Below are 60,948 nucleotides of genomic sequence, written 5' to 3' on the forward strand. Positions count from 1 at the left end.
CATATTATACAGCATAGAACATTGACCCATAAATTTATCAAAACGTGCATGGATCAAACACAGAGGAAAAAAAAAAAAAAAAAAAGGACCAAAATGTTTCCAGCATCCCAGAAGTGCAGAGAGCAATCAAATAATCAGACCACCCTATCCAATGTACTCAAATACACAAATTGCAAGCCGTCAATTCATGTACAACAGACGGGGAATGGTCCCAACAATGAACTATACTTAATCTGGGGCCCAAAAATAGGCAAGCTGAAAATATAACGGCGAGAAGCAAACAAAAAAAAAAAAAATATGTTTCCCTTTTCCTTTTCTTTTCTTTCCTTTCCCTTTACAATTCAAAAAGTCCTTGAAGCAGGAATGCGGCATCGTAAGTGTATTCTCTTGCCCTCGTGCTTCTGGTCACCTGGACCTGTCTTTCGGGGTCCACACCCTGATGTTTTGGATATTTCCCCTTCTTCATTACTTGTGTAGTTGGGGTTGGTTGTTGTAAAGCAGGTGGATTAAGGGGGTCTAGAGGTAACCTAAATTCCCTATACCAATCTGGTAAGTCCACCGGTGGTAGATGAAGAGCTTCACAGAATTGCGATAATTCATCCGGGGTCTTAAGGGTGTGGGAAACTCCCTCCACATTGACCGAGAGAGCAAAAGGAAACTTCCATCTATAGGTGAGCTTATGCTCTCTAAGTATATCAAGTAAAGGGCGCAAGGCTCTTCGATTGCCCAAAGTAATGGGTGAAAGATCCTGAAATAAGGAAATCTTCTGCTCATTAAAGAAAATCAACTCATTTTGACGCGCATGTGCCATAATGTCCTCCTTAAGCTTGAAATTCTGAATACAGCAGATAATGTCCCTAGGAGGCGCTAATTCACTTGGACGCACACGAAGTGCCCGATGGGCTCTATCAAAGTCAATTATGTTATCTGACGATTTCGCCAAATAATTTGTTAAAAATGGAGGACAGGGTGGGGACAATTTGCTCAGGTATGACTGATTCGGGTACCCCCCTAACCCTAATGTTATGCCTCCTCCCCCTATTTTCCAAATCTTCCAGGTGTCGGTTTACAGCAATTAATTGTGCGGTGTGTGCATTTGAAACCGACTCCAATCGGGAAATTGCAGTGTCTCTTTTTAGACCCAGGCATTCGGCCGAACGAGCCATCTCGTTTAACACTAACATATCGGTTTTGAGTTCAGTAATAGCAGACGCAAAAGTACGCTTAATATCATCCACAAACATAGTCATATCAGCATAAGTCAACAAATGATCAGAGGGGGGACAATGTCTCACCGTTTCCTCCAGCGTAGCTTGCGGATCCTCGCAGTCCTCGTGGTCATTGTCACCTGGCACCATCTTAGAGATATCTTGGCTGCCCGGAATGCTTAAAATTCCTGGGATATCTGTAAAGATATCTGTGGTATCTGAATTACCTGATGCACCTGCGGTGCCTGTGACGTCTGTGTTGCGGACAACTGAGCGGGACCTGAACAGGTCCGGGATGCTTTGTGATCGTGGTACTGAGGAGGAGCGAGTGGCAGGTAAACGGGGAGGTGGCGGGTTAATTTTGACCATATTCAAGATATTCTGGAGGTATTCTGGAAGTAAACACTATAGGTGAAAGTAGGTCTGGTATCCAAACGATAATCTGCACAGAAACTAAGCAAAGTCAGTATATGGCTATATCGCTATACAGCAGTGCTGGACTATATGGCTGTGACTGTGCTATATGGCTGTGCAGGCAGCATATAGTAGCATGTAGCTACGTCCCAATCCCAGCAGGGGTCAGCAGATGTCAGCAAAATGTCCCAATGAATATAGGATAGCTTACACTAGCATGTAGCTACGTCCTAATACCAGCAGGGGTCAGCAGGTGTCCCAGCGAATGCCTGAACGGAGCCAGAGCATGAATCTGTGCCGAGTCTATGTAGGGTAAAGACAGTACCAGATCGATATCAGAGCGGTTACTGCACGGAGGTCTGACAGGGGTGAGTGTATGGCTACACAGACAGCGAGCGAGTATGTCTTCTGCAGAGATCCCAGCGGGTGTCAGCGGATGTTATAGCCACTGTATGTGTGCAGACAGCGTGCAGACAGCGTGCAGTCAGTGTAAACCTACTGAAAACTTCAGAGGGCGTGGCTTGACGCTCAGCGGGAATGGCCGCATAGAGAGTGAGCTCTACCCTCCCCGCAGCATGTACGCTATACACTGACCTCCGCTGAAATCCTCGTTTTGACGCCGCTCTGATTCAGCTTGGTCCCTGCTTAGATATCGGCTTCGTATTCGCCAGGACCCCCCGCGCACTGACTGCACTGACTGCACGCTGTCTGCACACCTCAGCTTGGTCTCTGCTTAGATATCTGCCTCGGATTCACCAGGGTCTACGGGATCCTTGCCTGGCTTAAGTAGCAGGACTATGTTAGCCTTAGTCATAGACGGGGGTAAATTCCCCCTCTCCCTGGCATTGTTAAAGACCTTCAGTAGTTGGGGGAGTAGTACCTCAGAGTACTGTTTGTACACCTCCATGGGCAGACCGTCCTCCCCCGGGGCCTTGCAGTTAGGGAAAGCGCCCACTGCCCCCACCACTGCCTCCATCGTAATTGGCTTATCCAGTAAAGTACGCTGGTCAGCAGACAGCTTTGGGAAGACTAGTTGGGCTAGGTATAGCTCCAGATCTCCCTGAGTATATGCCGTGCCTGAACTGTACAGGGTCTCATAGAAACCCGCCAGTTCCTGCATAATTTGTTCTGGTTGTGAAACTAATCCTCCGGACCTGATTCGTATGGCCCCTATAGCGGGCGATCGTTGATGGGAGTTCGCAATCCGCGCCAATATACGGCCGGTTTTCTCACCCTCCTCACCCTCCAGCGTTCTGCCATACTTGCCAACTGTCCCGTTTTTAACGGGACAGTCCCGTTAAATAGGACCTAGTCCCGGCTAATTTAGCCTGCCGGGACTTGTCCCGGCTAGTGGGGAAGGCAGGTGCCCGCCGCCATCAGCGTTACACTGTCACATATAGCCTGTGCGAGCCGAGCAGCGGGCGCCCTGTGATTAGCTGAATGGGTTACGTGCAGGCAGTGCAGTGGACATATGGCTCCGTGATTGGCCCGGTTGAGCAGGTGACTGGTCACATGTGGACGTGGGGCGGGACAGGACTGTGGGAGTCCCGCCTCCAATACCTTGGCGCGCGTTGTGTGTCTTCTCCTCCTGAGGTCTCCGTGTCATCTGCCCTTCCACCAGCCTGCCGCTCTCTGTCAGCCCACCCCTCGCTGTAAGCCACCCCCTCTGTCAGCCCATCCCCCTCTCTTTGAGCCCCTTATTGCGCTGCGGTGTAGAGGAGGTGAAGGCTGAGCTGCCGGCCCGGCCGCTGCTGAACCAGCCAGGAGGTGGGGGGCGGGGCGGACTGAGCGGGGGGGGGGAGGCTAAAAATGCTACTTGTCAAGTTGCTCCGCACCGCTGAAGACAGCCGTGACACCCGCCGGCCGCGGGTACACTACAGCAGAGCGGTGCGAGTGTGCTGTGACTGAACGGACCGATGCCTTCACTTCCCTGTCAGGCAGATTAATCTCCGCCCGACAGGAGCTTCCTAGTCCCGCCCGGCGTGATGTCATTCACAGACCGGGAGGCGGGAAGAAAGAGCTGAGGAGAGTGCAGCTGTGAAGACCTGCGAGGAGCCAGTGAAGCCCTGTGCCAAAGTGCAAGTAAGTTTGAGAAGCTAAAAACTTAACCTAAGTCACTATCACAGTGGCTTAAAGGGGAGTTTCACCCTATAAAAAATTTCTAACACTGCATCCAGCCCAGTTGTGCATATAAAATTACACCGACCTTTTTTTTCCCGTCGATAGCGTTTAGCCGTTGAATTCACCGCAGCTTCCGGGTAGGGAATCCCGCGGGAGTGGGCGTTCCTATTGACATGCTAAACGACGGCGCACACAGCGCGTCACGACTTCCCGAAAGAAGCTCGGGTCGGCTCGGCTCTATTCGGCGCCTGTGCACAGGCGTCGAATAGAGCCGAGCCGACCCGAGCTTCCTTCAGGAAGTCGTGACGCGCTGTGTGCGCCGTCGTTTAGCATGTCAGTCAATTGGCATGTCAATAGGAACGCCCACTCCCGCGGGATTCCCTACCCGGAAGCTGCGGTGAATTCCACGGCTAAATGCTATCTACGGGAAAAAAAAGGTCAGTGTAATTTTATATGCACAACTGGGCTGGATGCAGTGTTAGAAATTTTTTATAGGGTGAAACTCCCCTTTAACTGTGTCAACATGCCTAAAGTGTTTAACTGTTTGGGGGGGGGGGGGGTTACATTGGTATTTGTAATATGCAGCATGGAGGGGGTTATTGCATTACTATACATTAGTGACCACTGGCAGATAATTAACCCCTTTGTGCTGCATTTGTGGTACCGGTATCAGAGTTAATTAGCCCCTATGTGGTGCAGCATCAAAGGGTTCATAAACTCTGATACCGGTACCACTAATGCAGCACAAAGGGGCTAATTACCAATACATGCCATCCAGCATATGCCACCTACTGACAGGTCAGGTCAGTGTATGCAATCAGGTCAGTGTATGCAATCAGGTCAGTGTATGCAGGCCAGGTCATTGTATTCAGGTGAGGTCAGTGTAGTCAGGTCAGTGTAGTCAGGTCAGTGTAGTCAGGTCAGTGTATGTAGGTAGGTCAGTGTATGTAGGTATGCTTTTAACTGTTTCTGCTGCAAGTGTTCAATTGTTTGTCTTTTTTTCTCTGACACTTTTTAAACAGCTTTTTTTTCCCCTTTCTGCTAATTAAGGGGAGTGTTTAATTGTTAACAGGTGAGTATATAAGTGTCTGTAAAAACTCCATAAGAGCTGGCTCATTGCTGATATCTGGTGTGGAATTTCTGATCAGAAGTGGAATTTTTGATTACAAGTGGAGAGTTAAAAACCAGGAGTTTAAAACAAGAGTTAAGACAGGAGTCTTCTAAAACTGTAAGTATTATCTTAATCTTCATACAAGTAATTATATTGTAACTGGGAAATGAGTGCTAGCAGGGTTGAAGGTTTTGCTCAGTGCACAGTGTGTCACATGTATGCAAAATTGGTGCAACAGCTCCAAGATGGATACCGCTGTGACAGATGTGAGCAGGTTGCCCTTCTGGAAGCTCGTATTAGAGATCTGGAGGAGCAAGTTGCAACACTGGGTAGAAATGACAACCTTGAAAGGGGTCCTCTGCTCGCTGAGCAAGTGGTCAGTAAGGTTGATGTGGAGGGTGGAGGGGAAAGTCAGGATTATCAGATAGGGAGATGGGTTAATGCAGTTAGAGGGAGTGGAAGGGGCGTGAAGAAAGGGAAGGCCAGTCCTGTATTTGTGCATCAAAACAAATTTGCCAAGTTGGGTGATGATGTGGAGGTGGCAAACACAGAGGTGGCAGCCCTAGATGTTACTGCTACCCCTAACAGCCGGGAGAGCAACCCATCTATTAGAGGTGGGGAGGGGAGTGCAGGTAGGCCTAGACAGTTGGTGGTAATAGGGGATTCTATAATCAGAAGGACTGATAGAATAATTTGTCGCCAGGATCGCTTCAACCGAATGGTTTGCTGTCTCCCTGGTGCCAGGGTTCGGCATGTGGTGGACCGGGTGGATAAATTACTGGGAGGGGCTGGGCATGACCCAGCTGTCTTGGTCCACGTTGGAACCAATGACAGTATACATGGAAGGTGGAGGCTCCTTAAGAATCAATTTAAAGAACTAGGCTGCAAGATGAAGGGAAGGACCTCCAAGGTGATATTCTCTGAAATATTGCCTGTGCCATGCGCAACACAGGAAAGGCAGGGGGAGATTAGAGAGCTGAATGCATGGCTAAAGACCTGGTGTAGGAAGGAGGGATTTGGGTTTCTAGAGCACTGGGCTGACTTTTCATTGGGGTGCAGCCTATATGCTAAAGACGGTTTGCACTTGAATGGAAGGGGGTCTGCTGTGCTGGGGGAGAGGTTTATGGGAATGCTGGAGGAGTATTTAAACTAGGATTGAGGGGGGAGGGTGAATTAGAATTACATCGAGCAGACAGGTCAGTTAGTGGTCAGACATTAATGGAGAGTGGAATGGGGATAGATGGGGGAAGGGTTATGGCAGGTGACAAGAAAGTTCCCATGTTGCAAACAGCCATTGGAAATAATAGTGCCATTTGTACTACTATAAATTATATGAAAAACACCAGAGAAAAATGTAACAATACATTTAAGTGTTTGTTCACCAATGCCAGAAGTCTGCCAAGCAAAACAGGTGAGCTGGAAGCTCTGATGCATGAGGAGAGCTATGATGTAATCGGTATTGCTGAAACTTGGCTTCAATCCTCACATGACTGGGCTATTAATATTCCTGGCTATGCTCTCTTTCGGAAAGACAGGGTAAAAAGGAAAGGTGGAGGGGTCTGTCTCTATGTGAGAAGTGACCTCAAAGCAAGCATGAAAGAGAACCTGGTTGATGGAGAGTGTGATGAGGCTGAAGCATTATGGGTGGAACTGCATACAGATGTGCGTAGTTCAAAATTAATCATTGGAGTTTGTTATAAACCACCCAATGTTAATGAGGAGGTGGAGACTCAGCTCCTTGCACAGATGGAAAGGGCTGCAAGGTCTGGGACGGTGATAATAATGGGGGATTTTAACTACCCAGAAATTGACTGGATTAATGGCACTTCTGGGACAGTTAAAGGACAACAATTTAAAAACCTATTGCAGGACAATTTTATGGTGCAGTTTATTGAGGCCCCAACTAGGAATGATGCCCTGTTGGACCTGATAATTTCAAACCATGCAGAGCTTATTACTAATGTTCAGATAAAGGAACACCTGGGTAGCAGTGATCATAACATGATTTCATTTAATGTTCACTATAAGCAAGAAATACATACAGGAAATATTAAAACACTAAATTTTAAGAGAGCAAATTTTCCAAGGATGAGGGCTGCTCTCCAGGACTTGGACTGGGAGGGACTATTGGCACAGATGAACACAGAACAGAAATGGGAATTCTTCAAAAAGACTGTGTGGAACCTCACTGCAAAGTATGTTCCCATGGGCAATAAGTTTAAAAGGCTAAAAATAAAACCTATGTGGCTCACGGTCAAAGTTAAAAAAGCTATAAACAATAAGAAAGTAGCTTTTAAAAAATATAAAAATGAAGGAACACTAGTGTTGTTTAAATGTTACAAAGAATATAACAGGATATGTAAAAAGGAAATCAAGGATGCAAAAATTCAAAATGAACGACAGATTGCAAAAGATAGTAGGACAAACCCCAAACAATTCTTTAAATATATTAATAGTAAAAAGGTGAAGTCTGAGCATGTAGGCCCCTTACAAAATAATCTAGAGTGGGTGACTGGGGACAAAGAGAAGGCAAATTTATTAAATGTTTTCTTCAGCTCTGTGTATACAATGGAGCATGGGGGAGCTCATGTCCAAAATGGGGGTGGGAGTGACACAGCCCCAAATCCACAATGGCTCAAAAGTGATATGGTCCAGAAATATTTAGACAGAATAAAGGTGGATAAAGCACCTGGACCTGATGGCATCCACCCACGGATCCTAGGTGAGTTGAGCTCTGTCATTTCAAAGCCACTGTATCTAATATTTAGGGTCTCATTAAAGACAGGAATAGTACCACTGGATTGGCGCAGGGCCAATGTGGTGCCTATATTTAAAAAGGGAACAAAGTCTTTACCAAGTAACTATAGACCTGTTAGTTTAACTTCTATAGTTGGGAAGATACTGGAACGTTTAATAAAAGACCACATGGATGAGTTCTTGCTCGAAAAAAACTATTTAAGCAGCAGACAACATGGATTCATGAAAGACAGAAGTTGTCAGACAAACCTGATTTCCTTTTATGAAGAGGTAAGTAAAACCCTGGACAGAGGCGTGGCTGTGGACGTGATATATTTGGATTTTGCAAAAGCGTTGGATACAGTTCCGCACACACGGCTCATGTGTAAGGTAAGGTCTACAGGATTGGATATATCAGTTTGTAAATGGATAGAAAACTGTCTGAAAGACAGAATTCAGAGAGTCGTGGTTAATGATTCTTACTCTGAATGGTCCAATGTTATCAGTGGTGTACCCCAAGGTTCAGTGCTGGGACCCTTACTTTTCAATATATTTATAAATGATATTGGGTCTGAGATCAAAAGTAACATTTCTGTCTTTGCAGATGACACCAAGCTATGCAGTGGAATAACGTCCTTACAGGATGTCTCCAATTTACAAGCCGACCTCAATGCTCTGTCTAATTGGGCGACTAAGTGGCAGATGAGGTTTAATGTAGATAAATGTAAAGTTATGCACTTGGGGGCTAAGAATATGCATGCATCATACATACTAGGGGGAGTACAACTGGGGGGATCTGTAGTGGAGAAGGATCTGGGGGTTTTGGTTGATCATAAGCTCAATAATAACATGCAATGCCAAGCTGCGGTTTCCAAAGCGAGCAAAGTCCTTTCTTGTATAAGAGAGGTATGGACTCCAGAGAGATAGATATCATTTTGCCCCTGTACAAATCATTAGTAAGACCTCATCTGGAATATGCAGTTCAGTTTTGGGCACCAGTTCTCAAAAAGGATATAGGAGAACTGGAGAAAGTGCAGAGAAGAGCAACCAAACTGATAAGAGGCATGGAGGAGCTCAGCTATGAGGAAAGATTAGAGGAACTGAATCTATTCACTCTTGAGAAGAGGAGAATTAGGGGGGATATGATCAACATGTACAAATATATAAGGGGTCCATACAGTGAACTTGGTGTTGAGTTATTCACTTTACGGTCATCACTGAGGACAAGGGGGCACTCTTTACGTCTAGAGGAAAAGAGATTTCACCTCCAAATACGGAAAGGTTTTTTCACAGTAAGAGCTGTGAAAATGTGGAACAGACTCCCTCCAGAGGTGGTTCTGGCCAGCTCAGTAGATTGCTTTAAGAAAGGTCTGGATTCTTTCCTAAATGTACAGAATATAACTGAGTACTAAGATTTGTAGGTATAGTTGATCCAGGGTAAATCCGATTGCCTCTCGGGGGATCAGGAAGGAATTTTTTCCCCTGCTGTAGCAAATTGGATCATGCTCCGCTGGGGGTTTTTGCCTTCCTCTGGATCAACTGTGGGTATGAAGTTGGGTGTATAGGATTTTACTGTGTTTTTTTATTTTGTTTTTTGTGGTTGAACTGGATGGACTTGTGTCTTTTTTCAACCTGACTAACTATGTAACTATGTAACTATGTAAGGTCAGTGTGGTCAGGTCAGTGTGGTCAGGTCAGTGTGGTCAGGTCAGTGTAGTCAGGTCAGTGTATGCAAGTCAGGTCAAGTCAGATCAGTGTATGCAGGTCAGGTCAGTGTATGCAGGTCAGCTCAGGTCAGTGTGGTCAGGTCAGGTCAGTGTGGTCAGGTCAGGTCAGTGTAGTCAGGTCAGGTCAGTGTATGCAGGACAGGTCATGTCAGTGTAGTCAGGTCAGGTCAGTGTAGTCAGGTCAGGTCAGTGTAGTCAGGTCAGGTCAGTGTAGTCAGGTCAGGTCAGTGTATGCAGGTCAGGTCAGTGTAGTCAGGTCAGTGTAGTCAGGTCAGGTCAGATCAGTGTAATCAGGTCAGGTCAGTGTGGTCAGGTCAGCGTAGTCAGGTCAGCTCAGTCTAGTCAGGTCAGTGTATGCAGGACAGCTCAGGTCAGTGTAGTCAAGTCAGTGTATGCAGGGCAGGTCATGTTAGTGTATGCAGGTGTACTAACACACACACTCACGTAGGTCACCCTGCGCCACTCCATCGACCGTCCCCGCAAGTTTAGTTTACAAAATGCATGCAATGACAGTTGATAAGGATTAACCGTTTCCAACCGCCGCACGACGATGTACGGCGACAGAATGGCACGGCTGCGCACATGGGTGTCCAGGTATGTCCCCATTAAGATGCAGAGCCATTGGTCGCGAGCGCGGCGGCATGTTCATAGCTGTGCTGCAAAGTGTCCCTGGAATTTTTTTTCAAATGTTGGCAACTATGGTTCTGCCTGCTTTGCAAAAAAACGTTTCTTCTCAGCCGACGAGGTGAGCAACTGCTGATAGGCCAAATGAGCGGCCTGCCAGGTCTCCCTGGTCAAATCAGAAGGATGCGCTATGTAAGCCCGTTCCATGTCCTGAACCCTGCTCTCCACATCCATCAGTAAAGCTGTAGAGGCCTTTTTGACCCCATTCGCATGCTAATAGTCTGCTGGCCTATCTAACTGCTGCTTTGCATTGCAAGCTATTACTGAGTCTGTCATCTACTAGGACCACTCAGATCCTTTTCCATCCTCGATTCCTCCCAGGGGTTCGCCCTCTAGAGCTGGGGTGTCAAATCAATTTCATTGCGAGTCACATCAGTATTATGGCTGTTGGGCCGGTTGTATCTAACCTAATCTGTAAGATTATATAAAGTTATCCAAAGATATTTTTTCTTAAAGAAAACCATGCCTCCCCCCCTGCTATGTACATCATGCAGAGTTCAGGAGTGCGCTACGTACCGAGTACAGCTTCAGGTGTGCCCTATATGCATTGCACAGAGTTCAAGGGTTCCCAATGCGCAGTTTACAGAGTTTAGGGGTGCCCTACATCAGTATTATGGCTGCCCTAAAAGGGACGGTTGTATCTAGACTAATCTGTAAGATTATATACATTTATCCAAAGCTTTTCTTCTGACAGAAACCCATGCCCCCTACTCCTGCTATGTACACCATGCAAAGTTCAGGAGTGCGATACGTGCCAAGCGCAGTTTCAGGGGTGCCCTATTCACAGTTTGCAGTGTTCAGGGGGTGCCCTACATACATTGCGGAGAGTTCAGGGGGTGCCCTATGCACAGTTTGCAGGGTTCAGGGGGTGCCCTATGCACAGCTTGCAGAGTTCAGGGGGTGCCCTATGCACAGTTTACAGAGTTCAGGGGGTGCCCTATGCACAGTTTGCAGAGTTCAGGGGGTGCCCAACATACAGTACATTGTGCAGAGTTCAGGGGTGCCCTATGCACAGAGTGCATAATTCAGTGGTGCCCTACATATATTGTGCAGAGTTAAGGGCCCAGATTGTCAAAGGAGGTACAACGGCGTATCTCTGAGTCTGGCCGGTCGTATCTATGCGCCTGATTCTTAGAATCAGTTACGCATAGATTTCTATTAGATCCGACCGGCGTAAGTCTCTTACGCCGTCGAAACTCTTAACTGCATATTTACGCTGGCCGCTAGGGGCGTGTACGCTGATTTACGCCTAGAAATATGTAAATCAGCTATATACGCAAATTCACGAACCTACGCCCGGCCGACGCAGTACAGCTACGCCGTTTACGTTAGGCTTTTCCCGGCGTAAAGTTACCCCTGCTATATGAGGCGTACATGCGGCGTAACAATGTTAAGTATGGACGTCGTTCCCGCGTCGAATTTTGGAAATTTGACGTCGTTTGCGTAAGTCGTTTGCGAATGGGGCTGGACGTCATTTACGTTCACGTCGAAACCAATACGTCCTTGCGGCGTACTTTGGAGCAATGCACACTGGGATATGTCCACGGATGGCGCATGCGCCGTTCGTAAATAGCGTCATTTACGTGGGGGTCACATAACATTTACATAACACACTCCCACATCTTCCACATTCGAATTCGGCGTGCTTACGCCGGCCTATTTACACTACGCCACCGCAACTTACGGAGCAAGTGCTTTGAGAATACTGCACTTGCCCGTCTAAGTTGCGGAGGCGTAACGTAAATAGGATACGTTACGCCCGCACAAAGATACGCCGATCTACGAGAATCTGGGCCAAGGAGTGTACTACATACAGAGTGCAGGGTTTAGAAGTGTGCTATACACACGGCCAGATTCTCATACATTAACGTTGCTCTTGGGCAGCGTAATGTATGTGCTGTACGCTACACCGCCGCAGGTTTACATCCTGATTCTCAGAACACTTACCTGTAAACTTGCGGCGGTGTATCGTTAATTCGCTCGGCGCAAGCCCGCCCAATTCAAATGGGGCGGGCACCATTTAAATTAGGCGCGCTCCCGCGCCGAGCGTACTGCGCATGCTCCTTCGGGTTAAATTACCCGACGTGCATTGCGCTAAATGACGTTGCCCCGACGTCATTTGCTTAGACGTTTACGTAAATGTCGTCCAGCGGCATTCACGGACGTCTTACGCAAATGACGTATTTTTTTTAAACTTCGACGCGGGAACGACGGCCATAGTTAACATTGGTTGCCCCTGCTAATAGCAGGGGCAACCTTACGCGTCGCGTACGCTACGGAAACGACGTAAATTCTCAGCGTCGGACGCGCGTAGGTTCGGGAATCTCGCGTACTTACCTCATTTGCATAGACGACAGGGAAAACGACGATGCGACACCTAGCGGCGGGAAAATAAATTACTTTTAACCTCTTCCATACAGGGCAGTTATACACACTTCCATACCAGGCCTATTCTGGCACTTCTCTCCTACATGTACAAATCATAATTTTTTTGCTAGAAAATTACACAGAACCCCCAAACATTATATATTTTTTTTTAGCAGACACCCTAGGGAATAAAACGACGGTCATTGAAACCTTTTATCTTGCACGGTATTTGCGCAATAATTTTTCAAACGCCTTTTTTTTGGAAAAAAATTGTTTCATGAATTAAAAAAATAAAAAACAGTAAAGTTAGCCCAATTTTTTTGTATAATATGAAAGATGATGTTACACCGAGTAAATAGATACCTAACATGTCACGCTTTAAAATTGCGCACACTCATGGAATGGCGCCAAACTTCGGTACTTAAAAATCTCCATAGGCAACGATTTGAAATTTTTTACAGGTTACCAGTTTAGATTTACAGAGGAGATCTAGTGCTAGAATTGTTGCTGGCACTCTAACGCACGCGGCGATACCTCACATATGTGGTTTAAACAGCGTTTACATATGTCGGCGGGACTTGCGTGTGCGTTCGCTTCTGCGCGCAAGCTACCGGGGACAGGGGCGTTAAAAAAATAAATTTTATTTCTTTTTTTATTTTTATATATTTATTTCTTTTTTTACACTTTTTTTTTTTTTTTTTTTTTTTTTTTGATCACTTTTATTCCTATTACAAGGAATGTAAACATCCCTTGTAATAGGAATGTGTGTGACAGGTACTCTTTATGGAGAGATGCGGGGTCAATAAGACCCCACATCTCTCCTCCAGGCTGGAAAGCATGAAATCGGTGAAAAAAAATTCACCGATCTCATGCTTGCTGTTGCTTAGCAGCCGCAATCGCGGCTTTGTTTACTTACGGGACCCGGGCGTGACGTCATCACATCGCGCCCGGGTCCTCCGACGGTCATAGAGATGACTGGTGACCATCTGGTCACCAGTCATCTCTATGCTTCCTGCGAGCGCCGGACGATTCGTTCTCCGGGCCCCCGATGGCACGGGAGAGCCCGGAGAAGCACCGGATGGCGGCGGGAGGGGGGGGATGTCCCCTCCCGCCGCCTGTAAGAACGATCTAGCGGCGGAACCGCCGCTATGATCGTTCTTACGTTGTGCAGAATCGCCGGCAGTTTAGAAGGATATCTGAATGATGCCTCTAGCTGCAGGCATCATTCAGATATCCCCCCCACAAAGCCTAGGACGTCATATGACGTCCACTCTGAACGGCAGAGGTTCTTTGTGGACGTTATTTCACTATGGGCCGGTAAGGAAGTGGTTAAGATCTGACAGCGTAAGAGCCTTTACGCATGTCAGATCTAATGGTTATCTATGCGCAACTGATTCTAAGAATCAGTCGCATAGATACCCGGGGCCAGATGAGGAGTTACGACGGCGCTAATGGTGTTGTGCCGTCGTAACGCCTTTGAGAATCTGGCCCACAGTGTGCAGGGTTAAGCTCTCGTTCACAGGATGCCCACATCTCACTTCCACCCCTCTTAGCTCTGACTTCTGCACCACTGCCCCCCATCCCCCACCTCTGTACACATCTCCCTCCACAGCCTTCATCTCTCCAACCCCCTCCCAAAAAGGCTTCCTTGCATCTCACCTACGCAGCCTGGCTCTATTAACTCCCTGCAGTGTAGGGGGCTTCACCTTTCTCTCTCACCTGCAGGGAGATCATTGGTTGGCATATATGCACCTGAGCACAGGTGGGGATCACAGTGCAGCGTCCCACGTGATACCCCATCCTGCACTGCACCTGCATCTCCCGTGTCCCTGCCATAAGTGCGGGGAAGGCAGGGTTCTGTGAGTGCCATCGAGTGGCAAGCTGTCCTTCTAAACACAGAAGTCTTCTATATTTACAAGTGACAGTGGTGAGCAGGAAGCAGAGGGTGAGAGGTGGTGAACCCCTATTCCGCCAATCCCCACCCCCTGCTTGTGATTGGGGAAATCATAAATCCCACCTCTTGTGTCCAATCACTGTGCTGTGATTCGTTACAGCACAAGCTGATTTTTGGGAAGGGGGGGGGGTGTCCCCGAATGGTAGTTTGGAAATGTGGTCACCCTAATTGTAGGTAGATAGACAGATGAGGGGGACAGGGACAGTGATCAGTAAAATGTTAAAAATCTGGAAAGTGGAGAGGGTGGTCTGTACTGAGGGAGGGGGATCTATACTGAGGGAGGGTCTATACTGAGGGGGGTCTGTACTTATTGGGGGGCCGGTACTTATTGGGGGAGGTCTGTACTGAGGGGGGTCTATACTGAGGGGGGTCTGTACTTATTGGGGGGCCTGTACTTATTGGGGGAGGTCTGTACTGAGGGAGGGTCTATACTGAGGGGGGTCTGTACTTATTGGGGGAGGTCTGTACTGAGGGGGGTCTATACTGAGGGGGGGGGTCTGTACTTATTGGGGGATCTGTACTTATTGGGGTGTCTGTAATTATTGGGGGGTCTATACTTATTGGGGGGGTCTGTACTGAGGGAGAGGGGTCTGCACAGTACAGTGCACAAAGCAAGGGCCCGGATTCAGGCAGAATTGCGCATAATTTACGGAGGCGCAGGGCAAGGTTTTTGCCCTGCGCCCCCGCAAATTTGCTCCGCTGCCCTTGATTCACGGAGCAGAAGCTCCGTGAATTGCGCGGGCGCGCCGGCAAAATGCCCGGCGCTAGAGCACGCAATTTAAATGATCCCGTAGGGGGCGGGAATCATTTAAATTAGGCGCGTTCCCGCGCCGATCATAGAGCGCATGCTCCGTCGGGAAACTTTCCCGACGTGCATTGCGGCAAATGACGTCGCAAGGACGTCATTTGCTTCAAAGTGAACGTGAATGGCGTCCAGCGCCATTCACGATTAACTTACGCAAACGACGTAAAATTCAAATTTCGCGACGCGGGAACGACGGGTATACGTAACATGGGCTGCCCCTGCTAATTGCGCCCAAGGTCCATAAATACATGGATGACGAGTTTAGGGTGGAGGAACTTGACTGCCCTGCACATAGTCCTGAACTCAACCTGACAGAACACCTTTGGGATGAATTAGAGCGGAGACTGAGAGCCAGACCTTCTTGTCCAACATCAGTACCTGACCTCACAAATACACTTCTGGAAGAATGGTCAAACATTCCCATAGACACACTCCTAAACCTTGTGGACGGCCTTCCCAGAAGAGTTGAAGCTGTTATAGCTGCAAACGGCGGGGCCAACTCAATATTGAACCCTACGGACTAAAGGTGCGTACACACGATCGGATATTCCGACAACAATTGTGTGACGGACGTGTTTTGTCAGATAACCCGACCGTCTGTACGCTCCATCGGACAATTGTTGTCGGAATTTCCAGCAACAAATGTTGGCTGCGCATGCTCTCAAATAGTCCGACAACAAATGTGTTCAAAATCCAAAGTACAAACACGCATGCTCCGAACCAATGCTAAACATCAGACAACAATAGCAGAAGTTGCCCAAAGGGTGGCGGTAAAGAGCTGAAAAAACACGTAGTTTGGTGTATGTTGGCTGAAAATGTTCTGTTCACGGCCAACGCCCTTCGGACAAAAATCCACGGATTTGTCCGATGGAAATCCGATCGTGTGTACCAGGCTTCAAGCGGAGGTCCACCCTAAATAAACAGCCAAAAAGGCTCCAAAAAATGAGATTTTTTTTTATACTTACCAGAAATGGCTGTTGCTAGGCAGATCGTCCTAATCTGCCACTTCCTCGTCCGCGGTGATCTTCTCTTTTCTCCTCCTCGCGTTGCCTCACACATGCGCAGTAGGAAACAGGCAGTGAAGCCGCAAGGCTCCACTGTCTGTTTCCCTTAGTGAGGGTGGCGGCGCCGATACACGGTCCGGAGGATGAATCGGCCTCGGGCGGCCGACATCGTGGGCACCCTGGACAGGTAAGTGTGCTTATAAAAAGTCAGCAGCTACAGTGTTTGTAGCCGCTGACTCTTAAAAAAAAAAAATCCCAGCTGGACCTCCACTTTAAGACTGGGATGTCATTAAAGTTTATAAAAGAAATGTAGCAGAACATATTTTGGCTTAAATGTATGAAAAATTATTATTTGTTTGCAAACTGTTTTTCTTTTCCACATTTTTGGTATTTTTTCTTCATTTATATACCAAAAACAATTAAATTAAATACCACCAAAAGAAAGAACAAAGTGTGACAGCGCTGAAATATGAAAATTGGCCTGGTTTAATCCCAACTCTGTGCCCTGTGAACCTTAACCCCTTTTGTATCATGTCTGCGGTCTTTGACCACCTCTTGTATCATGTCTGCGGTCTCTGACCATTTCTTGTATCATCTTTGCAGTCTCGGACCATCTCCAGTAGTATGTCTGCAGTCTCTGACCATCTCCTGTAGTATGTCTGCAGTCTCTGACCATCTTCTGTACCATGTCTGCAGTCTCTGACCATCTCTTGTATCATGTCTGCAGTCTCTGACCATTTCTTGTATCATCTCTGCAGTCTCGGACCATCTCCTGTACTATGTCTGCAGTATCTGACCAGCTCTTGTATCATGTCTGTAGTCTCTGACCATCTCCTGTACTATGTCTGCAGTCTCTGACCATCTCCTGTATCATGTCTGCAGTCTCTGACCATCTCTTGTATCATGTCTGCAGTCTCTGACCATCTCTTGTACCATGTCTGCAGTCTCTGACCATCTATTGTATCATGTCTAACTATTGTGACTGCGATCGTTGACCATTTCTTGTATCATCTCTGCAGTCTTTCGCACTTTTGATTTTTCATGTTCGTGACCCATAGACAGGGCCGGACTGGGAGTAAAAACCAGCCCTGGAAAACCTTTCATACCAGCCCCATAGCATTATTATACCAGCCCAACATCATAACGTCATTATTTTCTTGTTTTTAAAAGAGAAAACCATACATTTTAAAGAAACATTTAAAGAGCGTATTATATAAAGATAAGACAGATATGAAAGCACATAGGGCTAGGGAGATTAATATATATATATATGAATGAATGAATGAAAACTTATATAGCGCAACACATGCGAACTTAATCGCCTCTGGGCGCTTGTTATATATATATATATTACAGTGGAACCTCAGATTACGAGCATAATCCGTTCCAGGAGAATGCTCGTAATCCAAAGTACTCACATATCAAAGTGAGTTTCCCCATTGAAGTTAATGGAAACAAAAATAATTTGTTCCGCATTGACTTCAATTGCATGCAATACCGCATGTGGCCAGAGGTGGGGGGCACCAGAGAGCATCGGAGACACTCGGAAATGTCACTTGCCACTTGTCCCTTGTCACCAGATTCAGCATGTCACGACAGCAGGGGACTGGGTGACAGAGGACTGGGCGACAGCAGGGGACTGGGCGACAGAGGACTTGGCGACAGCAGGGGACTGGGTGACAGAGGACTTGGTGACAGCAGGGGACTCGGTGACAGAGGAATTGGCGACAGCAGGGGACTGGGTGACAGAGGACTTGGCGACAGCAGGGGACTGGGTGACAGAGGACTTGGCGACTGGGTGACAGAGGACTTGGCGATAGCAGGGGATTGGGTGACAGAGGACTTGGCGACAGAGAACTTGGCGACAGCAGGGGACTGGGTGACAGAGGGCTGGGTGACAGTAGAGGACTGGGTGACAGAGGGCTGGGTGACAGGGGACTGGGTGACAGCAGGGGACTGGGTGACAGAGGGCTGAGTGACAGAGGGCTGAGTGACAGAGGGCTGGGCGACAGCAGGGGACTGGGTGACAGAGGACTGGGCGACAGCAGGGGACTGGGCGACAGAGGACTTGGCGACAGCAGGGGACTGGGTGACAGAGGACTTGGTGACAGCAGGGGACTCGGTGACAGAGGAATTGGCGACAACAGGGGACTGGATGACAGAGGACTTGGCGACAGCAGGGGACTGGGTGACAGAGGACTTGGCGACTGGGTGACAGAGGACTTGGCGATAGCAGGGGATTGGGTGACAGAGGACTTGGCGACAGAGAACTTGGCGACAGCAGGGGACTGGGTGACAGAGGGCTGGGTGACAGTAGAGGACTGGGTGACAGAGGGCTGGGTGACAGGGGACTGGGTGACAGCAGGGGACTGGGTGACAGAGGGCTGAGTGACAGAGGGCTGAGTGACAGAGGGCTGGGCGACAGCAGGGGACTGGGTGACAGAGGACTTGGTGACAGCAGGGGACTCGGTGACAGAGGAATTGGCGACAGCAGGGGACTGGATGACAGAGGACTTGGCGACAGCAGGGGACTGGGTGACAGAGGACATGGCGACTGGGTGACAGAGGACTTGGTGACAGCAGGGGATTGGGTGACAGAGGACTTGGCGACAGAGAACTTGGCGACAGCAGGGGACTGGGTGACAGAGGGCTGGGTGACAGTAGGGGACTGGGTGACAGGGGACTGGGTGACAGAGGGCTGAGTGACAGAGGGCTGAGTGACAGGGGACTGGGTTACAGAGGGCTGGGTGACAGCAGGGGACTGGGTGACACAGGGGACTGGGTGACAGAGGGCTTGGTGACAGAGGCCTGGGTGACACAGAGGACTGGGTGACAGAGGGCTGGGTGGTAGGGGACTGGGTGACACAGGGGACTGGGTGACAGCAGGGGACTGGGTGACAGAGGGCTGGGTGACACAGGGGACTGGGTGACACAGGGGACGGGGTGACACAGGGCTGGGTGACAGTAGGGGGCTTGGTGACAGCAGGGGACTGGGTGACAGAGGACTGGGTGACAGCAGGGGACTGGGTGACATGGGACTGGGTGACAGGGGACTGGGTGACAGCAGGGGACTGGGTGACACAGGGGACTGGGTGACACAGGGCTGGGTGACAGTAGGGGGCTGGGTGACAGCAGGGGACTGGGTGACAGAGGGCTGGGTGACAGAGGGCTGGGTGACAGCAGGGGACTGGGTGACAGAGGGCTGGGTGACAGGGGACTGGGTGACAGAGGGCTGGGTGACAGGGGACTGGGTGACACAGGGGACTGGATGACACAGGGCTGGGTGACACAGGTGACTGGGTGAGATAGGGGACTGGGTGACAGCAGGGGGCTTGGTGACAGCAGGGGACTGGGTGACAGAGGGCTGGGTGACAGAGGGCTGGGTGACAGAGGGCTGGGTGACAGCAGGGGACTGGGTGACAGAGGGCTGGGTGACAGCAGGGGACTGGGTGACAGCAGGGGACTGGGTGACACAGGGCTGGGTGACAGCAGGGGACTGGGTGACAGCAGGGGCTGGGTGACACAGGGGACTGGGTGACACAGGGGACTGGGTGACAGCAGGGGACTGGGTGACACAGGGGACTGGGTGAGATAGGGGACTGGGTGACACAGGGGATTGGGTGAGATAGGGGACTGGGTGACACAGGGGACTGGATGACACAGGGGACTGGGTGAGATAGGGGACTGGGTGACACAGGGGACTGGGTGACACAGGGGACTGGGTGAGATAGGGGACTGGGTGACAGCAGGGGACTGGGTAAGATAGGGGACTATGTGACAGCAGGGGACTGGGTGACAGCAGGGGACTGGGTGACACAGGGGGCTGGGTGACACAGGGGGCTGGGTGACACAGGGGACTGGGTGACACAGGGCTGGGTGACACAGGACTAGTTGACACAGGGGACTGGGTGACACAGGGGACTGGGTGACACGGGGCTGGGTGACACAGGGGCTGGGTGAGATAGGGGCTGGGTGAGATAGGGGACTGGGTGACACAGGGGACTGGGTGACACAGGGGACTGGGTGACACGGGACTGGGTGACACAGGGCTGGGTGACAGCAGGGGACTGGATGACACAGGACTGGGTGACACAGGGGACTGGGTGACACAGGGGACTGGGTGACACAGGGAACTGGGTGACACAGGGGACTGGGTGACACAGGGGACTGGGTGACACAGAGGACTGGGTGACACAGGGCTGGGTGACAGCAGGGGACTGTGTGACACAGGGGACTGTGTGACACAGGACTGGGTGACACAGGGGACTGGGTGACACAGGGGACTGGGTGACACAGGACTAGAGGACACAGGACTGGGTGACACAGGGGACTGGGTGACACAGGGGACTGGGTGAGATAGGGGACTGGGTGACACAGAGGACTGGGTGACACAGGGCTGGGTGACAGCAGGGGACTGGGTGACACAGGGGACTGGGTGACACAGGACTGGGTGACACAGGGGACTGGGTGACACAGGGGACTCGGTGACACAGGGGACTGGGTGAGATAGGGGACTGGGTGACACAGAGGACTGGGTGACAGCAGGGGGCTGGGTGACACAGGGGGCTGGATGACACAGGGGGCTGGGTGACACAGGGGACTGGGTGACACAGGGCTGGGTGACACAGGACTGGTTGACACAGGGGACTGGGTGACACAGGGGACTGGGTGACACGGGGCTGGGTGACACAGGGGCTGGGTGAGATAGGGGCTGGGTGAGATAGGGGACTGGGTGACACAGGGGACTGGGTGACACAGGGGACTGGGTGACACAGGGGACTGGGTGACACGGGACTGGGTGACACAGGGGACTGGGTGACACAGGGGACTGGGTGACACAGGGCTGGGTGACAGCAGGGGACTGGATGACACAGGACTGGGTGACACAGGGGACTGGGTGACACAGGGGACTGGGTGACACAGGGAACTGGGTGACACAGGGGACTGGGTGACACAGGGGACTGGGTGACACCAGGGGACTGGATGACACAGGACTGGGTGACACAGGGGACTGGGTGACACAGGGGACTGGGTGACACAGGGGACTGGGTGACACAGAGGACTGGGTGACACAGGGCTGGGTGACAGCAGGGGACTGTGTGACACAGGGGACTGTGTGACACAGGACTGGGTGACACAGGGGACTGGGTGACACAGGGGACTGGGTGACACAGGACTGGGTGACACAGGACTGGGTGACACAGGGGACTGGGTGAGATAGGGGACTGGGTGAGATAGGGGACTGGGTGACACAGGGCTGGGTGACACAGAGGACTGGGTGACACAGGGGACTGGGTGACACAGGGGACTGGGTGACACAGGGGACTCGGTGACACAGGGGACTCGGTGACACAGGGGACTCGGTGACACAGGGGACTGGGTGAGATAGGGGACTGGGTGACACAGAGGACTGGGTGACACAGGGCTGGGTGACAGCAGGGGGCTGGGTGACAGCAGGGGACTGGGTGACACAGGAATGGGTGACACAGGGGACTGGGTGACACAGGGGACTGGGTGACACAGGGGACTGGGTGACAGGGGACTGGGTGACACAGGGCTGGGTGACACAGGGGACTGGGTGACACAGGGGACTGGGTGACACAGGGGACTGGGTGACACAGGGGACTGGGTGACACAGGACTGGGTGACACAGGACTGGGTGACACAGGGGACTGGGTGACACAGGACTGGGTGACACGGGAGACTAGGTGACACAGGACTGGGTGACACAGGGGGCTGGGTGACACAGGACTGGGTGACACAGGGGACTGGGTGACACAGGGGCTGGGTGACACAGGGGACTGGGTGACACAGGGGACTGGGTGACACAGGGGACTGGGTGACTCAGGGGACTGGGTGACACAGGGGACTGGGTGAGATAAGGGACTGGGTGACACAGAGGACTGGGTGACACAGGGGGCTGGGTGACAGCAGGGGACTGGGTGACACAGGGGACTGGGTGACACGGGACTGGGTGACACAGGGGACTGGGTGACACAGGACTGGGTGAAACAGGGCTGGGTGACATAGGGGACTGGGTGACACAGGACTGGGTGACACAGGGGACTGGGTGACACAGGACTGGGTGACCCAGGACTGGGTGACACAGGGGACTGGGTGACCCAGGACTGGGTGACACAGGGGACTGGGTGACACAGGGGACTGGGTGACACAGGGGACTGGGTGACACAGGGGACTGGGTGACACAGGGCTGGGTGACACAGGGGACTGGGTGACACAGGGCTGGGTGACACAGGGGACTGGGTGACACAGGGCTGGGTGACACAGGGCTGGGTGACACAGGGCTGGGTGAGATAGGGGACTGGGTGACACAGGGGACTGGGTGACACAGGGGCTGGGTGACACAGGGGACTGGGTGACACCGGGGCTGGGTGACACAGGGGACTGGGTGACACAGGGGACTGGGTGACACAGGGGACTGGGTGACAGCAGGGGACTGACACAGGGGACTGGGTGACACTGGGGACTGGGTGACACAGGGGACTGGGTGACACTGGGGACTGGGTGACACTGGGGACTAGGGGACTGGGTGACACTGGGGACTAGGTGACACTGGGGACTGGGTGACACTGGGGACTAGGGGACTGGGTGACACTGGGGACTAGGGGACTGGGTGACACTGGGGACTAGGGGACTGGGTGACAGCAGGGGACTGACACAGGGGACTGGGTGACACTGGGGACTAGGGGACTGGGTGACACTGGGGACTGGGTGACAGCAGGGGACTGGGTAACACTGGGGACTGGGTGACACTGGGGACTAGGGGACTGGGTGACACTGGGGACTGGGTGACACTGGGGACTAGGGGACTGGGTGACACAGGGGACTGGGTGACACGGGAGACTAGGTGACACAGGACTGGGTGACACAGGGGGCTGGGTGACACAGGACTGGGTGACACAGGGGACTGGGTGACACAGGGGACTGGGTGAGATAAGGGACTGGGTGACACAGAGGACTGGGTGACACAGGGGACTGGGTGACACAGGGGGCTGGGTGACACAGGGGGCTGGGTGACACAGGGGACTGGGTGACACAGGACTGGGTGACACAGGGGACTGGGTGACACAGGACTGGGTGACCCAGGGGACTGGGTGACCCAGGACTGGGTGACACAGGGGACTGGGTGACACAGGGGACTGGGTGACACAGGGCTGGGTGAGATAGGGGACTGGGTGACACCGGGGCTGGATGACACAGGGGACTGGGTGACACAGGGGACTGGGTGACAGCAGGGGACTGACACAGGGGACTGGGTGACACTGGGAACTGGGTGACACTGGGGACTGGGTGACACTGGGGACTGGGTGACACAGGGGACTGGGTGACACTGGGGACTGGGTGACACTGGGGACTAGGGGACTGGGTGACACTGGGGACTAGGGGACTGGGTGACACAGGGGACTGGGTGACACTGGGGACTAGGGGACTGGGTGACACTGGGGACTGGGTGACAGCAGGGGACTGACACAGGGGACTGGGTGACACTGGGTGACACTGGGGACTGGGTGACAGCAGGGGACTGGGTGACACTGGGGACTGGGTGACACTGGGGACTGGGTGACACTGGGGACTGGGTGACACTGGGGACTAGGGGACTGGGTGACACTGGGGACTAGGGGACTGGGTGACACTGGGGACTAGGTGACACTGGGGACTGGGTGACACTGGGGACTAGGGGACTGGGTGACACTGGGGACTAGGGGACTGGGTGACACTGGGGACTGGGTGACAGCAGGGGACTGACACAGGGGACTGGGTGACACTGGGGACTAGGGGACTGGGTGACACTGGGGACTGGGCGACAGCAGGGGACTGGGTGACACTGGGGACTAGGGGACTGGGTGACACTGGGGACTGGGTGACACTGGGGACTAGGGGACTGGGTGACACTGGGGACTGGGTGACACTGGGGACTGGGTGACACTGGGGACTAGGGGACTGGGTGACACTGGGGACTGGGTGACACTGGGGACTAGGTGACACTGGGGACTGGGTGACACTGGGGACTGGGTGACACTGGGGACTGGGTGACACTGGGGACTGGGTGACACTGGGGACTAGGGTGACACTGGGGACTAGGTGACACTGGGGACTGGGTGACACTGGGGACTGGGTGGCACTGGGGACTAGGGGACTGGGTGACACTGGGGACTGGGTGACACTGGGGACTAGGGGACTGGGTGACACTGGGGACTAGGGGACTGGGTGACACAGGGGACTGGGTGACACTGGGGACTAGGGTGACACTGGGGACTAGGTGACACTGGGGACTGGGTGACACTGGGGACTGGGTGACACTGGGGACTGGGTGACACTGGGGACTAGGGGACTGGGTGACACTGGGGACTAGGGGACTGGGTGACACTGGGGACTGGGTGACACTGGGGACTGGGTGACACTGGGGACTAGGGGACTGGCTGACACTGGGGACTAGGGTGACACTGGGGACTGGGTGACACTGGGGACTGGGTGACACTGGGGACTAGGGGACTGGGTGACACTGGGGACTGGGTGACACTGGGGACTGGGTGACACTGGGGACTAGGGGACTGGGTGACACTGGGGACTAGGGGACTGGGTGACACTGGGGACTGGGTGACACTGGGGACTGGGTGACACTGGGGACTGGGTGACACTGGGGACTGGGTGACACTGGGGACTGGGTGACACTGGGGACTGGGTGACACTGGGGACTAGGGTGACACTGGGGACTGGGTGACACTGGGGACTGGGTGACACTGGGGACTGGGTGACACTGGGGACTAGGGGACTGGGTGACACTGGGGACTAGGGGACTGGGTGACACTGGGGACTGGGTGACACTGGGGACTGGGTGACACTGGGGACTAGGGGACTGGCTGACACTGGGGACTAGGGTGACACTGGGGACTGGGTGACACTGGGGACTAGGGGACTGGGTGACACTGGGGACTGGGTGACACTGGGGTCTGGGTGACACTGGGGACTAGGGGACTGGGTGACACTGGGGACTAGGGGACTGGGTGACACTGGGGACTAGGGGACTGGGTGACACTGGGGACTGGGTGACACTGGGGACTGGGTGACACTAGGGACTGGGTGACACTGGGGACTAGGGGACTGGGTGACACAGGGGACTGGGTGACACTGGGGACTAGGGTGACACTGGGGACTAGGTGACACTGGGGACTGGGTGACACTGGGGACTGGGTGACACTGGGGACTAGGGGACTGGGTGACACTGGGGACTAGGGGACTGGGTGACACTGGGGACTAGGGGACTGGGTGACACTGGGGACTAGGGGACTGGGTGACACTGGGGACTAGGGGACTGGGTGACACTGGGGACTGGGTGACACTGGGGACTGGGTGACACTGGGGACTAGGGGACTGGGTGACACAGGGGACTGGGTGACACTGGGGACTAGGGTGACACTGGGGACTAGGGTGACACTGGGGACTAGGTGACACTGGGGACTGGGTGACACTGGGGACTGGGTGACACTGGGGACTAGGGGACTGGGTGACACTGGGGACTAGGGGACTGGGTGACACTGGGGACTGGGTGACACTGGGGACTAGGGGACTGGCTGACACTGGGGACTGGGTGACACTGGGGACTGGGTGACACTGGGGACTAGGGGACTGGGTGACACTGGGGACTAGGGGACTGGGTGACACTGGGGACTAGGTGACACTGGGGACTGGGTGACACTGGGGACTGGGTGACACAGGGGACTGGGTGACACAGGGGCTGGGTGACTCAGGGGACTGGGTGACACAGGGGACTGGGTGAGATAAGGGACTGGGTGACACAGAGGACTGGGTGACACAGGGGGGTGGGTGACACAGGGGGCTGGGTGACACAGGACTGGGTGACACAGGGGACTGGGTGACACAGGACTGGGTGACACTGGGGACTAGGGGACTGGGTGACACTGGACTGGGTGACACTGGGGACTAGGGGACTGGGTGACACTGGGGACTAGGGGACTGGGTGACACTGGGGACTAGGGGACTGGGTGACACTGGGGACTAGGGGACTGGGTGACACTGGGGACTGGACTCTCTCTCACCATTCCATGGTCAACCCCCCCCCCCTCTCTCTGAGATTATTAGACAGACTGTTTACATTTTCCAGGGGCAGCAAAGAGAGAGGAGGGGGGGCGGGGGGTGCACCGTTATATGGTGAGAGAGAGTCGAGAGATACACACAGTATACAGGATGTGTTCCTCACCTTGTGCTCCAAGGATGGCCGGGCCGGGCGTTCACTTCTTCTCCTCTGGCTGCGGCTGAAGACACGTGACTCTACACTGGGAGGTGCTGGCGCCGCACGGGAAGATGGAACAAGTTCTGACGTTCGGTTCTTCTCCCGCTCGGCTCCTCCCCTCCCTCAGACATGTGACGTGACACGATCGCTCCAGTCCACACAGGCACAGCGCGGGAAGGAAAGTGCAGCGGCGAGCATGGCGGCCGCAAACCGCCGGCGGCCGGCCGCCGCTGCTTTTATTAACATACATAATGTGAGTGAGACTTTAACATGACACTGGAGAGGGCAGGCGCATAATTTAAAAGTGCGGCCGCGGCCGCGATGGCGGCCGCCGCGGCCCACAGGCAGCTGAGCTGATTAATATTTGATTGACAGCCGGCGGCCTACCGGGAATTTTCCCGGTATCCCGGTAGGCCAGTCCGGCCCTGCCCATAGACTTTAACGGTGTTCGCGTGTTTGAACACATTTTTTGCCTGTTCGCATGTTCTGCTGCAAACCGAACCGGGGGGTGTTCGACTCATCCCTAATTGTAGACAAGGACCAGAAACCTTGAGAACCTTCATAAATATATTTTAGGCATTATGACCTGACCATACCTGGAAAGAGAACCTCTCTAGGGTGGGGTCCATGACACCCTAAACTCACAGCATGTCCGACGTCATAGGGATTGAATGAAGTTGGGCATCGTTCGAATCAGAAGACTGAGGACATCTAGTGGTGAAAAGGAATTCATGCGGCGGTAGGCTCTGGACTGAAGGTCATTTTTGCAGCACTTGCTCTTGAAGACCCACAAAATAAATGCCTGGAGTTAGACGTTTGCTGTAAATCCAGATGGTCTTCCCTTCATTATTGCCTAAAAAAGTTGAACATTTTGCTGACCCGTTTACCAAACACTGTAGACAAGGACCTTGAGAACCTTCATAAATATATTTTAGGCATTATGACCTGACCATACCTGGAAAGAGAAACTCTCAGGCCCCGTACACACGTCCGAGAAACTCGACGGGCAAAACACATAGTTTTGCTCGTCGAGTTCCTTGTGAAGCCGCCGAGGATCTCGGCGAGCCAAGTTTCCTCATTGACTAACGAGGAAATAGAGAACATGTTCTCTATTTGGCTCGACGAGATCCTCGTCGGTTTCCCCGGCCCAAGACATTGTGCTGCCTGGGACCAAGAGGGAAATGCTGCCCCCTCAAAAAAAATTACGCCCACCAAAAGGCCCCCACATTCATTATTTTATATCATGATAACTAAAGGGGACCCATCATGGCTCTATACATGTATATAGCAGCCCTCAAAATTTCCACTCGCCTACTAGCATTTGGCGAGTAGATTTAAGCTGGGGGCGAGTGATGACAGGGCTGCATGACCAATCTCCCAATCTGTCCCTACACTTAGAGTCCCGATGAGATTGGCGGCCGAAGAGGAAAGGTGCATGCTCAGGAAAAGTAGTCTGGTGAGCTGCGCACAGGCAGAGCAGTACACAGGTGCTCTCCTTACAATTCTCATTAAGCCATGGAACCTAACAGTATGACCTCTCTGAGCCTGCCCCCCTCCCCCGACCAATGTAGCTGGAGAGCAGAAAGTAATGGGTGAGGTGGAGGATTGAAAAAATTACCACTCCGGTGCAGCGCTCACTGAAAGTTGCCCTGACATGAGAGCGGCAGCCTTCTAGTTTGTGCCGTTTTCTTCTCCTTGTGCTCTATGTAAGTGACCAACAGTTTAGCCTGAGCACTGTGAACAGACTGGTCTCAATGTGTGCTGTGCGCTGTCAGTGTGCGCTGTGCTATGGTGTCAATGGCTGTGCAGTTGTGTGGATCTCAGCGCTGGATTGTACTCCCTCCCGCTGTGCTGCAGCTCCTCTCCTCTCTGCCAGCCTGAATAAAAGGGGGAAGTGGGGACATGCAAACGTGGAGCCGCACACACAGGCTCCTGATGATGAGATGAATGGGAGAGAGAGAGAGAGAGGATGGGAGTTGCAGAGGAGACAGCAAGAGAATGGGGAAGAGACCCAGTTCTAGTGCCCTGTCCCTCTGGTCTGACCCCAGTGCCCTGTCCCTCTGGTCTGCCCCCAGTGCCCTGTCCCTCTGGTCTGCCCCCCAGTGCCCTGTCCCTCTGGTCTGCCCCCAGTGCCCTGTCCCTCTGATCTGCCCCCAGTGCCCTGTCCCTCTGGTCTGCCCCCAGTGCCCTGTCCCTCTGATCTGCCCCCAGTGCCCTGTCCCTCTGGTCTGCCCCCAGTGCCCTGTCCCTCTGGTCTGCCCCCAGTGCCCTGTCCCATTTTGTTAAAGTTGTTGTTGGTAATATTTAATTTTGTAACTTGATTCTGCATAAAACATTGTCATTCCATGAGATAATCTACGAGGGCGTGTTTACGGGTGCAATTAGGCGCAGGGCAGTGTATGAATTAGGTGGGGCAACTGGTGGCGAGTAACTCTTGAGGCCTGGCTAGTAGCTCAGGACTTGAAATTTTGAGCCCTGTATATAGGAATATAAAGAGGGAATATAAAGAGGGAATATAAAGAGGACCTGTCATGGCTCTATACATGTATAAAGAGGACCTGCCATGGCTCTATACATGTATATAGGAGTATAAAGAGTATGTGTCATGGCTCTATACATGCATATAGGCGTATAAAGGACCTGCCATGGCTCTATACATGTATCCAGGAGTATAAAGGGACCTGTGAATTGCCGGCGGCCACAATGTCTTTTGCGCAAACTAATCAATGTACGCTAATTGTGTGTTTTTTGGTACCAAAAATATGTAGAAGAATACATATTGGCCTAAACTGATGAAGAAATTCATTTTTTTTATACATTTTTGGGATATTTATTATAGCAAAATGTTTGCACCTGCTGCACCTGCTAGGGCTGGGTCAATGTTCAACGTCGATAAACTGACCACCCCCCCCCGCCCGGGTCCCGGCCAATCACATTGCAAGGCAACCTAGCAGCAGGGAACCAAGAGGAGCGAGGAGGATACTCTGGCTTGTTTAACCACTTGAGATCCGCGCTATAGACAAAATACGTCCGCAGCGCGGCTCTCAAGTGCCAAGTGGCCGTTTAAACACGGCCTTTTATGTGCATTACCCGCGCGCGCCACTGGGTGGCGCACGGCGGGTAAAAAGTGTCCCGGCGCATCGCCGAAGACCCGATGCGTGTACCTGGCGGCCGCGATGTCCGCCGGGTACACGCGATCGTCGGTGACACGGCAGGTGACAGCAGGGACGTGGAGCTCTGTGTGTAATGATGAGGTGTAAACACAGAGCTCCACGTGCTGTCAGAGGAGAGGAGACCGATCTGTGTCCCTTGTACATAGGGACACAGCATCGGTCACCTCCCCCAGTCACCCCCCTCCCCCCACACAGTTAGAACACACCCAGGCTACACAGTTAACCCCTTCCTCACCCCCTAGTGTTAACCCCTTCACTGCCAGTCACATTTATACAGTAATTAGTGCATTTTTATAGCACTGTCGCTGTATAAATGTGAATGGCGCCAAATTTGTGTCAAAAGTGTCCGATACGTCCGCCGCAATATCCCAGTCCCAATAAAAATCGCAGATCGCCGCCATTACTAGTAAAAAAAAAAATAATAAAAAAAAATCATAATTCTGTTCCCCATTTTGTAGGCGCTATAACTTTTGCGCAAACCAGTCGCTTATTGCGTTTTTTTTTGTTTTTTTTTTACAAAAATACGTCAAAATACGTATCGGCCTTAACTGAGAAAAAAAAGTTTTTTTAAAAAAAAATTGGGATATTTATTATAGCAACAAGTAAAAAAAATATATATATTTTTTTTAAATTGTCGCTCTTTTTTTGTTTATAGCGCAAAAAATAAAAACCGCAGAGGTGATCAAATACCACCAACAGAAAGCTCTATTTGTGGGGAAAAAAGGACGCCAATTTTGTTTGGGAGCCACGTCGCACGACCGCGCAATTGTCAGTTAAAGCGACGCAGTGCCGGAAGCTGAAATTTCGCCTGGGAACGAAGGGGGTTTATGTGCCCAGTAAGCAAGTGGTTAATGACACTCTAATGATGCTGGCAGCAAGGCAGGGCCGTCTTTAATATTAACTGGACCCTGGGCAAACATTTTCTTGGGCCCCCTTCATGCAATTCCGCTCTCCACCCCCACATCATAAAAAACAAACCCCTTTTGGCCTGTGATAAAGATCACCCCGGTGTTCTGAGACATACAATAGATAGCAGCTAGACTTAAAATCAGTTTACTGCAGAAAATCAGGCAGCTACCACAATTGGTTGCCAAAGGTTATCACTCAGTGGCCCAGATTCAAGAAGCACTTGCGCCCGCGCAACCATAGGTTGCGCGGCGCAAGTGCTTACTTGCTCCGGTGTAACGAGTGCTCCTGATTCAGGAACCTCGTTACACCGACTGCAGCCTAGGATATGACAGACATAAGCCTCCTTATGCCTTCACATCCCAGGCTGCATTCTTGCGTTGGCCGCTAGGGGGCGCGGCCATTGTGATCGGCGTATAGTATGCAAATTGCATACTACCACCGATTCACAAAAGTTGCGCGGGCCCTGCGCACGCAAGGTACGGAGTTTCCGTACGGCAACTTTAGCGCAAGGTTGCTCCTGCTAATAGCAGGGGCAACCAATGCTAAAGTATAGCTGTGCTTCCCGCTCGTGAAATTTAAATTTCACGTCGTTTACGTAAGTGATTCGTGAATGGCGCTGGACGCCATTCACGTTCACTTAGAAGCAAATGACGTCCTTGCGACGTCATTTGCCGCAATGCACGTCGGGAAAGTTTCCCGACGGAGCATGCGCTGTTCGCTCGGCGCGGGAGCGCGCCTAATTTAAATGATTCCCGCCCCCGGCGCCCTTACGCAGGGCTAATTAGCATAGCGCCCGCGCAATTTACGGAGCTACTGCTCCGTGAATCGCGGGCAAATCGAAATATTTGCGTGGGCGCAGAGAAAAATCTTTGCTCTTTGCCCACAAATATTGCCCCGATCTACCTGAATCTGGGCCCATGACTGGTTGCAAGAGGTTACAGCACACAATGTGGCTCCCCGATTCATTGCTAGAGGCTATGCTATGTGTGCCACGGTGAGAAGTGGTCATGGTTAAAGTGGTAAAAGTGGTAAATACAATACAATTTGAGATGACTTACATTTTGTAGACATCGTGAGATTTGATGTTATGCCGCTTCTAATTCCAAGGCTAGCCAGCAATGGACAGGCTGGAATTCTGCATTGGGGAGGTGGTTAACAGGGTTGGCAAACCCCCCCCCCAGGACAGGTCTGGGGAAGTTAAGGTGAGATATGAGAGAGAGTGAAGAGAAGGAGATAGAGGAAGGAGGGAAATGGAGAGAGAAAGAGGGGGGGGGGGAAAGGGGGACAAAAGAGAGGGGGGGGAAGGGGGGCAAAAGAGAGGGGGGGAAGGGGAAAAAAGAGAGGGCGGCTAAAGAGAAGAAGGATGAAAGAAAGAGGGGGGAAAGGGGGGAGTGTTGGGGTTGGTGGGGAGAGAAAAAGAGAGGGGAAACGAAAAGAGGAAGGGCAAATATGAGAGGGAAAGAAAGGGAGGGGAACAAGCTGGGGGGAGGTAGAAGGGGCAAAGATAGAGAGAGTGAGAGGAGAGGAGAAAGAGATGGAGGGGGGGGGGGTAAGAAAAAGTATATGGGGGGGAGAACGATGGAAAGGAGGGGGAGAAAGTGAGAAATAGAGGGGGACTGAGGAAAAGGAGTGAGACTGTTGGGGGGACCATGGGGTGGGGGGGGGAGATGAGAAAAAAATTGAGGGTGCTAAAGACAGGAGATAGGAGGGAGGAAGAGAGGTGGAGAAACATGGGGGAGAGAAGGAGGATGGGAGAAAGGTAGATGAAAGAGTGAGAGGGGAAAAAAGAATATAAGGGAAAAAGGGTTTTAGGCTGTTTCAGCCCCCCTTTTCCTTATGGGATTTCTGCAGGGGACAGTTTCAAGTTTCCCCTTAAGGTTTGGGCGGGAAGCAAAGAGATTGGTTATTGGGTTTAGTTACTAGGGGAAAATCCAGAGATGGTGATAGGTTAGGTGGGTAGTTGAGCGGGAATGGGTCGGATTGGTTCTGTGTCTTGGGTTGCTGGGGTAAATTTAGACTAGTTAAGGTCCAGGATAGGTCAATCCAGGTCACCTGGTATTCCAGAATATTCCGGTTCTGGGAGAGAGCCCTATTTAAAGAGCTGGTTCCGTGGATCGGGGCCAGTCGTTCTAAGGGAGAACTGACAGCGGATCTCCCCGCCCCCTCCCTTCCCTTTGTCGCGGTATAACTTTGGTAAATCCATTTTGCAGGTTGGCAAAAGGGGATAGTGGTTGAAAATTTGAGGAGTTTGCAGCTTGAGTCGTAGTGGCTGAGCTGTTTCTTCAGTATTGATATGGTTGATTTAAGTTAATAAGTAATAGTAGTATTTACAAGCATTTAACCACTTGCTGACGGTCGTACGACTTTGTACGGCCTCAGCGCGGCTCCCAAACTCTAACAGGCCGTCTTTTTACGGCCTCCCCTTTGCACGTTCCCCGCGCGCGCTCCCGAGCGCGCAGCGGGGAACTGCTGTGCTGGCCGTGTCCCTTGGACACAGCCAGTCACAGATCGCCGTGAACGGCCAATCGGAGTGGCCGTTTCCTAGGCGATCTGTGCGGCCAATGAGAGATGATCTCATATGTTTACATATGAGATCATCTCTCATTCCCGGCTCTCGCAGACAGCGGTGCTGTCAGGGAGAGAGGAGACCGATCTGTGTCTCTTGTACATAGAGACACAGATCGGTCACTTCCCCCAGTCACCCCCCTTCCCCCACAGTTAGAACACTAATTAGGGTACACATTTAACCCCTTCCTCACCCCCTAGTGTTAACCCCTTCCCTGCCAGTCACATTTATACAGTAATTAGTGCATATTTATAGCACTGATTGCAGTATAAATGTGAATGGCGCCAAAAATGTGTCAAAAGTGTCCGCCATAACGTCGCAGTCCCAATAAAAATCGCAGATCGCCGCCATTACTAGTAAAAAAAAAAAAATAATAATAATTCTGTCCCTTATTTTGTAGGCGCTATAACTTTTGCGCAAACCAGTCGCATATTGCGATTTATTTTTTATTTTTTTTTTACTAAAAATATGTAGAATACGTATCGGCCTAGACTGAGGATAAAAAAAAAACGTAAAAAACGTAAAAAAAAATTGAGCTATTTATTATAGCAACAAGTAAAAAAATGTTTTTTTTTTTCAAAATTGTCGCTCTATTTTTGTTTATAGCGCAAAAAATAAAAAGGTGATCAAATACCACCAAAAGAAAGCTCTATTTGTGGGGGAAAAAGGACGTTAATTTTGTTTGGGAGCCACGTCGCACGACCGCGCAATTGTCAGTTAAAGCGACGCAGTGCCGAATCGCAAAAAGTCCTCTGGTCAGGAAGGGGTTTAAGTGCCCAGTAAGGAAGTGGTTAAATAAACCAATAGTTATGCCGCGGCCAAATTTATTCCAAAAAAAAAAAAATTTGGTATGTAAGGTTATTTATGAAGGTATATTGTGTATTTGTTTATTTAATTATTTAAAAAAAAAAAAAAAAAAAAAAGAATTATATAGTTTTGGTTGGTGTGGTCTCAATTATTGTTATGTCCAGGCATCCTGCATTTAATCCCATAGGGGGGAGCGAGAAAGAGAGAAATAATGAGGTATGAGAGAAAAGGGCAGAGAGAGAGAGACTGTGTGTGTGTGTGGGGGGGGGGGTTGGGTAAGAAGGGGAGAGAGGGAGGGAGAAGGGGGGGGCAGAGCAAGTGATGGTAGGGGGCAAAAGGATTGTTCACCATTTATTGCCTCCCGGATTCATGTGAAACGTTCTCCTCTCCTCCTCTATATCGCCCGGGTGCCGCGTACGGCAGGCTGTCAGTGGCGCAAGTACCCCCCTGATTAGCGGCCCTGACAACACCTGTTGTCCTCACCCGCTGACCGCTGACGGTGAGGAGCGGAGGGGAGCAGAGTGGGCTGGCTGGCTGGCGGACGTCAGAATGCCGCTCCCCTAAAAGTGCCGCCTGGTACCCATGGTACCACCCGGTCCCATCATAGGGCCGGCCCTGCACGACTGGGTTTCTCGGCAGAATCCGGCTCCGATCGAGTTTCTGGCTGAATTCTGCCGAGAAACTCGGTCGTGTGTACGGGGCCTCAGGTGGGTCCACGACACTGTAAACATGAGTGTAAATGAGTCCTGAGAGTCGGAGTTCCGGGAAGGTGAAGCTCCCTGCCAGTTAATTAGCAATTAAAAAATTATTCAGGATTTTTCAAGCGCAGCTTTCATAATCAGGTTGGCAGTTTTAGGCCACAAGGGATGTTCCATGCTATATATATATAAATACAGCGCATTGTGCAGACAGGATCCATATATCCAGAAAAACCTGCTGAGATATCACTACGTAAGTTATTATTTAATAATTATAACAATAATTATTATTATTATTATTATTATTTTAGTTTTTATATTTATTTTTATTTATTTTTAAATTGCACACATGATAAAATCTGCATTTTTTGCTGGAAATTACTTTAAACCCCTTACAAAAGTATATTTTTTTCTGAAAGCATAACTATATAAGTTATTATTTTTTTAATTTAGATATTATTATTATTATTATATTATTTTTATGTTTTTATATATTTATTACATTTTTTGATAAATACAGTATAGATACAAATATATGTAGGTAGATTCACAAAGAGTTAGGCCGGCTTATCTACAGATAAGCCGACCTAACTCTGAATCTATGCCGCCCTATGTTTAAGTGTATTCTCTAGCAGAGATACACTTAACCATATCTAAGATAGGACGGCTTGCGCCGTCCTATCTTAGATTGCAATGTTTTGGCTTACCGCTAGGTGGCGCTTACATTGCGGCCGGCGTAGATTATGTAAATTAGCATTTACGACGATTCCCGAACGAACGCGAGCCCGCCGCAATCGATAAACGTCATTTCCGTAAGGCCTTAGGCGGCCTAAAGTTATTCCACCTATGAGGTGGAATAACAATGTTAAAGTATGGCCGCCGTTCCCGCCGCGAGGTTCGAATTTTTTTACGTCGTTTGCGCAAGTCGTCCGCGAATCGGGAGTTACGTCGTTTAAGTCCGCGTCGAAATCAATAGGCCCGTACGGCCTACTTAGCCGCAATGCGCACTGGGAAATGTAGGCGCCCGGCGCATGCGCAGTTTCTAAAAAACGTCAAAAAACGTGAGGCTCATTTCCATACAACACGTCCCCCTCCAAGTCATTTGAATTAGGCGCCCTTACGCCCACTAGTTTTAGGCTACGCTGCCGAAAATTAGCAGGTAAGTGGTTTGAGAATCACTACTAGCCTAACTAATTTACGGCGGTGTAGCCTAAAAAGGCTAGGCTAGGCCGTCCTAAAGTTAGGCCAATCTACGTGAATCTACTTGATATTTGTTTCATTATTTTAAGCAAAGATCATTATTTGTGCAGTATTTATTTTACTCCTGGCTGATTATAATGATATCCATTTATGCATTCATTTAAAAAAAAAATATATATATTAAATCTCGCTACTGTAGGTATCTTTTTCTATATATACAGAATATTAGTTTTCCTGTAATCTCCTGTACAGCAAGACTAAAGTAAGGGATAGTCAGCACTGTGAGACATCCAGAAAAGTTCTTTCTGTCGAACACTTGGGGCCAGATTCTCGTAGACTGGCGTAAAACAGCGGCGGCGTAACGTATCTCATTTACGTTACGCGGCCGCAAGTTTTACGGGCAAGTGCTTGATTCACAAAGCATTTGCCTGTAAAAGTTGCGGCGGCGTAGCGTAAATTCTCCGGCGCAAGCCCCCCTAATTCAAATGATCCAGGTAGTGGGCGTGGATCATTTAAATTAAGCGCGTTCCCGCGCCGATCGTACTGCGCATGCGCCGTCCCTAAAATTGCCCGACGTGCATTGCGCTAAATGACGTCGCATGGACGTCATTGGTTTCGACGTTAACGTAAATGGCGTCCAGCGCCATTCACGGACGACTTACGCAAACGACGTACTTTTTTAAATTTCGACGCGGGAACGACGGCCATACTTAACATTGGTTGCCCCTCATATAGCAGGGGCAACTTTACGCGTCGCAAAAGCTACGGAAACGTCGTAAATTCTCTGCGTCGACCGCGCGTACGTTCGAGAATCTCGTGTAAATAGCTAATTTGCATAGACGACGGGGAAAACGACGTCGGCGACACCTAGCGGCGGGGGGGAAAAATGCATCTAAGATCTGACAGCGTAAGAGCCTTACGCCTGTCGGATCTAATGGATATCTATGCGTAACTGATTCTAAGAATCAGTCGCATAGATACGCCGGCCCAGATTAGGACTTACGATGGCGCAAATGGCGTTGCGCCGTCGTAAGCCTTTTAAGAATCTGCTGACAGGAGGAGAGAGCAGATTAATCACTCGTCTACTGGGGCAATTTTTTAAATTTTTTTCGAACACATGATCAAATCTGCAAGTTTTGCTGGAAATTACTTTGAACCCCTTAAAAAAGTGTATTTTTTCTGAAAGCATAACTATGGAAGTTATTATTTCTTTTAACTTAAATATTATTATTTTATTTTTATGCTTTTATATATATATTAGATTTTTTGATAGATACAAATATATGATAAACTAATGCCGCGTAGACACGGTCGGTTAAACCGATGAGAATGGTCTGATGGACCGTTTTCATCGGTCCAAACCGATCGTGTGTAGGGCGCCATCGGTTATATAACCATTGTTTTAAATTTAACCGATGGATTCCTAACCGATGGGAAAAAAAACGATCGTTAGTAGGCACAGCCAACGGTTAAAAACCTGCGCATGCTCAGAATCAAGTCGACGCATGCTTGGAAGAATTGAACTTCGTTTTTTTCAGCACGTCGTTGTGTTTTACGTCACCGCGTTCTGACGCGATCGTTTTTTTAACCGATGGTGTGTAGGCGCGACGGACCATCAGTCAGCTTCATCGGGTTGACCTATGACAACGGTCCATCGGTCCGTTCTCATCGGATGGACCGATCGTGTGTACGCGGCATTAGTTTCATTATTTTAACCAAAGATCGCACACATGATAAAATCTGCATATTTTTTTAAACCCCATAAAAAGTATACCTTTTTTTCTGAAAGCATAACTGAGTAAGTTATTTTTATTTATTTTTTTTATTTGAAATTATTATTATTATTAAATTTTTTCGAACACACAATAAAATCTGCTGACAATGGCTTTGAACCCATTAAAAAGTATATAGGGCCAGATTCACGTAGACTAGCGGCGGCGTAACATATCGTAGATACGTTACACCGCCGCAGGTTTTCGTCGCAAGTGCTCGATTCACAAAGCACTTGCAATGAAAACCTACGCTGGCGGCCTCCGGCGTAAGCCCGCGTAATTTAAAGGGGCGTGTGCCATTTAAATTAGGCGCGCTCCCGCGCCGGACCTACTGCGCATGCTCCGTTTCGAAATTCCCGCCGTGCTTTGCGCGAACTGACGTCATTTTTCCGAACGGCGACGTGCGTAGCGTACTTCCGTATTCCCGGACGTCTTACGCAAACGACGTGAATTTTTAAATTTCGCCGCGGGAACGACGGCCATACTTTATACAGCTGAGTAAAGTTAGGCACCCAAAACGGCGACTAACTTTGCGACGGGAAACTAGACTAGCAGCGACGTAGCGAACGCGAAAAACCGTCGTGGATCACTGTAACTCCTAATTTGCATACCCGACGCTGGTTTACGACGCAAACTCCCCCCAGCGGCGGCCGCGGTACTGCATCCTAAGATCCGACAGTGTAAAACAATTACACCTGTCGGATCTTCTGGCTATCTATGCGTAACTGATTCTATGAATCAGTCACATAGATACTCTGAGAGATACGACGGAATATCTGAGATACTCCGTCGTATCTCCGCTGTGAATCTGGCCCATCATTTCTGAAAGCAGAAACCCTGGAGAATAAAATGGTGGTAGTTGAAAGTTTTTATTGTCACATGGCATTTGCACAGCTGTTGAACAAACACATACTGGGCTAGATTCAGAGAGAGTTACGCCGGCGTAACTCTGAATCTGCGCCGTCGTAAATTTAAGCGTATTCTGAAAACCAGATACGCTTAAATTAGGCTAAGATACGGGCGGCGTAAGTCTCCTACGCCATCGTATCTTAGGGTGCATATTTACGCTGGCCGCTAGGTGGCGCTTCCGTTGATTTTGGTGTAGAATATGCAAATGAGCTAGATACGCCGATTCAGAAACGTACGTCCGCCCGGCGCATAGGTTACTCCTGCAATATGAGGCGTATCCATTGTTAAGTATTGACGTCGGGACAGCGTAGAATTTTGCGTCGTTTACGTCCTTTGCGAATAGGGCTTTGCGTAAATTACGTTCACGTCGAAAGCATTGTATATTTGCGACGTGATTAGGAGCATGCGCACTGGGATACGTTCACGGATGGCGCATGCGCCGTTCGTTAGAGATGTAATTTACGTGGGGTCATGTTTTATTAACATAAAACACGCCCACCTCTTCAGAATTTAATTTGGCGTGCTTACGCTGGCAGATTTACACTACGCCGCCGTAACTTAGGGCGCAGGTTCTTAGTGAATCCAGGCCCAGCCTCACTAAGTTACGGCGGCGTAGCGTATCTGAGATACGCTAAGCCCGCACAAACCTACGGCGGGCTATCTGAATCTAGCCCACTGTATTTAAAAAAAATACACTAAAATATTAGATAAATAATACAATTATTATTATTATTTTTTTTTTTTTTAGTTTAAACAAACAGAATATTATACAATTTTTTTGGGGCAAAATATAAAAGATGGGGTTGCATCAAGTAAAAAGATACTAAACATGTCAAGCCTTAAAAAAGGTGTTTTCCCACCCAAAAAAATTGTGTTTCAAAAGCCACTGCGCAAATATTTATTTAAGAATTTATTCTCTAGGGCATGGGTGCTCAACCTGTGGCTCTCCAGCTGTTTCAGAACTACAATTCCCATGAGGCATTGCAAGCTACTGACTGTTACAAGCATGACTCCCAAAGGCAGAGGCATGATGGGACTTGAAGTTCTGCAACAGCTGGAGAGCCACAGGTTGAGCACCCATGCTCTAGGGTCTCTGCTGAAAAAAATAAATAAAACAATGTGTATATATATATATATATATATATATATATATATATATATATATATATATATATATATATATATAAAATGGTTGGGGGTTCTAAGTAATTTTCTTGCAAAAAAAGTAGATTTTTACATGTAGGAGCGAAGTGTCAGAAATGGCCCGGATGACAAGTGGTTAATCATGATGTTGTGTCGAGTAATATGATACCCAACATGTCAAGTAGACCCCTGATGACGTCAGACGTGCTGACGAAACGTATTGGGTGTGATTGAGTGTGTCACGTCACTTCCGCCCACAGTGGAACGTGGGTGGAGTGCATCTGGGGTCCCTGCATCCATCTGTTCTTCTAATATATCATAATACCTGAATTACAATATAAACACATTTTACCGAATGCTTTTTGGTAAGCCAAGGGTGATTTAAAGAGTCATTGTAATCATTTGGTGAAGATTTTGCTTATGTTTGTTCACTTAGCTGCATTCAAATAAAAAACAATATAACATTTAAAAAAAAGGGGGGGGGGGATAAAACTGTGCTAGTGGAGTTTTAATGAAAGGAGAATTATTGAGAAAAAAAAGCTGCGACACAAAAACATGTGATAATCATGTGAACAATGTGAAAATAATATTATAGTCGCCCTATAATGATAAATCTAAATATAAACTAGATGGGCCAGATTCAGGTACATTGTCGTATCTTTGTGCCGGCGTAGCGCATCTCACAAAGCACTTGCTCCCATATTTACGCCAGCGTAACGTAAATAGGCCGGCGTAAGCCCGCCTAATTCAAAGTAGGCAGGTAGTGGGCGTGTCGTATTAAAATGAAATGCATGGCCGTACGAACGGCGCATGCTCAGAATCACGTCGCATATATTCCCTAAGATACGACGGCTCAATGCGTACGACGTGAACGTAACTTACGCCCAGCCCCATTCACAAACGACTTACGTAAACAACGTAAAATACGACGGCTGTTCCGATGTCCATACCTTAACATGACTTACCCCTGCTTTATGAGGGGTAAACTTACGCCGGACGTACGCCTTTACGTAAACGGCGTAGATTACTGCGACGGGCGTAAGTACGTACGTGAATCGGCGTATCTTGCTCATTTACATATTCGACGCGTAAATCAATGGAAGCGCCCCTAGCGGCCAGCGTAAATATGCACCCCAAGATACGACGGCGTAGGAGACTTACGTCGGTCGTAGTAAGCCAAAATTCAGGCGTATCTTGTACTGTGAATATGGCACATAGATACGATGGCGCATCCTAGAACTTGCGCGGCGTATCAACAGATACGTCGGTGTAAGTTCTCTCTGAATCTGGCCCGATATGTGAATATAAGGGTTCACCTTACTTAAATGTACAAACAAAAACAAAATTGAGTGCACAAATATTGTCATATATAGTGGTATGAACAGTGGTGTAAATATCTCATATCCTCTAAATGTAACCAGGGATGGATATGGATTAGACATCCATGGTGTCAATAAAAATGCGACACAGCATATCAAAGAAACTCAGGGCCAGATTCACGTAGCGCAGCGGATCTATAGATCCGCTCGTTCTACGTGAATTAAGATCCGCTCCCGCAAGTTTAGGAGGCAAGTGGCTAATTCACAAACAACTTACCTCCAAACTTGCGACGGCGGATCCTAAATCCCCCAGCGGAATTCAAATTCCGCGGCTAGGGGAGTGTCATATTTAAATCAGGCGCGTTCCCGCGCCGATTTAAATGCGCATGCGTCGTCCGGGGAATTTCCCGGCGTGCATTGCTCCCACTGACGTCTCTAGGACGTCAGTGGTTGCGACGCTTACGTAAACGACGTCCGTCCGTATTCGAGAACGACTTACGCAAACGACGTTAAAAAATTTAAATTAGACGCGGGAACGTCGGCTATACTTAACATTGGCTGCGCCTGATAAAAGAAGGGGTAAGTATACGACGGAAAACCGCTACGGAAACGACGTAAGAACACTGCGACGGGTGAATTTGCGTATCTCGCTGATTTACATATTATTTATCGTAAATCAGCGGGAACACCCCCGGCGCCATTTTTAAATTGAAAAAAAGATCCGACAGTGTAACACATTGTAACACTGTCGGATCTAGCCCTATCTATGCGTAACTGATTCTATGAATCAGGCGCATAGATAGGACCAGTTTACGTCAGAGATACGATGGTGTATCTGTAGATACACCGTCGTATCTCTTTGTGAATCTGGCCCTCAATGTCCGCGAACAGAATATATATATAACTAAAAAATTCAAGTCCAGTCCCACAGGGAAGGATGGTAAAAAGGAGTGAAGAGTGCAGGGGATCAAACAGCCATCCGCCACCACCGCAATGGATTCTTCCTCGTGTTCCGCACACAGGTGAGACAGGGGGAGGGGAGAACCCTTACCAGATCCGTTGGACCTCAGGTGACAAGGTCATATGAGCTTGGCAGATATACCTCTGCAAGGTTAAGGTTAGTAGACTCCTCCTGAGCATCTCATCTCCATCCTCACAGATGTCAAAACGAAGCATGAAGGGGACACTCTCTCCTGGATAAACCACTCTGTGAGTAGTGTAGGGATTGAAAAAATAAGATTCGCAATAGAGCGTCATCTTTAAAAACTCTGAGTCGTTTATTGCTGTATACATGCAGAAAAAACGATACAGGCAGGCAAAAAGAGCATAAAAACAGCCGGCACAGCTAAAACTTCCGTACACCCGTGCTTCCGGGGTCATGTGGGGACATGGTGACGTTGGTACATAGCACCGCCCTGACCAGTTTCGTCACAAATGACTTTATCAAAGGGCACGAGCGACGTATCGACATCACCACAGAAATACACTGAGAGGCTAAACCAAGCCTCGTTTTCATTACTTAGCTCCCAATGGGAGATGGCGATGGAAGGATGGAAGCAAACCTCCTCATTGAGCGGTGAACGTAAGCAAAGGGGAGGAACTACTCGGCACAAGAATCTCCCCTTACTTAAACCGTTATTAAATCCAACTTCATCTCCCCGCAACAGCTGATTAAACCTTCACGGAGGAATTTATGGGAATGGAGGAACTCCAAAGGTAAATAAAGAATAAATATACAGAAAAAAAATACACAATAAAACAATAAATTCCGTACCAAACCCTATAAAGAAAACAGACCTCCGATCTTGGTAGGTGTTATATGGCCTATATAGAATATTGCGTCCACCCCCCTCTCAATCCATATATGGGGGGGTTTAGCGCGGTGTGTACAGTATCACCATATTTCATCAGCATCTTGATCGCACAATTATAATTGATTATAATCAAAGATGTGGTGATAATAAATTTAAACCAGAGTATCATGGGCATGAATATAAAAAATGTATTTAATCGAAAATATTTTTACTGGAACCATATATTGATATTTATTTAGGGACCAATTCATGCCTGGTATCAATATATCACCAACATAACCCTTAAGCATGATATATATGGCACCAAAGTCTGAAGAATCAGTTGAGTTATATCTTTAAAGGGTCATATAAAACCACCTCTGGCCCAACCTCTGTTTGTACATAGTCCTTATTGCTGCAATTAAATTCATTCAAGAGTTGTCAATAAAAGCATTAATTTCAATATCCACATTGAGACCCAACGGTTTTAAACATTTAACCTTATAGATCCAGCTTATTTCGAGTTTGGAAATTGCCCTCATCTTGGATCCACCTCTCCAATGGCACTTAAGTTGGTCAATAGCTATAAATGAAGTACCCGTAGGGTCTCTATTATGTACCTCTATGTAGTGTCTAGATACTGAGTGTTCTTTGACCTTTTCTAATGTTGCGTATATGCTCTTTTAGCCTCACTTGTAGTGGCTTAATCATACGCCCTATATATTGAAGCCCACATGGGCAAGTTAGGAGGTACACTACATGAGTAGTTGAGCAAGTAATAAAAGTTTTGATGTCAAAGGACTGTGAAGTGCTGTTGGACGCGAAACTAGTGGTTTTACGTTCTCTCACTTTGTTGATAGCACAAACTGCACATTTTTTACATTTATGGAACCCCACCAAGTTTTGAAAGAACATAGGTTTGCTACTCGGGGGGTCACAAGCACTTGGTGCCAAAGTGTTCTTTAGGGAAGGTACTCACCTAAATACCACTAACGGTCTCTCGGGGAGAATGGGACCTAAAATGGCATCATCCTTAATTAGATGCCAATGCTTACGCATCAATTTTTTTACCAAAAAATTACGGTCTGAAAAACCAGTGACAAATGGCCAGACATAATCATTGTGTACGCCAATAATCTTCGGTTTGTCGGCCAAAAGTACGCGTCTGTCCAATTTCTCTACTTCGGAGACTTTTAATTCCAGTTCTCCGATAGAATATCCCTTCTCTAAAAATCTGTCAGTCATAACTTTTGCATGTTCTTTAAAATCATCAACTTTAGTGCAATTACGTTGCAGCCATACATACTGGGCCAGATTCAGATACAATGGCTTAAGTTTAGGCGGGCGTAGTGTATCTCATATACGCTACGCCACCGTAACTTAGAGAGGCGAGTACCGTATTCACAAAGAACTTGCGCCCTAAGTTACGGCGGCGTAGAATAAATGGGCCGGCGTAAGCCCGCCTAATTCAAAGTAGGCTGGTAGGGGGCGTGTTGTATGGAAATGAATCGTGACCCCACGTAAATGACGCGCCTAACGAACGGCGCATGCGCGCGCATGCTCAGTATCACGTCGAATTTTCTCCCTAAGTTACGCCGGCTCAATGTTTAGTCGACGTGAACGTAACCTACGCCCATCCCCATTCACGGACGACTTACGCAAACAACGTAAAATACGACGTTTCCGACGTCCATACCTTAACATGACTTACCCCTGCTTTATGAGGGGTAAAGTTACGCCGGTCGCACGCCTTACGTAAACAGCGTATTTTAATACGCCGGGCGCAAGTACGTTCGTGAATCGGCGTATCTAGCTCATTTGCATATTCGACGCGGAAATATACAGAAGCGCCCCTAGCGGCCAGCGTAAATATGCACCCCAAGATACGACGGCGTAAGAGACTTACTTCAGTCGTATCTTGGCAACAGTGAGGCGTATCTAATTCTATGAATCAAGCACATAGATGCGATGCCTTACATTCGGACTTACGACGGCGTGAGTGAGTGACTTGTATAGCGCAGCAAATGCGAACTTAATCGCCTCAAGGCGCTTGGAATCCAGCGTCGTACCGGTCTTATCAGGAGATAAGTCCTTTGTGAATCTGGGCCCTGGTCTGGGTTTAGTAACACTTTAATTTTTTATAATATCTGTATGTTAGATACAATTAAACAATGTATTTTGATCTGTATATCTTTTTTCTCCTAGATCTACAATGATGTCTAATCTCACCGCAGTGTCAGAAATCATATTGGTTGGATTCCCTGGGCTTCCCGATGCCTTCCATGGCTTGGTATCTACCGTTATGTTCTTTGCCTACATGATATCGCTGACTACCAACGGCACTGTCATATTTTTGGTCACCTTTAATGAAAATCTCCATCAGCCCATGTACCTGTTCATAGCCAACCTTGCCACCTCCGATCTTTTATTTGACACCGTGACATTGCCAAAACTCATTGCCAGATATTGGTTTGGAGCTTCCACCATTCCTTTGAGGATGTGCTTCTTCCAGATCTTCTTGGTTCATTATTTTGGAGGTCTGGACTCATTCCTGTTGATGCTGATGGCTGCAGATCGGTACGTGGCCATCTGCCATCCACTGCGATACACCTCCATTGTCACCAATAAAGTAGTCACCATTTCCTGTGGCTTCTGCTGGACGATTTTGTCTCCTTCTACAAATATAGTCGCTACCGTTCTAGCGTCACAGATCCCCCTGTGTGGCCCCAACAAGATAAACAGTTTGTTCTGCGGCTATACGGCATGTACCGATATTTCCGGCACAAGAAAGGTGGTCTTTGTCTTTGCTATGGTCGTTCTTTTGGTGCCACTGGGGCTGATATTGGTGTCATACATCAAAATAATAGTGACCATCTCAATGACTCGCTCCGAGAGCCTCCGGAGGGCGTTTTCCACCTGTATGACCCATTTGCTGGTCATCGCTTTTTACTTCGCTCCGAGAATCTTTATGTACATTGTAAGCAATATTCCATTTGTCAGGATAAAACCTGATGTAGGCGCTCTCCTACTTTATCTCTACTCATTTGTACCTCACATGGCCAATCCAATCATCTATTTCCTTCAGACCAAAGAGATCAAACAAACTTTGAGACGGGCCCTTCAGGGAAGCAAATTTAGAGAGAAAGCCTGATTGAGATGAACGATATTATTGACAAGATAACTGCTAAAAACAAGGGAACAATATTTTTTATAAAATGTATTCATGTATAGACTATGCTCTTCCTTTATACACTAAGGCCCAGATTCATAGGGCCAGATTCACGTACAATAGCGCCGGTGTAACGTAACCCGTTTACGATACACCGCCGCAAGTTTCCAGTTTTAGTGCCCGATCCACAAAGCACTTACCTGGAAACTTGCGGCGGTGTATCGTAAAGACGTCCGGCGCAAGGCGGGCCAATTCAAAGGCGCGCTCCCACGCCGGACCTACCGCGCATGCTCCGTTTCCGAACTCCCATCGTGCATTGCGCGCCGTGACGTCATTTTTTCGAACGACGACGCGCGTAGCGTAATTCCGTATTCCCGGACGGCTTACGCAAACGACGTTGATTTTTAAATTTCGACGCGGGAACGACGCCCATACTTTAGACAGCAATACGCTTGCTGACTAAAGTTAGGGCACCTAAAACGACGACTAACTTTGCGACGGAAAACTAGACTAGCGGCAGAGGTGTCTCTAGGGGGGGGCCAGAGGGGGCCCTGACCCCCCCAACATTATGCTGTGCCCCACCATGTTCCCCCACCATGTGCTTTTTTTTTTTTTGGGCCGCCGCTGGAGTAACAGTCTCTCCTGAGAGGGAGAGCATCCCCAGTCAGCTCTGCGGGGCATTCCTCCCCCCTCCCTCTGCTCGCTGACACTGCATAATGCGAGCGTTCACACAACCACAGCCGCCCGATCTGCTCCTTCCCCTGCATCCTCATTGGCACGGAGAAGAGCGAGTTGCAGAAAGGACTCCATGAGCACTGTGGGGGAGGGGGGCCCAAGCCTTCATCTCAGTTACTGAAAAAACAGACTGATTTCTCCCGTCCTTAGGACAGGAGAACCAGCCTGTAAATTCCGAGAGTGGTGACTGCAAGCTGAGCCAAGTGTCAATCTATGACACTCTTTTACAGCCCAGCGAGTCTAGCCACCCCCCCCCCCACTCTCCTCACATACGAGCAGGGAGGAATAAATGTCCTCCTCCTTCTCCTTTCAGTCCCGCCCACACTATCTCGGTGTGCTGTATCTGAAGAGAGGGGATGTGTGTTCAGGAAATATGAAAATCAGCAGCATGTGTGTGAATGATGCCTGAGATTCTAGCCTGGACCGTGGGTATGTGTGTGCACTGCAGACTGCAGTACACTGTAATCACTGAACTGCATTATCTCTATCCCTTCTCTCCCCCATCTGTCTCCCTCCCCCTCTCACAATTTACTTTCTGTAACGGTCACCACCGTTTACGATATTCCAATCCATCGCCCCACGACAGGTTATCCGACAGACATCAGACATGACCCATTTCATTTCCCAGAATAAACGCGACAAAACAAGCTCTGGTACTGGCCCCAAAATGAATGAATGAATCCTTTAATGGTAACTTAGCTTTGTTATATACAGTACAAGCATGTTACAGTTAATCACAGGGACAAAGACACACTCCACCCACACATCACACAATGGGGGGCTTCATACACATTCTTTTAGATAATAACATTCCGATGAGTTAATTACTGCTTATTACCCAGACGGTCTGGCTCCGCATTTAGAGGGGTTAATTACTACAGCTTGACAAGTCACATTCCACATCTTAACAGTGTCATTAGCATACACAATGAACAATGGTCTTAGGAGCTGACCTAATTAGCACAATGGACACAAAACAGTATTAGCATCACACAAAGGAATGTCTAGGAGCAGACTCAATTAACACCTCAAAAGCATGTGTCCCCACATTGAATGAAAACACTCTATTGACCTGTCGGAGTCAGACTTTAACAACTTGTAATATTTCAAGATATCCTGCAATACATGAATTATCAGTAATGTCCCATCTCATGTAATTTATAATTATCATTTCTCAGTCACCCTATGCCCAAAAGGGCATAGTGACGCTGGCACAGGAGTAAACCCCATCCTTCAAAAGTCTCTGCGTGTCACGGGCCATTCTGTTACACTTTCACTTTCAGTTAGGCAGGTAATATACGGTGCAAATTTTTTTCCTACATCCACAGATTGCAGGAAAGAAACTTGCATGATTCCCCCATCAACACAAACAGTGCTGAAGGGAATATCCCTCCTGCCCAGCAATTGTATTCTATACAGCAACCACTGGTGATAATCATAAGAGAATCTGCTCAATAATGGTTCAAATCTCAGCCAGTTCCTGCTGAACCAGCTGAGATTTAAACTGTCTATGGCTGGTCTTAGCTCTTAGGCAGCCCATACATTGATCACTTTTTTCATTCAACTATTAGGTTGAATAAAAAAAAAAAAAAAATGATCCAATTCCCCCATCTACACATTATAGGTGGATGGGGGAATCGTCCCAGTGTGGACCAGTGCTGGAACAACCAGAGTCGCTGTCCTGTCCCGGCTATTCACAGCGCTGGTCTCTGTCTCCATGGCAGCGGCGGCAGGACATTGGAACCCAGAGCTGATCTAGGTAGGGATATGAGTATATTCTTCAAAGAAAATGATATTGAAAACATCGCACCAGCCACGCTCTGGGAAACACACAAGGCATTTGTGAGAGGGCGGTTGATAGCAGAGAAAGTCAAGAGGAGGAAGATTAGACAGGTACGGAAACAAACACTATTAGAAGAAATCCAGGTCCTCGAATGGAAGCATAAAAAAATACAGGCAGAGCAGGTCCTAAGGGTTCTAACTAGCAAGAGAGAAGAGCTCCGGGACCTCCTGGAGCAGGAAACGAAATGGATCTTTAATAATGTGAATAATACATTTTATGCTCTAGGTAATAAACCAGGGAGATTGCTAGCAAGGACCTTAAAACCAAGAAACACACTGAACTCTATCCTGAAAATAAAAGATAGAAATGGAGAAATGAGACATTCCACTAGTGAGATAACTAAAATATTCTATGATTACTACCAAAACCTATATAATGTCAACAAGGGGCAAGGGGACATAGAAATTCAGAATAGAAGGGAAAAAAATAAACAATACTTAGAAAAGGTGAAGACCCCAGGCTTAGCAGAGGAAGTAATAAGTGACTTAGAAAAATAAATAACAAAAGAAGAAATAAGTCAAGTGATTAGGAGCATCAAAATGGGGAAAAGTCCCGGCCCTGACGGGTTTACGTCACTATATTATAAAAGGTTTGGGGAGATACTAGTGCCTTTCTTCCAGAAGTATATGAATTCAATAGGGGGGGGCATGGCAATACGTAAGGAGGCTCTGAACGCCCACATAACTTTGATAGGGAAGGAAGACAAGGACACCTCCTTGTGTGCCAGCTATAGGCCGATATCTTTAATAAATGTGGACATAAAAATGTATTCTAAAATTCTTGCCGAGAGAATTAGGCCGCTCTTGACAGGCCTGATAGATAACGACCAAGCAGGGTTTGTACCCGGGAGAGAAACGAGAGAAAACATCCTAAGAGTAATATTTATGTTGCAGAAAGCTAAAAAGAACAAAGAACCTGTAGTATTCCTGTCCTTAGACGCCGAAAAGGCGTTTGACAGGCTAGAATGGGAATTTATGCTTGCAAACTTATCCCACATAGGATTTGGTCCAAGTATGCTTAGGTGGATAGGGGCTCTGTATTCGGATCCCTCGGCTAAGGTGAGGGTGAATGGCACCCTTTCGGACAGCTTTTCACTGTATAATGGAACCCGTCAAGGTTGCTCCGCTTTCGCCTCTCCTATTCGTCCTGTCATTGGAGCCTTTATTGGAAACAATACGGAAGAATCAGGATATAGAAGGGATAAAACTAGAGAGAAGAGAGCACAAGATATCCGCCTTCGCGGATGACATGATGCTGTTTGTATCTAACCCCAGGGAGACACTGCCTAAAATAATGGCGGAATATGAACAGTATGGGGAGATTTTGAATCTCAAAATTAATAAAGACAAAACGGAGATACTAAGTATATCATTAAGTTCACAGGATCGTAGGGAATTGGAGGGGCTCTATCCATTCAAATGGAAGCAGAGGAGGATGAAATATTTAGGTATATACTTGTCTTGCATGGAAAAGTGCTTCTATGAAGACAACTATATACTACTACTGAATAAGGTAAAATCAGATTTAAAAGGATATAGTATAGATAGAGTATCATGGTGGGGAAGGGTGAATACTATAAAAATGATGATTTTGCCTAAAGTTCTTTACATTTTTCAAACACTTCCGATAAAAATCCCAGAAATATATTTTAAAATCCTGGATAAGATAATAGGAGGTTTCATATGGAGGGGGAAAAAGCCGCGTATAGCAGTGGAGACTCTGATTAGATCTAAAGAGGAAGGAGGAATACAGCTGCCGGACTTTAGAAGGTACTATGAGGCGGCAGTACTGAGGAGGATTACAGAGTGGGCGCAGGGGGAGGGTGGAAGCAAAAAAAAGTGGGTAGAAGTTGAAGAAAGTTTAAGTAAAAAAGAGTTGGGGAATATAATATGGGTACCGAGGCAATATAGAGGACTACCCCTGGATATTCCTGTAATAACAAAAGAAACTTTTAGAATATGGGATAAGGTCTGTAAGAAAAATAAATTGCCCTATAATAGTCCGCTGTTGCCACTTACAGGTACGGATTTCTTTCCGCCTGGCAAGGAGGGGGGATTATACCGGAGGTGGGCAACTTCAGACACTCCAAGATTGAAGGATATAATAAAAGGAAATGAAGTGTGTCCGGTGGGAGAACTTCAAGAGAAATATGGACAGTACCCAGGAGATAGGTGGAGACACAGACAAGTCCAACATTTTGTTGGCACTTTGTCGAAGCCCTTGCGAGCTATGAATGAACTAAATCAATGGGAAAAACTTATGACCCAAGGAGAACCTGGGAAAGGGGGAATATCAAGTCTCTACAAGATGTTGACAACCAAGATAGAGTTAGGGAAATTGAAAATGATAGAAAGCTGGGAAATAGAACTTAATCAAACTATATCCAATAAGAAGAAGAGACAGGTGCTAGAATACGTCCAGGCTACAACGATGGATGCAAAAGTAAAAGAAACCAATTATAAGCTACTTACTAAATGGTACTATGTACCAATTAAACTGCACAGAATGAATAGTGAGGCGTCCCCCTTATGCTGGAGGGAGTGCGGGATGGAGTGAACTCATGCCCACATATGGTGGCAATGCCCCCTCATACAGGTATACTGGCGGGAGATACTAGGTCTGATAAAAAAAATCAGTGGATATGAGATAAGATATGATCCATGGGAATGTTTGTTCCACACTACGAGTATGTCTAGGAAAAAATATAGAGGTTCCTTGGTCCCGTTCCTACTGAACGGAGCCAAGGCACTAATACCTAGGAACTGGAGGGAAAAAAGAGTACCCTCGATAGGGGAATGGCTCCAAGAAATTGATAAAATGAAAGTGATGGAGGAGCTGTGGTCCTTTCAGGTAGAGTCTGGGCCAAGATATGAAATGACCTGGAGGGGATGGAGGGATTTTAGAGCTAGGGGGAGGGAGGGGGGAGATGGGGAGGGAGAGAGTGGAGGGGAATAGAGGAGACCGTTGGTGGGAATCCTTATAGGGTCCCCTCCTCCCCTCGCGCTTGTTTTTTTCTTTTTCTTTTTCGGTGGTGGGGGTCTATATTTCAAAACGTGGGCAATATGCACAATAGGGGAAAATTATAGCCCATATAATAGAATGTTTTTTGTGTCTCCATTTTTTTTGTTTTCTCCCCACAACATAGGGGTAATTGTTTTATTCCCCTTCTGACTATGTGTTTTTTTGTTTTGTTTTTTTATTCTCCTGCCTTCTTATTTTTGTACACTTAAGTGAATACACAATAAGGGGAATTAACCCCTACACCTTTCACTATATTCTAGATGGACTTAGTGTCTTCCCTTTTTTTTTTTTCCACAACTTCTTCTTGTTTTCGTATATTTAAGTAAATACACAAGTAGGGGAATTAGCCCCTATTTTTTTTTTCACGATATTTTAGAGGGACTTAGTGTCTTTCTTCTTTTTTTTTTGTTTTTTTACAACTCCTTCCTGGTTTTGTACACTCATGTAAATACACAATAAGGGGAATTACCCCTACATTTCTCACTACATTCTAGTAGGACTTAGTGTTTCTTTTTTTCGTATACTTAAGTAAATACACAATTAGGGGAATTAACCCCTATATTTTTCACTGTATTTTAGAGGGACTTAGTATCTTTCTTCCTTTTTCTTTTTTTATTTTTTTTTTACACCCCCCTCCTGGTTTTGTACACTCAAGTAAATACACAATAAGGGGATTAACCCCTACACCTCTCACTATATCCTAGTCGGATTTAGTGTGTTTTTTTTTTCTTCTTCACAACACAGGGGAAAGTGTCGTCTTTTTCTTTTTCTTTCCCCTCTACAATATAGGGGAAAATGTTTTTTAGTTTTATTCTCCTTCCTATGGGTTAGTTCATATATATATATATATTTTTTTCTCTCTCCATCTCTCTCTCCTACCCTCTCTCTCTCTCTCTTTTATATGTCCTCCCCCCCTCCATTCAATGTAGGTATAGGTAGTGTGGTCCTATCTCTGGGTATCTCCCTTGGAGAGTGAAAAGGGAAGGAGTGGCCCTGGGGAGGAATGATGGAGAAATCCAGGAGTAGTACATAATATTGGTAGAAGAAGATATAGCTTTTAATATTTTTTCAATGAAAAGGGTACATTCTGAGACCATATATGTTAGTCTGTATATTGATTTTATGTTGTATTAATTGTACTGTTTTGTAAAAAAATGAATAAAATATTTTGAAAAAAAAAAAAAAAGGAACCCAGAGCTGGTTACTTTATGGGGCTGATGTACAGGAGGGCCAGCACAATTTGTTGTTAGAGATGGGCTGGGCATGTTCAAAATTCCACATGCCAGAACCTGCCAGGAAGCCCACACTGCACAGCGCTAATCACAGGCAGTGAGACATTTCCCGGTCCGCAGCTGCACAGATCAGGAAATGTCTCACTGCCTGTGATTAGCCCTGTGGAGTGTCGGCTTCCTGGCGGGATCGGGCATGTGGGATTTCAAACACACCCGAGCCCATCTCTATTGGTTGTAGACAGTTGAGCTCCCTGCAGGTTGCTTAGCAGCAGTGGACCCTTCTCTGACATGCTGATCGTGATGCAATCCAGGTGATGCTCTTAGTCAAATCCTAGTCATAAATATCAGAGATTTTATTGATCAAAGCCCACACTTTACAGGCATAGAGCCCACATGGCTGCGGAACATACGTTTGAATATATATATATATATATATGTGGTTGTACTCTTGATGCTAATAAATATTGGGCCAGACTCACAAAGAGATACGACGGTGTATCTACAGATACACCATCGTATCTCTGATTTTTACTGGTCCTATCTATGCGCCTGATTCATAGAACCAGTTACGCATAGATAGGGCTGAGATCCGACAGTGTTACACTGTCGGATCTTTTTTTTGATTTAAAAATGGCGCCGGGGGCGTTCCCGCTGATTTACACTGAATAATATGTAAGTCAGCGAGATACGCGAAATTCACGAACGTACGCGGACCCGACGCTGTGTTCTTACGTCGTTTCCGTAGCGCGGTACCCGTCGTATACTTACCCCTGCTAAAAGCAGGGGTAAGTATTGTTAAGTATGGCCGTCGTTCCCGCGTCGAATTTGAAATTTCCTACGTCGTTTGCGTACGCCGATTCACGAACACGCGCGTCGCAAGTCCCGCTCACGTCGCAACCACTGACGTCCTATTGACGTCAGTGGGAGCAATGCACGCCGGGAAATTCCCCGGACGGCGCATGCGTATTTAAATCGGCGTGGGAGCGCGCCTGATTTAAATAGTACACTCCCCCAGCCGCGGAATTAGAATTCCGCCGGGGGAGTTAGGATCCGCCGTCGCAAGTTTGGAGGTAAGTGTGTTGTGAATTTGACACTTTCCTCACAAACTTGCGAGGGCGGATCTTAAAACACATAGGTTACACGGATCTAAAGATCCGCTAACCTTTGTGAATCTGGCCCATTGTGTTTATTAGATCTGACTGGGAGCATCACCTGGATCACATGCCGATCAGCATGTCAACAGAGAAGGTTATACAGCATTACTGCTGCTAGGTGACCAGCTGGGGGCTCGGCTCTCTATAACCAAGTGTGCCAGCCTTCCTCTGCATGTACCCATAATGTCACCAGCACTAGGTCCTAATAGACTGCCGCCGCTGCCAAGGAGACAGACGCCAGACCAGCGCTGTCAATAGCAGGGACAGGACAGCTGGGGAACCCCACAGTGGCAGAACACCAGGCCCCGGTGGCAAGACAACCTTTGCAACCCTGAAAGTTCTCCCACTGCTTTGGACCCTTATATTTTCTTGGTGTGCTGGTGACATATATCTCTTGTTTTCTGCCACCCTGGGGGGCCCCAGTATAGTAGGAAGGGAGCTCACTGCAGAACATGTAAAAGGACCCGTTGTGGGATCATAGTAAAGGGTCCCAGGAGATTATATATATATATATATATATTGTATATATATATAAAATTGCATTTTATAGTTGGCCCCCCTACTTTTTTCCCTGTCCCCCCATGTGCCCCCCCTAAATATGAAAGCTGGAGACGCCACTGACTAGCGGCGACGTAGCGAACGCGAAAAATCCGTCGTGAATCGCCGTAACTCCTAATTTGCATACCCGACGCTGGTTTACGACGCAAATTCCCCCCATTGGGAGCCGCGGTATTGCAGCCTAAGATCCGACAGTGTAAAACAATTACACCTGTCGGATCTTAGGGATATCTATGCGTAACTGATTCTATGAAACAGTCGCATAGATAGAAACAGGGATACGACGTCGTATCTCCACTGTGAACCTGGCCCTAAGCTCTTCTTTTATACACTAGATTCACATAGAACCGCGTATTCTTTGCGGCGGGGTAACTTATCCAATTTACGTTACGCCTCCGCAACTTAGACGGGCAAGTGCTGTATTCTCAAAGCACTTGCTCCGTAAGTTGCGGCGGTTAGCGTAAATCGGCGTAGCATAAATCGGCCCGGCGTAAGCCAGTCTAATTAAAATTTGGATCAGGGGGGCGTGTTTTATGTAAATGTACTGTGACCCGACGTGATTGAAGTTTTTCCCCGAACGGCGCATGCGCCGTCCATGGAATTTCCCAGTGTGCATTGCTCCAAAGTACGCCGCAAGGACGTCGTTGGTTTCGACGTGAACGTAAATGACGTCCAGTCCCATTCACGGGCGACTTACGCAAACGACGTAACTTTTTCAAATTTCGACGCGGGAACGACAGCCATACTTAACATTGTTATATAGCAGGGGTAACTATACGCCGGAAAAAGCCTAACGTAAACGGCGTGACTTTACTGCGTCGGCCGGGCGTACGTTCGGGAATTCGCGTATCTAGCTAATTTGCATACTCGGTGCAGAATTCGATGGAAGCGCCATCTAGCGGCCAGCGTAAATATGCAGTTACGTTCCGACGGCGTAGGAGACTTAAGCCTGTCAGATCTAAAATATATCTATGCGTAACTGATTCTAAGAATCAGGTGCATAGATACGACGGCGCAACGCAGAGATACGACGGCGTATCTGGAGATACGCCATCGTATCTCCACTGAGAATCTGGCCCTATATGGCCAAAAGTTTTGATCTGACCATCACATCTACACAAGCTTCTTGACAATCCCATCCAATACCATGAATCTGATTATGGAGTTGCCCCCTAACTTTTGCAAGGTCAGGTTGAAGGCAGGTGCAGTCTACTTTCTCCACTGCAGGTGACGCTCAACTGCAGCGACATTACAGGGGGGGGGGGGGAGAGGAAGTCAAGAGGAACATGGGGCTAGATTCTCAGAGCAAGTACGCCGGCGTATCTACTGATAAACCGGCGTACTTTCAAATTTGCCGCGTCGTATCTTTAGTTTGAATCCTCAAACCAAGATACGACGGCTTCTGGCTTCGATCCGACAGGCGTACGGCTTCGTACGCCTTCGGATCGTAGGTGCAATACTTCGGCGCCCGCTGGGTGGAGTTTGCGTCGTTTTCCACGTCGGGTATGCTAATTAGCTTTTTCCGTCGATCCACGAACGTACGCGCGGCCGTCGCATTTTCTTACGCCGTCGCTAGTCGGCTTTTCCCGGCGTATAGTTAAAGCTGCTATTTCGTGGCGTATAGATAGACTTGCCATGTTAAAGTATGGCCGTCGTTCCCGCGTAGAAATTTAAATTTTTTTTTTTTTTTTTTGCGTAAGTCGTCCGTGAATAGGAAAGGACGTAACTCACGTCTAAGTTCAAAAAATGACGTCGGTGCGACGTCATTTCGCGCAAAGCACGGCGGGAAATTTCAAAATGGAGCATGCGCAGTTGATTCGGGGGCGGGGACGCGCTTCATTTAAATGAATCACGCCCCCAACCCGCCCAATTTCAAATACGCCGCCAGAAAAACACTACGCCGTCGTAAATTACGGCGTGAAATCGCTGTGGATTCGAAATCATGCCAGGTAAGATACGGCGGCGTAGCGTATCACTGATACGCTGCGCCTGGGCAATTCTATGTGAATCTGGCCCATGGTTCCTCTATGGTTTCCTCGGTCACTGGGGAAGCTCTCCAGTTGTATGCTGCCACCCTATGTGACCCTAGCGGCCATATTGGGTCAGGCAGAGCATATTTAAGACCCTGCCTCCCGGGCTTAGCACAAATTTCGCAAGTGGGTAGTGTAGGGGCAGGTCACCCATCTGACAGGGACAGTGATTAGTGGCAAGGAGAGGTTTCAGAGGACTAGGTAAAGGATAGAAGCACAGAAACCTTTCTGCAAACATTTCCATTTGGCTACAGACCAGCCAGGCTGCATTCCATCCCAGACACTGTCGGCCCATCTGAGGCCTGCTCTGCTACACCCTGCTGTTAAATACTGTGAGTGTTCCTGGTCGGGTGCCTTTCCGTCGGGTTTGTTTGACTTATTGGGTTCTACATTAACCACTTAAGCCCCGGGCCATTTTGCTGGCCAAAGACCAGGTCACTTTTTGCGATTCGGCACTGCGTCGCTTTAACTGACAATTGCGCGGTCGTGCGACGTGGCTTCCAAACAAAATGTACGTCCTTTTTTTCCCCACAAATAGAGCTTTCTTTTGGTGGTATTTGATCACCTCTGCGTTTTTTTTTTTTTTTGCGCTATTAACACAAATACAGCGACAATTTTACTTGTTGCTATAATAAATATCACCAAAAAATATCTAAAAAAAAATTCTTCTACATATTTTTGGTAAAAAAAAAAAACAATAAGCGTTTATTGATTGGTTTGCGAAAAGGTTATAGGCCCGGATTCACATACATTGGCACAAATTTATGCCGGCGTAGCGTATCCAATATACGCTACGCCGACGTAGCGCAGAGAGGCAAGCACCGAATTCACAAAGCACTTGCCTCCCAAACTGCGCTGGGTTCCCTCGGCGTAAGCCGTCGTAGGTGGAAGTAGGTGCTAATGAGGCGTGATCCCATGCAAATGATGGGCCGAGTGCCATAAAACGAACGGCGCATTCGCTGTCCCGTGGACGTATCCCAGTGCGCATGCTCAGAATCATGTCGGAACTACTCCCTAAGATACGACGGATCACTGCCTGTCAAAACCGATCGTGTGTGGGCCCCATAGGTTATTTAACCTTAGGTTAAAAAAAAGCCAACTTGCTTTAAATTTAACCGATGGGAAAAAAACGATCGTTAGTACGCACAACCATCGGTTAAAAATCCACCGCGTTCTGACACGATCAGTATTTTAACCGATGGTGTGTAGGCGCGACGGACCATCAATCAGCTTCATCAGTTAACCGATGAAAACGGTCCATCGGTCCGTTCTCATCAGATGGACTGTTCGTGTGTACGAGGCTTTAATTGCCACAGATTTTCAATTGGATTTAGGTCTTGGAAACGCAGGGACGTGCAGGGGTTTGCAGGATGCCGGATGTATGGATTCCAATAGGGGGGTTTGAAGCAGCCGATTAGAGCCAGAGGCTCGGGAGGCAAAGCACTACGCTAACACTGATCTTCCTCCCGGCCAATCAGCCGATTGGCTGAAAGAACAAGCAATCCTATTGGACACCTAGGAGCATGGGAGGAACCGTGATGGAGCTCTCCTCCATCACACAGGAGCCGCTGCCCCATGCCCGCCGCACACAGGAGCCCACAGGATCTGCTGCCCGATGCCCACAGGCACACAAGAGCTCACAGGACACAGGAGCTGCTGCCCAATGCCCGCCACCTAGATGGGGTAAGTGCCGGACAGACCGGCAGACAACGAGCGAGTGCGTTCCCCGGTGTTCCCGCTGAAAAATAGCCCTGACGCTACATACGCTCACATCCTCAGTTAGAAAAAAATAATGTATGCTATTTGCAATTTATTATATATTTTCTTTTAAAAACGTATAGCCCTGATGAAGGGGAGTCATTTGGTCCCCAAAACATGTTCCTTCATAAACAATAAAGCAGACCTCAGGAAACTTGAAGCTTCTCTTGTGTCCTCTGTTGTCTCTTCTCACACATACAGCATATGCGTCCTCATCTTGTACATAGTTCTCTATGGAGTATCCCACTCAATTTCCCGACCCTATCCCAGTTACCCCAAAAATAAAAACACCAAAAAATAACCCCCCTCTGGACTGCTTTTGAGCCAAAGACTGACTGTGATCGTGTGCCTGGCAGCTATTAGGAAAAAGACCCTTGGGAAGTTTCTAGCAGCTCCTACGGGGGTAGCGCTACACAAGCAGCTCTCAATCTGAAAAAAAGGAGTCCTACCATTGAATCCAATTTTTAATCTTTACCTGTCAAGGATAGGCCCTAGCAAGTTTAACCACTTCAGCCCCGGAGGATTTGGCTGCCAAATGACCGGGCCACTTATTGCAATTCGGCACTGCGTCGTCGCTTTAACCACTTACCGCCGCATGTACATATACGTCCACAGAATGGCACGTACAGGCACATTGGCGTACATGTACGTCCCTGCCTTTCCGCGGGTCGGGGGTCCGATCGGGACCCCCCCCCCCCCGGTACATGCGGCGGTCGGAAATCATCTGGGAGCGATCCGGGACGACGGCGCGGCTATTCGTTTCTAGCCGCCCCCTCGCGATCGCTCCCAGGAGCTGAAGAACGGGGAGAGCCGTATGTAAACACGGCTTCCCCGTGCTTCACTGTGGCGCTGCATCGATCGTGTGATCCCTTTATAGGGAGACTCGATCGATGACGTCAGACCTACAGCCACACCCCTCTACAGTTGTAAACACACACTAGGTGAACCCTAACTCCTACAGCGCCCCCCTGTGGTTAACTCCCAAACTGCAACTGTCATTTTCACAATAAACAATGCAATTTACACTGTAAATGCATTTTTTGCTGTGAAAATTACAATGGTCCCAAAAATGTGTCAAAATTGTCCAAAGTGTCCGCCATAATGTCGCAGTCACAAAAAAAATCGCTGATCGCCGCCATTAGTAGTAAAAAAAATAAATGAATAAAAATGCAATAAAACTATCCCCTATTTTGTAAACGCTATAAATTTTGCACAAACCAACCGATAAACGCTTATTGCGATTTTTTTTATCAAAAATAGGTAGAATAATACGTATCGGCCTAAACTGAGGAAAAAAATGGTTTTTTTTTATATATTTTTGGGGGATATTTATTATAGAAAAAAGTAAAAAATATTGCATTTTTTTCAAAACTGTCGCTCTATTTTTGTTTATAACGCAAAAAATAAAAACCGCAGAGGTGATCAAATGCCACCAAAACAAAGCTCTATTTGTGGGGAAAAAAGGACGTCAATTTTGTTTGGGAGCCACTTCGCACGACCGCGCAATTGTCTGTTAAATCGACGCAGTGCCGAATCGCAAAACCTGGCCTGGGCCTTAAGCTGCATTTTGGTCCGGGGCTTAAGTGGTTAACTGACAATTGCGCGGTCGTGCGACGTGGCTCCAAAACAAAATGTATGTAATTTTTCCCCCCAAAAATAGAGATTTATTTTGGTGGTTTTTGATCACCTCTGTGGTTTTTATTTTTTGCGCTATAAACAAAAAAAGAATGAAAATTTAAAAAAATATATATATTTTTTACTTTAGCTATAAAAAATATCCCCCAAAAATATATTAAAAAACTATTTTGTTCCTCAGTTTAGGCCGATACGTATTCTTCTACATATTTTTGGTAAAAAATTGCAATAAGCGTTTATTGATTGGTTTGCGTTATAGCGTCTACAAAATAGGGGATAGTTTTATGGCATTTTTATTAATAATTTTATTTTACTAGTAATGGCGGCGATCAGCGATTTTTATCGTGACTGCGACATTACGGCGGACACACCGGACACGTTTGACGCTATTTTGGGACCATTGTCATTTTTACGGCGATCAGTGCTATAAAAATGCACTGATTACTGTGTAAATGACGCTGGCAGGGAAGTGGTTAACCACTAGGGGGCGAGGAAGGGGTTAAGTGTGTCCTAGGGAATAGTGGTGCAACGGATCACAGTTGATCCGTGATCCGAATGGGTCACCCCATTCGGATCGGCACACACTGTGACCCGCGGATTGCCGCGGCTCCGGAGCTAGGCTGAAGCCGCGGCCTTTCCAAATGTTATGGCCGCGGCTCCGGAGCTAGGCCGAAGCCGCGGCTTTTCCTAATGTTATGGCTGCGGCTCTGGAGCTTCGGCCTAGCTCCAGAGCCACGGCCATAACATTAGGAAAGGCCACGGCTTCGGCCTAGCTCCGGAGCTGCGGCCATCCTGGTACACCCGGCGGCGGCCCTCCTCTCTGTTTACACCCACAGAGGAGGAGGAGCCAGCACACAGTCTGCCTGCCTGTTACTACCTGGGGGGTGTCTGCCTGTCTGTTACTACCTGCACCGAGGGGGTTCTTTACTGAGAGGGGACTATAGTTGGTGGGAGGGGGGGGGTGACACAATTTTTTTCTGCATTGGGTGACACCAACCCTAGTGACGCCACTGCAGTGGGGGAGATATTACAGTGGGGGGGGGGAGATGTGGATATTACAGAGGGGGAGAGGAGATGTGGATATTACATTGGGGCGGCGATGTGGATATTACAGTGGGGG

General features: G+C 48.6%; 1 protein-coding gene across 1 annotated transcript; it reads left to right on the plus strand.

Annotated features, from left to right (window-relative positions):
• The first annotated feature begins 44,908 nt into the window (after positions 1-44,908).
• On the plus strand, positions 44,909-45,906 carry LOC120928478 (olfactory receptor 2A12-like). Its single transcript, XM_040339574.1, has one exon. It carries the CDS (start codon positions 44,909-44,911, stop codon positions 45,842-45,844), a length of 936 nt encoding a protein of 311 aa, XP_040195508.1. The 3' UTR covers positions 45,845-45,906.
• The last annotated feature ends 15,042 nt before the right edge of the window (positions 45,907-60,948 follow it).

Source organism: Rana temporaria, chromosome 2 (genome assembly GCF_905171775.1).
Source record: "Rana temporaria chromosome 2, aRanTem1.1, whole genome shotgun sequence".
Lineage (NCBI taxonomy): Eukaryota > Metazoa > Chordata > Amphibia > Anura > Ranidae > Rana > Rana temporaria.

Bases quoted from the DNA above. Each gene is read 5' to 3' on its own strand.
- LOC120928478 (XM_040339574.1), top strand. From the start codon at position 44,909: ATGTCTAATCTCACCGCAGTGTCAGAAATCATATTGGTTGGATTCCCT.